The following is a 72,089-nucleotide window of genomic DNA, read 5'->3' on the forward strand; positions in this document are numbered from 1 at the left end:
AGAGCACCACATATAGATCCCAGATTTAACTTCTTAAGACCAGATGTCAGAGGCTCCAGGCCTCCTTTTAAATTAACAGAGGCAAACAATATTGCCTCGCTGTTAACCACAGCATCCTCTGCTCCACACTTGGTATTTCTTTTAGAGACTTTGGGTAAATGGCCTGATCCACCAGGTACATTTTCCCAGGACAGAACCAGTGCCAAGTCAGCCAGTTCCTTTATGGGAAATGACATTCGGCAGCAGGGCCTAGATTTCCCATAAGCTCCGCATATTGTTGTAGCAGCTCGGGAGGATGGGTGCGGATCAATGTCAGATGGTGCCCACAGCTGCTCTCAGCCTCTGTGAACTGCTCTGACCTCCTGTGTCGACCATTTTCCTTGGCGTTCCTTGTAAACCTCCCTCCCGTGGCCCCATGCTTGCAATAATGAGACAAGCCTCGGTCAGGAATAAAAATCATAACAATAAGCTTTCAGGGAATAGATTAATGGGAAGGAGAAAAAGGTATGTTTTGCAGGGAATTTTTTTTTTTTGATAAGAAGGATTTTTCCTCCCTTTAAATCATGAGCATTCTCTCTCCTTTTCTGAAAGTGTGGGCTCCAGTGCTATGATTAGCATCGGGCACTGGAGAGGATTCATAAGAGCGAACCATTGATGTCAAGGCAGCTTTGCACTTGGTTTTCCAGCCTGGTAGGCTAGCCTATGAGAAGGCTGGGAGGGTCAAGGCTTCGCAAAGCAACTCGGTGCTCAGTGCACAGCCTTGAGAACAAGCAAGCAGCACCCAGTTTAGGTTTGCTTTCTCGTTTTTTAATTTTCCCCACTTGAAGACCTGTAGCTACATCTAAGGTGGGAGTGGAATGAGGTGGGATTAACTTGTGCAGGGTTGTTTCACCATGCCATCTTGCAGCAGATTTTCTGAGGCATTTTGTGTGGGTTTGTTAGGGAAGGAAAAAATTGGGTCAGGATAGTTTCACACTCTACTATGATGTTCTTTGTGTTATTTTTTTTATAAACTTTAATTTTGGCAAACCATGTATCTCTTTTCAAAACAATGGCACAAGAAAATTGGCAAAACGTCCGACAAAGTCTAACATGCGTCCTTGCTCTCCCGTTCTCCAGGACCCTCTCACCAATCGCCATACAATGTCATTTCGATCTGGCCAGAATGGGATTGTATCAAGAAAAGATTCTGTGTTGGGAAAGCTCATTAAGCCTCTGAGTAGACTTTTAAACGGATACAAGAATTTTCCATCTGCACTTAGTTGTCTCACGTAGAGCTGAAAGGCAACTGAGCATATTACAAAAGATTTTGATGACAGAATCCTGATCTAAAAGCATCTCCGTGTACTAAACTTGTGGAACAAACCAAACAGAATCATAACAAACACAGTTGTCAGAAATGTAAAGTCTGGTTCTTGGCGTTCAATAATAGTTATGCGAGGAAAGATGAGGTATCTGTAGGTAAACATCAGTACTTAGTAGAACAGAGAAGTAAATTTGAGCGCCTATGAGTACCATGTGGGGAGGAACCTGTAGGAAATGAGGCTTCTAATGCCAAAGCAGGACAGTCAGCACGCTGGCATCCAAGCATAGACCAGCCCTGGAGTCTGGAACCATCTTCACTTCTGCATAGATATTACTAGGAGAAACCCATGTAAAGTGGATCCATTGCTCTGAAAGTCTAAAGGCATGCCCTGTAGTGACATTTCAATTGTATTTTAATAAATAAAGACTATATGAAGCTGAGAGATATACAGTCCCACTGTCAGCCTTACAGACCAGGTAACACACACCTTTAATCCAGTAGCCACACTAATTGCCACAGAAACCGGACAGAGCATGCCTTTAATCACGGTGGTACATGCCTTTAATCCCAGTCCTAGAGAGGACTAGAAAATGGGAAAACGCAGCTCTCAACACACAGTCTCATTCTGAGATTCCGGAAGGCAGGATTGCCATTTCTGTCTGAGGTCGAGGTAAGAGCCTGTGGCTGGCTGTTTTACTTTTCAGATCTTCAGGTTGAACCCCAACTTCTCTCTCTGAGTTTTTATTAATTGTGTTTCAATGCCCTACTAAACAGTGTGGAAGTCATGAAACTTTTCTCTGAAAATGTTTAAATGTACCAAGAAAGCACAAACTCCACTTTCCCGCCGGTCACAGATTAGGAACTACAACCTATGATACATATTCTAAACAACCATAATCAGAAGGATTCAGGAATAGATTCTGGCCCTTACACAGAAATGTCCACTTGCCTCATTCTTATTTAAACCCAACTAAATCGGGGGGCTAGGAAGATATCTGAGAAGTTAACGGCACTTATTCTTCTAAAGCACCATTTGGTTCCTATCATCCATGACAGGCAAATCAGAACTCCCTTATACCCTACACAACTCTAGCTCTAAGTGATCTGATACCCTCTTCTGGCTTCCTCAGGCACATAAACCCAATTGTACATACCCCACCCCTGACACACGCACAATTAAAATAAAATAAATCTGTCAAAAAAGAACACTAAGCCAGGTTGCCCCAGAGTGGTAGTCACTGATTTAAAACACTGATTTAAGATTTATATTCGTATTTGTGTGTATGTAGAGAAAACGTCCATGAGAGCCAAAGCACCTGTGGAGGCCAGAGGCATTGACTTCCTCCGTGGAATTGGAGGTACAGTCGGCTATAAACCACTGGAGATACAGTCGGCTATAAGCCGCTGGAGACGGATGCTGAGAACAGATCTCAGGTCCTCTCCAAGAGCCGCCCATACTCTCATCCACCAAGCCCTTTGTCCAGCCTACAATGATTTTAGCCTCATAAAACCATGGGCTTGGGGAAATTCAATCATTTCTAGGGGGAAAAATGACTTAAATATGTTAAATACCTGAAATTCTTCCTTACAGATAGACACTCAACTGGTTTCTCCAATGTTATTTTATCCTGTACGTCATACTCATATTAGCAAAGTTTTACTCAGCATTTATCACACATTAGATGCCCTGTTTAAGCTCTTTCTACTGAACGCCCCTAGATTATCACAACAGTCCTGTGAGGTGAACTGGATACTACTGTATCCTGCAGCTCATGGCTGAGGAACCAGAGCCAAGCACAGTACAGGAGACTGAGCCAGGCAGAAGTTGAGATCATAAATTGTAAGGTAGCTAGTATAACGGTGAGACAGTGTCATAAAAATGTACTTTTTGGCCGGGCGATGGTGGCGCACGCCTTTAATCCCAGCACTCGGGAGGCAGAGGCAGGTGGATCTCTGTGAGTTCGAGACCAGCCTGGTCTATAGAGCTAGTTCCAGGACAGGCTCCAAAGCCACAGAGAAACCCTGTCTCGAAAAACCAAAAAAAAAAAAAAATGTACTTTTTAAAGCAGAGAAGCAGAGATGGAGAAGCTAAGGTATATAACAGTTGAGGAACACATCTCCACCATCCCACTTATGCGGCAATAGCACTGACTACTGTCTGTTCCTACCCTTATACCTTGGTGTTCTATGACACAGAGTAAATAATCCAAGTTCTCCTCCTTTATCCCCCATGGTGTAATTACTGATCACCAGATTATAACGGCCTTCAAAGACAACCCCGATTCTGGACTTACATGCTTTAATGAATTGCTTATCTTCTGTATTTTCAATTTTTGTTTTGCATTTTTTTAAGGTTTATGCACAGTGTCTTTACCCTGTCTCCTTGTGGCTGCACACCATACTAACTACCCTCTTCAATCAACTGGATTATACATCTTCAGTGTTTGCACATGCAATCTAAGGACAGAATTTTTGTCATTCAGAATCATGGCCCTTGTCTTACTCAAAACCTTTCAAAAACAGAAAACCCAAAGAATGAATGTGGGAGTTTTTCCTGGTTCCAGATCCAGAAGTTATAAAACCTATTAATTTTACAGACATTAGTAAACCTATTAAGTCTGGTGCTGACATCCAAAGGGTCTCTACTATAGAATCTCTCTCTTATAGCAATTCAGTGATAGAAGTCATGATATAAACAAGAAATGATCTGAATAGTCCCTACAATGTCCCTCCAGCGATTTTCTGAGGAGCAAACACATGCTTGATGTTAAGGTAACTTCACTAATTGAAGGGATGTAGAATCACCATGGAAACAGACTTCTAGGTGTGTCTGTGATGGAGTCTCCAGAGAGGTTTAACTGAGTCAGGACCACCCCGAACATGAGTGGCCCCATCCCATGAACTAGGGCTCTCGACCAAATAAAAAGAAGAAAAGTATGCACCAGCTTTCACTTCTGTCTGCTCAACAACTGCAGACACAGTATGACCAGCTGTCTCAGATTCTGCTGCCATGACTCTAAGTCCCACAAGATGCACTATACCCTCAAATGGAACCAAAATAAACCCTTTGTTCCTTACACTTCAATTGTTGGGTATTTAGTAATAGCAATATATTGAATATACTTCATAAGTCTTCCCCCCCATAACCCTAACACCTCCAGTTCCTCAGATTTTGACCCCAAGTTTCTTTCTATGAAACTTGAGAGTAGAAAATGTGGATACCAGGAGAAATTTGTTTTGTGCTTGTTGAACAGCAACAACAAAAGGCTACTTGTTATTGGGACCTTATAAGTTACCAAGATAATCTGTTCTGGTTACCCAGATATCAGACCTCTCCTTCTGTGATGCTCATACCAAGGAACACCAACAACTTGCAACTTTACCAGAAACCGCAATAACTGGAGTGGCTCTTCTGCCTCCTCTGATCCCAAAAAGAACACATGTCCAGAGCCCACTTTAGATTTTCACATCAATGGGCCTCACAAATAACCTCACCATTCATCAAGCTGAGACATGAACACTGGTAAAATCCTGGTCAGCTCTCTTAAAATGGTCCCTGAAGGGAACAAAAACACCGCAAAGCACATTTGTTATATATCATAACACCTCGAAATGTTGTCCAGGGTATATGTAAAAAAAGAATCTAATAAACATATCTGATAAATCATAATGATAGCCTCCATATTTCTTTGTTTAATTCTCGGTTTTCTTGTGAGCCCGTCTTGAAGTTTGGTTGTAATGGATCATTACGTCCGTAATGTGCTCAGTGTTGGAGTGAATTCTGAACAGTTTTTAGGCTGCATACTGTTTTCTTCCAGATAATTTACTGGATTAAAATTAGCAGTGTGAAAAGCTGTAGAGAAATCTAAATGTCTGCCAAATCAAAGAAATAATCACATTTTTATGAATATTTAATATCATCGTCATGGCAAATAAGGCAAGTAATTAGTACTTACCATAAATTTGCAAAGTATTATTTTATGTAAATGTTACATTCTACTAGTTTGATATGAATTATTCATTGTATACCCAGACACTGACACAAACCAGTAAACATTTAAATCTATGTGCTATTAGCTTGCTTACCTTCAGTGATTTTGCACAAGATATGTATATATTGTTTGTCAAAAATTCATGTTTCCCTGCTCCCCATGGGCCTCTAAAAGGAACATAAGGCATTAAAAAGAATAAATTCTTTTTATATTATTACATTATTTATATTAGTATCTACTACACATTCAATAGTAAAGATACTTACAATATTTATGTAAAATATGTGGGTCCCCCATATGTACAGATGTGGTGCCCCCCAGCCCCATGTCTTTCTCTTGGTTTATCACATGCATTGCTAGAGTGATATTATAAAGTATGCTCATTGAAGAAAATTATTTCTCTGTAGTACAAAATGAATCTTGTACAAGGGAGAGTTTGCCTTTCACCCTTGGCCCAAGAGGTGAACTTTGGGCTCACTGAAGGGCAGGACTCACAGGAACATGTTTGTTCTCCAGGAGGCTTTGGCCACCAGACATTCTAACAAAACAAGGTACACTGGGTCACATGGTATCTGCTGCTGTCCAGAAGAAATGGAAGCTGCCTGTATTCCAGAAGGACTGGGGACCAAAGGAAAGCTGTATCAACAGCACGGCGTTGAGTCAATGAAATCTCTGGCACTTGAGCTAGGTGAGCTGCCTTGGTGGACAGCACTCTGTGTGTACTGTCTCATATCACTGCCGGGAGGAGGTAGCACGGTCCATCGCAGGGCATGAAAGGGCTCAGTGCTGAGACCTCTGAATTCTGCCCTCTATGGCTTTTTCTTAGTGATCTTATTCCAAATCTTTCCTTGGAATAAATCACAGCCATTAATACAACAGTGAGTCTGTGTATCAATTTTCCTATTACTGTATCAAAATACGTGACAAGAGAAATTTAAGGGAGAAAAGTTAATTTTGGCTTATGACTCGGTGCTGTAGACCGTCATGGCAGGGAAGGGATGGCGGCAGGCCCATGAGGCAGACTGAGATGAATCTGATGCTCCCCTCACTTCCTTCTTTCCGTGCAGTTCAGGAAGCCAGACTGTGGGCTGATGCACCCACACGTAGGAAGGGTCTTCCCACCTCAATTAAACCTCTTTCTGGAAACATCCTCACAGGCATGTCCAGGGGTTTGTCTCCTCTGTGCTTCTAAATCCCTACAAGTCAACAATCAAAACTAAACAGCACCGTGTGTAAAACCTTCCACCCCATTGTCAAGAATGATTTGGGAAAACCTGCCAACATAATGACATCAGAAAGGAGTCCTGGGTTAATTGTGCCCCTTTAACCTCACAGAAACCTGAATATTTGCACAAGCCAATACCTGGAAACTAAGAGTAGAAGTCTGTGCTGAGAAAGAAATAGAACAGCATCTTCTCCTGGGTAAAGAGGTGTCCCAGCAGCTACTGTTGGGATGTGATAGGCTTTTCTGTCCCTCATTTCTTTCTGGGATGTCCTGCTATCACTGCCTGGACATTCAAAGATCATTTGAGTTCTGTGTACTCCCCAGTAGTACAATACCAAAGGAATCCCACAGAGTTTCTCCAAAACGTCAGGGTTCTCAGAGTCTTCCCCACCTCCATTCAACTCACTTCTTGGCCTCCTTCAAATCAACTCAAAGCTCACCATCTCATCCAGGCCCTGTTGAGATGACCCCTGGAAGGAACTGTAAAGAAAAAACTCACCAGACTGACCCACATGAAATATCTACGTGGGCAGTCTCAGACTGACCCTTTCCTGTCTTTAGGGAGCTAATAAAACATGGTTACAAGGGAGCCCATCCCAGGTCTATAAATATTAACCTGAGTGAAGAGAATCTTACTTGACTGTCGAGAAGATGGACCCCTCAAACTTTGCACTATATGGAAGTTTCTTTTTTAAATTGCTGAAGAAAAAGGAATAGGTGATTTAGCACAGGTCTTATAAAATGCCCTGTTGTCTGATACCTCTATGCCCTCAAACCCAGCAATGCTTAGTGGGCGATGTTTAAAGAAGTAAGGTGAGGCCAGGAAGGTGGACTAGAAGGTCAAGTCACTGCCAAGCGAGCCTGAGTACCACCCTGGGACCCTGCGTACAGGTAAACCAACTCCACCAATTTATCCTCTGTGTCCAAAATATCCACATACATGCCCACAGACATTATACAAAGCAAACACACACAAATGATAACAATAAATAGTTTAATTAAAGTAAATGTTACATAAAATACCTAACATGAAGTCATAAGAATGAGACAACATAGCCGGGTGGTGGTGGCGCACGCCTTTAATCCCAGCACTCAGGAGGCAGAGGCAGGCGGATCTCTGGGAGTTCGAGGCCAGCCTGGTCTACAAGAGCTAGTTCTGGGACAGACACCAAAAAAGCTACAAAGAAACCCTGTCTCGAAAAACCAAAAAAAAAGTAAAAAAAAGAATGAGTCAACATTCAAAAATTCTAGAAACCATTGTTTTGTGGGAAGTGTCATTTTAGAATTCACCACCATTATGTTTTTGGTCTTACTAAGGAAATCGGCTATGAACTGTAACTTTTATATTACAATATACTCTAGCACCTAAATCTATATGAAGTTGAACACTTACTAAAATCCCATAGATAAAAATAATAACATCAACTGCTACACATAACAACTCAACCATGTATACGCATGCTGAACACATACATGCAAATGTGTGCACGTCCACACGCACTCACACAGAGCTGCTGCCGAGGCCCCTCTGACCAATCCCAGTCAGCAGAATGATTGCCTGGATAGCTCCACAGGTGTCAGCTATCTAATGTTTTTGTGGTTTATCTTACTTCATCCATTTTTTCATTTTTATATATTTTTTCTTCTCTCATACATTACATCCCACCCACAGTTTCCCCTCCCTCCACTCCTCCCTGCTGTCCCCCCACCTCCCTTCTCCCCAGATCCACTACTTTTCTGGTACCCTTCAGAAAAGAGCAAGCCTCCGAGGGATATAGATTGAACATGGCGTAACAACTTACAATAAGACTAGACACAGACCTTCAAATCAAGGCTGGACAAGGCAGTCCAGAAGGAGGAAATGGATCGCAGGAGCCAGCAAAAGAGTCAGAGACACCCCCACTCACACTGTTGGAAACCCCACAAGATGACCCAGCCATAACATACATGAAGAGGACCTAGAGGAAACCCATGCAGGCTCCTGCTTGTTCAATCTTTGTGAGCCCTGTGAGCCCTCCTTCCTTGATTCTGTGGTTTACACTCTCGTGGCGTCCTTGAACCCGCTGGCTCCAAACCATCTTTCTTTCCCCTCTTCTGTGGGGTTCCCTGAGCTACTTCTGACGTTTTTAACGTTAATTCAGTGCTAAGGACTATGCGACTGGAGAAGTGGACCAGAGTGTTCAGGTATTCTTCCATTTACCTTGTAAAATGTTCCTTGTGATGTTGTCTAGTTGAACAAGCAATAGATCGTCATTGGCTTCGTTAAAAGATTTTTGTTTCTTTTTTTTTTTTTTCGAGACAGGGTTTCTCTGTAGCTTTTGGTTCCTGTCCTGGAACTAGCTCTTGTAGACCAGGCTGGCCTCGAACTCACAGAGATCTGCCTGCCTCTGCCTCCCGAGTGCTGGAATTAAAGGCATGCGCCACCACCGCCCGACAAGATTTTTGTTTCTTGCTCTTAAGTCAAGTGTGTGTGTAATCAAAGAGGAAGCAGAATAAAACCCCATGAAATGTGTCCGTTGAGGGTGCTCGGACAATCTCACTCCTCTCTCCAAGCCTTCCCATTGCTCCGGGCACCCGTTCCCTCTCGGATCTGTGGCCTCTTCTTTTCTTTAAACATAATTGTTACACATACATTAGAAAAACTTACCTTCCCCAAAGCTCTAAGCTCTAAATGCTGTCCCTTGAGAGCTGGTATTTCAACCTGGACTTGCAGGAAACTCACTCAGCCTGTATCCGTGTCCTACGAAAGCAAAATCAGTTCACACATCTTTGGGGTCCAGAGAATACCCACACCAACTGTGAAGTCCTCCTGACTTTCTTCTCTTGTAACAAACACCACCAACTCCGTGCTGTAGAACACTGGAGAGCAACTAAATATCAGGAGTCTGGCCTTTGGGACTAAAGAGAAGGAAGCAGTGAGGGAAATGAATGGAGGGATTTTTCTGAGTACGCCTCGTGAGCCCTGCTTGCTCAACACGATGACTACAATATTAAACAGTGTCCTTGCCAAGCTTACTAAGGCAGTTCGCCCATATGTTTTCCATACATTGATAAAGCTCAAGCACCTGCCCACAGAGCCACTTGGAGTGGCTCCATCTGAGGGCGGCTGGGAACACGAGGACGGCTGCAATCTGCACGCCTCTCAACGTGCCATAACCTGACTTCAGGTTACTCCAGAACCTGAAGGCTCTGGGCCAGCCAAGGGCGGAAGGCAGAAGAAGTAACACGAAGCAAGGGCTCCATACCCCATCTTTCAGAAGCCTTCATTCCCATCCAAGCCCAAATGCTAAACGGAAAGAGTGGTGGTAGAAAGGACTTCTGCCCAGTGCAAACCGAGCGGACAAGCCATACCCAGAGCGACTCCCCTGAATTTCACTCTCTGGGACCAATAGTTTTTCGTAATAAGCCACGACCCCACCCCCTGGTACAGTCCATAAGGCAGGGCGGCGGTCTTTCTGGGTAATCCTCAGGTTCTCCCCGCCCCCAACCCAGCCGGGCTTGCTCCTAGCAATGAAAGAGAGAAGATCCGTCAGATTTAAAGCTGAATCAAAAATGTGTCACTTCTAAACCTAGAATAAAACTTGAAACATTTGGAATTTTTGTGTTTCATTTGGCTCTGGTTAAAAAAAAAAAAATACAAGTTTGAAAGCCTCCACAGATTTTGTGATCTCTTTCCATGGGAAGTCTTGGAAGCTTGGAAGATAAGCCCAAGTGTGATCCTGATAGAGTCTAGAGACTGTAATATTTTGAAATTTTTGAAATACATGGGCTACAAAGGCTGATTTCCAAGCGTTTACTCAGTCACAGCTAACTACTGAATGTTTTTCCATATAAACCGGGGAGGGAGCAGTGAGGAGAGCTGGCTTATAACCCTGGAGACGATCCCCTCCACAGCCAGCAAGTCTCTTTTCTGATACCAGGGCTCAAAGCCTGGCTCTTTCCCTTTCCAGAGTTAACAATGTGGAGAGCGCTGGTTCCTCCGTGTGCCCCCGACGATACACAGACACTCGCACACTGACTGAGCCCAAGCACAGAAGAATATGTCTGGCAAGCAGAAAGGGTAGAAAAAGGGCTGGTACGTGGAGCACTCCATAGGATTCCTTCTGGCTTGGCGGGCTCGGTCTGTGCTTGCAAGCCCCATGCTGCAAATGAGGAAGTCCACCGTGGAGTTGACAGGTAAGGCGCAGAAAGTGCCTATCAGAAGTCAACTCACAAAACCAAGCCTTTGACAGCACACTGGGACACTCGGTGGGAAACGTAAAACTCGCCAGCTGGCCCAGCAACAAGGCAAGCCTCATCCAGGAAGCTTGGCTTCCTCTCTCCTGCAGAAAGTGGGCAGCCCCTTTGGATTTCGGGTTAGCGTGCAGAGAGGATGAGAACCAGAGGATAATTGCCGGTGATCAAAGATTGGGAAGAAGAAAATAAAATAGCAGTAGTCGCTCCATTAATCACCCTCCTCCGGACCCTCAACAACATAAAGTGAATATTTAAAGATGGGATCCAGGCCTGGGAACATTAGAATAGAAAACAGGAGTCTACCCACGCAGACAAAAAGACAGAATGCATGTAAATGTTTGCCTTTCATTTATTTTGAGCAAACATTTCCTTCCACGTAACAGACTCATCCCGACCAGCGACTTCCACCTGGTGTCCTTTCAGCCAGATGGAAGTGTGAATTATTTAAACACATGATCTTCCGTTAGCTGTTGAGCTTAAGTGCCTCAGAAAAACTTAAAGTGCCTTTCCAGGGTTCTAGGAAGCATGTGCACTAAGATAGATAAACATATTTTCAAGACACAACTCCAATGATAGCAATTTTTACATTTTAAAATACAGTCAGCGTTAGCATTTATAAGTAATTATGAATTCTGCAAGTCTGTTTACACTGTAAAAATAATTAAATCAGAGTTACTAATATAATTAAGGGTGTTTTTTCCCCTCCACATGACAAGGTTCCATACAAGCCCTGTGCTCACGCCACACTGAGGAACTATGATGACCCACCTTGAACACATAAACACTTCCACTCGTTCATAGATCAGAGTTTTTTATTAAGTGAAGAATTTTTTAATTTTTTATGTAATCAGATTTCTGAGAAGAAATCGTGCCAGTACTCATGAGAATACAACAGCCATACCCATGTGTGCACGTGGTGTGTAATAAATGGATTCAGGGGAGCAAAGGTATCTGAGATGACTTCCAGAGCCATAATCACTCACTTCATTGTAGAATTAGAAAATGAATACATTGCAGCTAAGTGTCTAAAGTCATACAACTTTAGAAATTGAGCACTGAAGGTGTTCTGTACTGGTGCTTAACAAATTGGTCTTGGTAAACTACAAATCCTTTGTCGCTGGCTCTGAGATGTTGCCAGAGAGTCTCCATTTCTAACATGCTCAGATGATGCTGATTCAGCCTACCTGGAGACCGCTGTGATAACTAAATACTATCCTAACTGTTAAGTATGACTTCATCATCTCTTTGAGGGTGGCACATCTTGAGAGAGTGAAGGTATCAGATTCCACAAAAAAACAATCACTTTCTTTACCCTCAGGTACCTCTTCATATCCTGCAGTCAATCAATATCAAATATCAAAATAAAGGTTACAGTGATGTGTGGCATATTGGTTCATTTTCTGTTGCTATAACAAAATACTAGAAGATGAGAACTAAAAAGTCTGCTTAACAATTTCAAAGGCTAAAAGTGTCCATGACCAAGCACCTCTATCTAGTAAGCACAACAAAGTTGACATCATCAAAATTATGCAGGACATTTTAGCAAGCTTCCTCATTGGACTTTCTTTGGATCATCAGCCCCCAAATATGACAGAGACGTAGTATTAATTATGAAATCTTGGCCTTAGCTTAGGCTTGTTCCCAACTAGCTCTTATAACTTAAAGTAACCCATTTCTGTTAATCTATATTCTGCCATGTGACTCTTTTCCTCCATTCCATACTTCTATCTCCCTCTGTGTCTGGCTGGAGAAATTCACGTGTGCCTCAGATTCTTCAGGAGTTTCTCTCTCTCACCAGAAGTCCCACCTAGTCTCTGCTGCCTAGCTATTGGTCATTGAGCTTTTTATTAAACCAATCAGAGGTTCCTTAGGCAGAGATCCATCTTCAGAGTGTACAAAAAGATTATCCCACAACAGCACATCACAGACAGCAGCCCAAGCCAAGGAGATCAAATGGAGAAACTAAAAAGTAGAAATCAGATACATATTCTTCCTGTAACTCTCATTCATAGGCATCCCCCCCCCCCCGGTCCTGCATAAATGGCTTTAATCACTGCTGAGGGCAGTGATTAAAAGACCCCAGTGGTCTTTTTCTACTGGGTTCTGCAGGTTCCATCATGCTAAGAAATAAGTCTCTAGTACATAACCTTGAGAAATGCGTGCAAACTGGTTCCAAACTGTCCCACACAGTAGTTTTTAACTTGTTTAGCTCAAGAAATTGATCTTTTGAAATATAATTATTCACAAGACTGGTCTTTAAGGAAAATCACAGTAGAATTATTTACCTGTGTATCTACTCTAGGACCACACCCTTCTCACTCAATCGTCTTGACTAGTCCAATAGAATTCTTCCAAATTTGATAAAAGGAATCCACTGTCTGTGACCTTGTTTAATCTTTGTGTTTCCAGGCCACTTCCCTTCTTTACCTATGTCTTGGTCCAAGTTTCTCCAAGAAGTAGTCCCAACCTAACCAGTACTTGGACTTGAGGTCATGTTTCAATCCAAAGTTTTACTTCATAATCCACTTTCCCTCCCTTCCTTTCTTTCTTTCATTCTTTCTTTTCCTTGTATGACCTAGTTTGTTTTAGACAATGTGTATTTGGTATGGTTTTGGTCAATTTTTGTTGCTGAGATGACATATCTACCAGGTTGGATTTTAAAGAGGAAAATCTTTTTCTCTCATCTTAGGAAGCTTCAGTCATATGTACCTACATGACTTGTGCATGAGATCTGATTTTTTTAATTTATTTCAATTTATGTGTTTGAGTGTTTCGCCTGCATTATGTGCATGTACCATGTGTATAACTGGTGCATGAAAAGGTCCAAAGAGAGCATCAGATTCCCTGGACTTGTAGTTATGAGCAGTTGTGAGGCAGTGTGTGGGTGAAAGGAACCAAACCTCGGCCCTCTGTAAGAGCAGTGTTTTCAACCACAGACACATTGCCCCATCTCTAAAATCTGATTTTTTTAATCTAAGCCCTAACATCTGTAAACTTTCTTAGAACTGTCTTTGTTGTACCCCAAAGATTCTGATGAATTTTACTTTATTTCATTTGATTCTAAAAATTAATTCTTCATTTCCTTTCAGATTTTTTCTGAAAAAAAAAATCTCATTTGGTCATTCATAAGGATATTGTTCCATCTCCAAGTATTTGTGCAGTTTCTGTAGTTTCTCTTGTTGATTATTTCTGGCTTTATTATACTATGTCCTCATAAGGTAAAAGAAACTGTTTTGCTTCTTTTGCATGTGTTAGAACGTGCTTAATGGCTTAGAATACGATCTACTTCAGAGAAAGTTCCGTGGGTTGCTGTAAAGAAAGCCCATTATGTAAGTGCTGGATGAAATGTTCTATAGATAGTGGTTAAATCCATTTGGTTTATAGTATAAGTTAACCTAGAAATGTCTTTTGAGTTTTTGTATGGTTCACCATCTAAAGCAAAGGATAGAATAGTGAAGTCACCCACTGCTGTTCCACTTCTTATCAGACCTTTTATGTCTTTACTATTGATTTTATGAAACTACAGGCTTCAACATTTAGTACATATCTATTTATAATTGTTATAGCTTCTTGATGTATGGTTCCCATTATATAGTGATTTTTTCAATTTATTTATTTATTAAAGATTTCTGTCTCTTCCCCACCACCACCTCCCATTTCCCTCCCCACCAAACAAGTCCCCCTCCCTCATCAGCCCAAAGAGCAATCAGGGTTCCCTGCCCTGTGGGAAGTCCAAGGACCACCCACCTCCATCCAGGTCTAGTAAGGTGAGCATCCAAACTGCCTAGGCTCCCACAAAGCCAGTGCATGCAGTAGGATCAAAACCCATTGCCATTGTTCTTGAGTTCTCAGTAGTCCTCATTGTCTGCTATGTTCAGAGAGTCCGCTTTTATCCCAGGCTTTTTCAGACCCAGGCCAGCTGGCCTTGGTGAGTTCCCAATAGAACATGCCCATTGTCTCAGTGTGTGGGTGCACCCCTTGCGGTCCTGAGTTCCTTGCTCGTGCTCTCTCTCCTCCTGCTCCTGATTTGGACCTTGAGATTTCTGTCCGGTGCTCCAATATGGGTCTCTGTCTCCTTTCATCACCTGATAAAGGTTAATATTCAGGAGGATGTCTATATGTTTTTCTTTGGGTTCTCCTTCTTATTTAGCTTCTCTGGGATCATGAATTATAGGCTCAATGTCCTTGGTTTATGGCTAGAAACCAAATATGAGTGAGTACATCCCATGTTCCTCTTTTTGGGTCTGGCTTACCTCACTCAGGATAGTGTTTTCTATTTCCATCCATTTGCATGCAAAATTCAAGAAGTCCTTGTTTTTTACTGCTGAGTAGTACTCTAATATGTATATATTCCATACTTTCTTCATCCATTCTTCCATTGAAGGGCATCTAGGTTGTTTCCAGGTTCTGGCTATCACAAACAATGCTGCCATGAACATAGTAGAGCATATACTTTTGTTGTATGATAAGGCCTCTCTTGGGTATATTCCCAAGAGTGGTATTGCTGGGTCCAGAGGTAGGTTGATCCCGAATTTCCTGATAAACCGCCACACTGATTTCCAAAGTGGTTGCACAAGTTTGCATTCCCACCAGCAATGGATAAGTGTAACCCTTTCTCCACAACCTCTCCAGCAAAGGCTATCATTGGTGTTTTTTATTTTAGCCATTCTGACAGGTGTAAGATGGTATCTTAAAGTTGTCTTGATTTGCATTTCCCTGATCACTAAGGAAGTTGAGAATGACCTTAAGTGTCTTTTGGCCATTTGAAGTTCTTCTGTTGAGAATTCTCTGTTCAGCTCAGTGCCCCATTTTATAATTGGGTTGATTAGCCTTTTACAGTCTAGTTTCTTGAGTTCTTTATATATTTTGGAGATCAGACTTTTGTCAGTTGCAGAGTTGGTGAAGATCTTCTCCCAGTCAGTAGGTTGCCTTTGTGTATTAGTGACAGTGTCCTTTGCTTTACAGAAGCTTCTCAGTCTCAGGAGGTCCCATTTATTCAATGAGGCCCTTAATGTCTGTGCTGCTGGGGTTATACGTAGGAAGTGGTCTCCTGTGCCCACATGTTGTAGAGTACTTCCCACTTTCTTTCTATCAGGTTCAGTGTGTTCGGACTGATATAGAGGTCTTTAATCCATTTGGACTTGAGTTTTGTGCACGGTGATAGATATGGATCTATTTTCATTCTTCTACATATTGACATCCAGTTTTGCCAGCACAATTTGTTGAAAATGCTCTTTCTTCTATTGTATACTTTTAGCTCCTTTGTAGAAAATCAGGTGTTCATAGGTTTGTGGGTTCATCTTCTACATTTTGTCTGAAATCTACTTTATCAGATATTAGAATAGCACACAAGCTTGTTTGGGCCTTTGATCAATTGACTTCTAGCCTTTGACTCTCAGTCTCTTGGTCTCTTTGCCTGTAAGATGTTTCTTTAGGATAATAGAAAGTTGGATCTTGTCTATTAGGCCAGTCATCTCCTCTGTTTCTGCTTATTTGTGAATGAGATTATTTCCATTTAAGGCTACTACTGAAGGATTTTTACTAATTACTGTGATTTCACTGTTTTTCTGGTTGGTTATTGCAGGGAGCCGGACAGAATCGCCATTACAAGATGGCGCTGACATCCTGTCTTGTTGGAAGTAAACAACTCCATATATGGCTATGCCTTTGGGAGTTGCTTGTCCCCTGTTTCCCGCATGCATGCAAGATGGTTTAGAGTCCTTGTGCCTATCCTGAAGCAGTCCAGTGGCAGCTGATGGTGGCAGCCAATCACAGGGTGACCCGTGTGCCTACTCCCTATATAAGCAGCTGCCTTTGTGCTGGGGGGGGGGGGGCTCGCTTCCTGCTCTCCCTCAACCAAGAGGCACTCCAATAAAGCATGATCTGAAAAGAATCCTCGTGTGGTGGTTGTTCTTCCTCGCTGGTCGAGAAGTTCGCCGCAGGTTATATTGCTGTTTGTTCTTCATTTTCTACTCTCTTGGAAGTGTCTGCTTGTTTAGTGGACTGGACATGGCAGATTCTCCCCTTTCTTTCCTGTCTTTCTTCTTCCTTTGTGTATAGTATCTTTTGAAGGCCTTCTACCTGGTACCAACCTGGTGGTCACTACCCCCACTAATACTTGTCTTGAAATATCCTTATTTCTCTATCAATTCTATTAGATAGCATTACTGAATACAGAAATTTTGGTTAGCATTTACTTACTAACGTGGCTTTACATACATGTTTCCATGCTTCCTGACTTTTAAAGTCACTAATGAGAGATTTGATAATGGTTTAATGTTTGTTGCTGTGGGTGACTTTGTGGTGTTTCCCTTACACCTTCTAATATTGTTTCTTTGGTTGTATTTTTTATGTCTTCACTATAAAATGTCACAAAGTTTGTTTCCCCTCGTTCTGTCTAGAGTTGTAAATCCCTTTTGTTTGGGTTCCTCTTTCTTTCTCTAGAGTCAGAAAACTTTTCATAATTTCACTGAATACATGTGAATACTCCATGCCTCCAGATTTTATCTCAGCTCCTGCCTCAATCCCACAAATTCTTAGGTCTGGTCTCATGATCGTACCCAGAGTTCTCAGAATTCATGACCATATGTAGTTTTTTTCTTTATTGGTATTTGACTGCATTATTTCTTCAGCCTTTTTCTCTGTTTCCACTATCCTTTCTTCTGCTTATCAAGCCTATTGGTGAAATTTTACTGTGTTTTTCAATTGGGTTAACTGAGCTTATTTCTATTTGACCTTTTGTTTCAAAATCAATATCCATGATGAATTTTTTCCATGTTGCTAACTGTGTTCAGGTTACTGGCTTTCCTACACATTTTCCTGCCTTTACTCTATACTACTGACTTTGTCAGGTCTTGGATTAAATTCATCAACTTGTTAGTAATCTTTCTAAGGTCACTGATCATTTTCAGTAGTCAACTTCTCAAATCTGCATTTTGTTTCTGTATCTTTGAATCCTATAGTTCAGGGCTTATGATCTTTTGGATCATCATGTTGCCTTTCTTTGTGTGTGCTTGTGTTTCTGTGTTGCAATTTGTCCATCTATTGTTTAAGTCTCTCTTGCAGTTTCATCTGGAGATTTTCCTTGTTGAGCAGCCTGCTCTTAATGACTCAGTTCCCAATACTGCTCAGGAGAAAACAAACTGCTGCAGCAGCAACAGCACTGAGCATGACAGGACATAGAAATGGCTTCGCTTCCTTTTCCCTTGCTCTGATAAAAATAACCTGCTGATGGAGGAAGGTCATTGGTTAAAATAAAAGAAGCTGCTTGGCTCTCATTGGTTAAGAGATAGGTGGGAGAAGTAAACAGAACAGAATGCCAGGAGGAAGAGGAAGTGAGGTCAGACTCGACAGCTCTCCTCTCCGGAGCAGACGCCAGGGAAGATGCACGCGATGAAGCTCCGACCCAGGATGGACTTAGGCTAGAATCTTCCCGGTAAGACCGGTGCTATACAGATGATAAGAAATGGGCTAGTCCAGGTGGGAGAGTTAGCCTAGAAGATGCTAGATAGGAATGGGCCAAAGCAGTGTTTAAAAGAATACAGTGTCTGTGTAATTATTTTGGGCTGGGGTTTTGGGGACGTAGCCCCGCCGCCGCTCCTTATTACTACAACCTACAAAAGAAACTAAGAGGAGAACAGGGTTTACTTAGCTCACAGTTACAGGTTATCATTCATCATTCTGGAGATGTCAGAGTGGCAGGTCACATGGTATCCATGGTGAAGAAGCAGAGAGGAACAAATAAATGCATTAACATTTTTACATTCTCCTCACTTTCTCCTCTCTTGTACAGTCCAGGATCCCTTCTTATGGAAGGCTGTCACCCGCTGTGGACAGGTCTTCCCACATTCTCTACGACTATTTCCAAGAGTTCCCTTGCCTGGGATGATCACAGATTCAATTCAGGATCCCTGGCTTGTAATTGTTTCCTGTTTCAGGGTTGCAGAGTAGCTCAGTTTTAAGTAATAGATTCCTTCTCAAGATGGTCGCACTGGCAGAGCTACCACCCTCTGAATCACACACACTGACAGAGTAGCATTCTACCCACTGCTACTCATCCACAAAAGAATCAGCATCTCACCCAAGCAAGCAACTAGACTTGGGTCTTGTGAGGCTTTGGGCTTGTTATGGGAGGAATCCTAAGCCCTTTTAAGCAAGGTTTCTTGGCTTACAGTTTAGAAGGCGCTTTTGCTTTTCCTCCATGTATTGGGGAGCCACATGGCTGGAGCTCTCTTCTTAATGCAACATCCATATTCTAAGCTCTTTTCAAGCATCATACTCTGTGGATTTCCAAGTGTGTGTGTGTGTGTGTGTGTGTGTGCGCGCGCGCACACGCACGCACGCGCATGTACCTGTGTGTCTGTCTCTGTGTGTGTCTGTGGTCTGTCTGTCTCTTTTTTTTTCCTGACTCTTGTCCTTAACACAAAGGCAGCTTCTAATCTACCATCTTCCCTATAAGAGCTCCCCTCAAAATTTCTGTGAGCAGTAAGACATCAGGTGACAAGGACAGAGTATCTGATAGCTGTCAGTTATGTCTTCACTGTCACTACACTTACCACCCACCAGTTAAAAGATCACTCACTAATGGTTCCTGCAGCATTTTCTGCTTAAGTTTATTTAATATGCAATTGACCTTGGTTCTTGCGTTCTAGCAGCCTGATCAGACTTCACCAAGCACCACCTAACAGAAAAGAACAAACAAAATCAAAATAGGTTGGGGGTACCGCTCATTAGTAGAGCACATGTATAGCATGCATGAGGTCCCCTCTCCAATTCCCAGCATAACAAAACAAATTCTATTATTTAAAATTTCAAATATAGTAACAACAGCATATGTAGCTGTCAATCAGATTTAGTACTTTTCAGATGACAGTTGATTTACAATTTACTCTACATGTTATCCAGACCCTTTTCAAATGCTATATCATTTAAAATGTTATATCGTTCTCAAATGTCGTATCATTCCATCTTAAGTTTTCAGCATGTTTTTGTAAAAACATGGCTACACATCCACAATATCATTATCACACCTAAAATAGTGTTTACATATTCAAATAACACAAAGAAACTTTACTCAAATAATTCTAAAAGTATTTTTTATTTGAGACAGGTTCCAAATGAATTCATACACTGCAATTAATTAATGTGTCCTAAGACACTGGTTTGTTTGGTTTGGTTTGATTCTGTCCTTAGCTTCTATCACTGTCGCTTTTCTTTAGGGGAGAGGGAAAGAAAGGTTAGTCCTCAAAATGTACATTCCTAAGATGTGAGTGTGTCCTGTAGAGGTTTCCCCCGTTTGGCCTTACTACTAGTGTATGCAATGGTGATTTAATGTGTCTGCCCCCTATCCTTCCCGGTAGTGAGGGCTAAGAGCCTCATCAGACTCTGACTCTTAGCACAAGTTCTTCATGGGTGGAGCACCCATTCCTGTTAGAGAATGCCAATGTCCTGCTGAAATTTGCATTCATCTCTGATTATTGCCTAGATCAATGCTTCATTAGTTCCTAACTGTCATTTTCTTTTATTTCTCTTCATCTGGTGTTTCAATTTTATTAGCTTGAAATGTTTAGAAAAAAGAAATCTCCATCAGTAATTCCATTGCCTAGGTACCTGATTTATATAAGGAGAAAGGAGTAAATACTTGACTTCCAAAGTAATGGATTGACTGGGTTCCTGACATTCTCCACAGGTGATTACTGGTGACAGTTTTGCTTTTGATTTGCTTTTAAATTTTTAATTTAATCATAATTGAAAAAAATCTTTGTTTCTCTACAACTACAATCATCACTGATGCTCAAATTGTTCAGTGTTTATCCATAGAGGCAAACTGATCTGCTCTTCCATAGTTGCCTCGTTGGGAGTCTTTGATAGAGCTGACATATGTAGGATGGAGATGTAACAGGCTGTCCTGGAGTAGTGCCTCCTGAAGAGCCTCATTCTCTGGAGAATCCTGCTTCTTTTTAACTTTTTTTTTCCATTTTATTGAGATATACATTTTTCTATGCTCCCCTCCCTTCCTCTCCCCTTCTCTTCTACCCTCTACCATGGTCCCCATGCTCCCAATTTACTCAGGAGATTTTGTCTTTTTCTACGTCCCATGTAGATTATTGTCTAGGTTCTCTGGGATTGTGAATTGTAGGCTGGTTTTCTGTTTTATTTTTAAAAGTCACTTATGAGTGAGTACATATGATGTTTGCCTTTCTGGGTCTGAGTTACCTCCCTCAATATGATGTTTTCTAGATCCATCCATTTGCTTGCAAATCTCAAGATGTCATTATTTTTTATGCTGTATATTGTGTAAATGTGCCATATTTTCCTTATCCATTCTTTTGTTGAGGGGCATTTAGGTTACTTCCAGGTTCTGACTATGACAAACAATGCTGCTGTGAACATAGTTGAGTACGTGTCCTTGTAGTACAATTGAGCATCCTTTGGGTATATACCCAAAAGTGGTATTGCTGAGTCTTGAGGAAGGTTGTTTCCTAATTTTCTGAAAAATTACCACACTGATATCCAAAAAGAAGTTGTACTGGTTTGCACTCTCACCAGCAATGCAGGAGTGTTCCCTTTATCCCACATCCCCTCCAGCATAAGTTGTCATCAGTGTTTTCGATCTTCGCCAAAAACCCAGAAAAGCCAAAACAATCCTGTATAATAAAAGGCGCACGCCTCTAATCCCAGCACTCGGGAGGCAGAGGCAGGTGGATCTGTGAGTTCGAGACCAGCCTGGTCTACAGAGCTAGTTCCAGGACAGGCTCCAAAGCCACAGAGAAACCCTGTCTCGAAAAAACAAAAACAAAAAAAACAACAAAAAAAAAGAACTTCTGGAGGCATCACAATCCCTAACTTCAAATTCTACTACAGAGCTACAGTACTGAAAACAGCCTGGTATTGGCATAAAAACAGACAGGAGGACCAATGGAACCGAATTGAAGATCCAGATATTAATCCACACCCCTATGAACATCTGATTTTTGACAAAGAAGCAAAAAATATAAAATGGAAAAAAGAAAGCATATTCAACAAATGGTGCTGGCATAACTGGATATTAACATGTAGTAGAATGAAAATAGACCCATATCTATCACCATGCACAAAACTCAGGTCCAAATGGATCAAAGACCTCAATATAAAGTCAACCACACTGAGCCTCATAGAAGAGAAAGTGGGAAGTACACTTGAAGGCATTGGCATAGGAGACCACTTCCTAAATATAACCCAAGTAGCACAGATACTGAAAGAAACAATTAATAAATGGAACCTCCTGAAGCTGAAAGGCTTCTGTGAAATAAAGGACAGGGTCAACAAGACAAAACAGCAGTCTACAGAATGGGAAAAGATCTTCACCAACCCCACATCAGACAGAGGATTGATCGCCAAAATATAACAAAAAAAAAAAAAAAAAAACCTCAAGAAATTGGTCATCAAAAGAACACATAATCCAATTTAAAAAAAATCGAGTACAGACCTAAACAGAACTCTCAACAAAGGAATCTAAAATGGCTGAAAAACACTTAAGGAAATGCTCAACAGCCTTAGCCATCAGAGAAATGCAAATCAAAACAACTCTGAGATTCCATCTTACACCGGAATCCTGCTTTCTAGGAAGGAAAAGATGCTGCAGAGGAGGGCCTGCACATCAGCTCTGCTGGCCGCTTCATTATTAGCTGTGCTTTCCATGGCTTTTAATGAACACAACCAGTTACTGCCTTGAGGCTAAATACATCATGACCTCAGCGTTCTAGCCATGTGTCACACTCTTAGGTTTGTGACCTAGTATGACCTAGCCTCATGATGTTAACTAGCGTCCTTTGTCCAGTGACATGCACAGTACCTCGTTTGCATCATCTGAAAAGTACACATTGAACCGTCTTAAAATAATTATGCCAACACTACCACCTACTACATATTTACTGAAAACAGTTTCCATTCTGTTTTCTTTAAAATATATCCCACTAGAGAAATATGGCTAAAGAAGCCTGTTTTAAAGTCATAAAAAATAGTTTTATGTATGTATTAAAATGCCATAAGGAAACCTGTCACTTCATATGCTAATGGAAAAAATAAAATTAAATTTAAAAATAATATAAAGTAAAATAGTGTCTTCATAATATGCCACAATACTCAATACTCTATGCTTCATTTCACTTTAATTTTATTTTCAAGAACTTTATATTTAATTTTTTGATAATTATATAAATATTTACATGGTTTCAGATTTAAAATAATATTTACTCAAAGCAACATAAGCCCTCTGTTACACATGTATGTTTGTGTAGCCTCTGTTGAGGGTTGAATAATGTTTCTAAAAGAATACAGTGGAAACAGTTCCTTTGCACATAGATCCAAGTTCAGCTGTGATACTGCATAGTGACTACTAGCTTTACAAGTCAGTGGAGAAGGGCTTAGATCCAGACATACACGCAGGTAAGAAACTCAAACGAATATAGAAGCAGAAGTTGATGTGGTATAACTACAATCCAAGAAACACCAGAGACAGGCAACAACCGGCAAATATCAGGAAGAGACTATTTAAGTTTCTCCATTTGGCCCTGATGAGAGAGCGAGCCCTCACATTTGGTTCTGTGCCTCTGACACCCAGAATTTTGAGTCATGAATCCCCTGTTGCATTAAGGGTAAGTCATATCCCTATGCTCAAAGATATACTCCTGCCACACACAGATTCCAGCTTTGGTGCCCTTAGAGTATTGATGTCATAGGACAAATTTTTCCTACCTTTTTTTAACCTAAGATGTATATTCTGAAGATGACTGCATAGCCCAGCAGTTCTCAACCTTACTAATTTTGCGACCCTTTAATACAATTTCTCATTTTGTGATGACCCTCAACCATAAAATTATTTCATTGCTGCTTCATAACTGCAATTCTGCTGCTTTTATTAATCATAATGCAAATATCTGATATGCGACCCCTGTAAAAGGGTCTTTGTGACCCACTCCCCCCTCATTCCTCGCCTCTCTTTTACCTTCTCCTGAGATCCCTACGCTCTCAGTTTAGTCAGGAGATCTTGTCTTTTACACCTTCCTATGTAGATCTGTGTATGTCTCTATTAGAGTCCTTGTTGTCTAGTTTCTCTGAGGTTGTGACCTGTAGGCTGATTTTTCTTTGCTTTATGTCTTTGTCTAAAAGCCACTTAGGAGTGAATACATATTATATTTGTCATTCTAGGTCTGGGTTGCCTCACTCAATGTGGTTTTTCCTAGATCTATCCATTTGCCTGCAAATTTCAAGATGTCATTTTTTTAATCTCTGTGTAGTACTCCATTGTGTAAATGTGCCACATTTTCTTTATCCACTCTTCAGTGGAGGGGCATCTAGGTTATTTCCAGGCTCTGGCTATGACAAACAATGCTGCTATAAGCATAGTTGAGCACATGTCCTTGTGGTATGATTGAGCATCTTTTGGATATATACTCAAAAGTGGCTATATACCCAATGCTGGGCCTTGATGTATGTTGTACAAAGAACTCAAGAAACTTGATATCAAAAGAACAAATAAGCCAATAAAAATGGGGTACAGAGAACTCTCAACAGAGCTGAAAGACACTTAAGGAAACATCCTTAGCCATAAGAGAAGTTCTAATCAAAACAATTCTGAGATTCCATTTTATACCTGTAAGAATGGCCAAGATCAAAAACTCTGATGACAGCTTATGCTGTAGAGGATTGGGGTAAGGAAAACACTCCTTCATTGCTTGTAGAAATGCAAACTTGTACAGCTGCTTTGGAAATCAGTGTGATGATTTCTCAGCAATGGGGTCTTACTGCAAGATTTTAGGGAGTATAGACTTGGCAAATCCTTTGATGTTTTGGAGGTCTAACAGACCCCTTAGGCCAACAATGCAAAAGATGTAACCTTTCGTACTGCTGAAGGTTTTACATGAGTTATAAGATGTCTAGTTAGTGTGTTCTCTCTCAGCTACTTGGCCACTCTATTTAAATTTCTTTCATATATGAATATATTTTAAGAAGCTTCTACAATAGTGGGTTTCCATAAGGCTCTTTCAAAGACCTTCAGTTTAGTTGTCTCTCCCCATATTCTCTTTTTAATCCTGCCCCTCAATTCTCCTGCCTATTTAATCCTCGTATTCTAATTTCCCGTTCATATTTTCATAACACAACTATTTCCTTGGAAATCCCATGCTCCTACCCCACACTCCAGTCTCTTATAAGCCACATAACCTTTGTAATGATTCTGATTGGAAAACGCATACCAAAGGGTTAACATCACCATCATCTAAGAGAAAATCTGCAATGTTTGTCTTTTGAGGTTACCTCACACATACTGATTGTTTTTTAGCTCCATACATTTACTTGAAGTTACGTAATTTTATTTCTTAGAGCTGAATATTGTGCTACCGTCCCATATTTTCATCATCCACCCTCAGCTGGTGAAGATCTAGGCTGTTTCCGATAAGTGGTTATTTTGAATAGAGCAAAAATGGATATGGATGAGCAAATATCCCTGAAGTAAGAATTCTTTGGGCGCATGCCTAAGAGTGGTATAGCTAGATCTAGAAGTAGATCAATATTCAGCTTTGTGAGGAACAACCATACTAGGTTCCATAAGGACTGTACAAATTTGTATTCCCACCAGCAATGGTATTCCCCTTTTCTGCATCCTTGCCAGTATCTGCTGTCATTCATATCGATCTTGGCCATTCTGACTAAGGAAAAGTGAGATTTCAAAGTAGTTTTCATTTGCATTTCCCTGATGGTTAACGGATACACTCTTAGTCAGAGTTTCTATTGCTGGGATAAAACACCATGACCAAATGAAACTTGGAGAGAAAAGGATTTCTTAGACTATGCTTGCATAACCTGTTCATCACTCAAGGATTTGAGGACAGGAACTCAAAACAGGGCAGGATCCCAGAGGCAGAAGCTGATTTAGATGCTACAGAGGAGTGTTGCTTACTTGCTTGCTCCTCATGGTTTGTTCGGCCTGCTTTCTTATAGGCCCCAGGACCACCAACCCAGGGATGGATCCACCCACAATGGGCTGTACCCTCCTCTACCAATCACTAATTTAAAAAAAATGCCCTCCAGCCAGGTTTACAGAGGCAACTTTTTCAATTAAGAATCACTCTTCTCAGATGACTCTAGTTTGTGTCAAGCTGACATAGAACTAGTCAACACAGATGTTAAAGAGATTTTTTTAGGGTTTCTCAGCTATCTGTGTTTCATCTTTTGATAACTAACTCTCTTTTAAGTTCTATCTTGAGCTGTTTCTTGATGTTCCAGGTTTTTTTTCTTTATATGTCCTAAACACTAGCTATCTTAGTACCTGTTCTATTGCTGTGACGAGACACCGTAAACAAGCCAAATTATAAAAGGAAGCACCTTATTAGGGACTTGCTTGGTTTCAGAGGATAAGTCCATGACCATCATGGCAGAAAGCATAGCAGCAGTCAGTCAGTCATGAAGATGGAGCCATAGCTGCCAGCTAACCTCTGATTTAAAATGTGGAAGCAAAAAGCAAGGGAGAAACTGAGTTTGGTATGAGATTTTCAAAGCTCAAAAATCACTACATGGAAACACCTCCTCCAATAAGGCTATGCCTCCTAATCCTTCCTCAACAAGTCGCCAAATGGTAATAACAAAACATTCAGAACCTATGAGAGCCATTCTCATTCAGACCAACCACTACCTGTGTAAGAAGTAAACTGATAAAGGTTTTTTCTGTCATGTAGGCTGCTGCTTTGCCCAAATGACAGTGCACTTTGGTTTACAGGTGTGTTTAAGCTTCATAGGGTCCCATCTATTGTTAGTTTTAGTGCCTGAACTACCAGTGACCTATTCAGGAAGTTCTTTCCTTTACCAGTGAGTTAAAGAATATTAGCCATTTTCTCTTTAACAAGAGGTCCTTGACCATTTGGAGTTGATTTCTATGCAGGGTGATAGAGGTAGATCTATTTTCATTACTCTACATACAGCTATTCAGCTTAACCATCACCATTTGTTAACGATGCTCTCTTTTCTCTAGTCTGTATTCTTGGCTTCTTTGCAAAAAAGAAAAGAAAAAGAAAAAAAGAAAATCAGGTATCCAGAAGTTTATGGAATTACATCTGAATCTTCAATTCAATTCCATTGTTCATTGTGCATGGTATTATACAAATACCATGCACTTTTATTGTATAGTTCTGTAGTACAACTTGAAGTCTGGGATGATGATACAACTAGCAGCTGGTTAATTATTCATGATTATTTTAGTTATTCTGGGTATTTTGTGTATGTGTTACTACATGCAACTGAAGATTGTTTTCAATTTCTGTGAATATTATGTTGAAAATTCAATGGAGCCTGGGGTGCAATCTATGGATTGCTTTTGGTAGGATGGTCATTTTCACTGTATTGATTAACCCTACCCATCTATGAGCATGTGAGATATTTTTATCTGCTTCAATTTCTTTCTTCAATGTCTTGGTTTTGTTATGCAAGTCTTTTGCTTGCTTGGTTAAAGTTATATCAAGATATCTTATTTTTTGAGATTATTATGAAGGATACAGTTCTCATGATTCTTTCTCAGTCTGTCATTTATATATAGGAAAGTTACTGACTTTTGTGTGTTAATTTTGTAACCTTCTCCTTCACTGAAAGTGTTTATCAGCTGTAGAATTTTCCTGGTGGAGTCTTTAGGGCATCATATCATCTGCAAATAAAGATACTTTGACTTCTTTCTTGTTTGTATCCCCCTGTGGACATCTTTGTCTTGTTCCTGATTTTAGAGGAAATGCTTTGAGTTTCTCTTCATTTAGGATGATGCTGGCTGTGGGCTTATCTAAACTGCCTTTATTATGTTGAGGCTTGTCCTTTGCATCCCTACTCCCTCTAGGATTTTTTTTTTTCATTTTGAGAGACAGTGCTTTTCTGTGTAACCCTGGTTGTCTTAGAACTCTCTCTGAAGACCAGCCTGAACTCAAACTCATAGAGATCCACCTGCCTCTGCTTCCCAAGTGCTTATATTAAAGGCATGTGCTGCCCAGTTTAGATTTTTTTTTCGCATGGTGGATTGTTGGATTTTGTCAAAGGCCTTTTCAGCATCTAATGGATCATACTGTTTGTCTTTCAGTTTCAATCAATTCACGTAGCCAGTTCACATTTGTTGATTTGTATGTGTTGAGTCAGCCCTGCACTCTGAGGTGGAGTCTATTTGATTGCGGTGGATAATCTTGTTAATGTGCTCTTGGATTCAGTTGCAAATATTTTACTGAGAATTTTTATATCTGTGTACATAAGAAACACTGGTCTATAATTTTCTCATTTTCCCCCTGGTTCTTCATGTGCTTTATTGTCGGGGTAAGAGTGGCTTCATAAAAATTATGAGGAAACTTTTTTCATTTTATATTTGGTAGAATAATTTGGGTATTGTTGAGATGTTATTTCTTTGAAGGTCTAGAGAATTTTAATTACTGTTTCTATTTCACTAGGAAGTATAGACCTATTTAAATTGGTTATTTTATCTTGTTTTGACTTTGATAGGTCATAATATCAAGAAAATTATCCTTTTCTTTTAGATTTTCTAGTTTAGTGTATACAGATTTATAAAGCATGTTTTCATGGTTCTCTGAACTTCCTTGGTTATAAAGATCTCTTCATCTCTAATTTTATTAACTTGGGTTTTCCCTTTTGTATTTTAGTTCAGCAAAGGATTTGTCAGTATTGCTGGTTTTTTTATCAAAGAACAAATTGTGATTCATTTTTTACATTATGTTTCTTTGTTTTAATTGCACTGATTTCAACCTTGAGATTACTTACTTTCTCCATATACTCTTCTGTGGTATTATTTATTCTAGTTTTTCTATAGATTTTATGTGTGTTATGAAATTATTAATATAAGATCTCTCCAGTTTTTTATGTAGGTGCATAGAGCTATGAACTTGCCCCTTAGAACTGACTTCATTTTGTCCCATAGATTTTGATATGTTCTGTTTTTATATATCTTTGTTTGTTTGCTATTGCTGTTTCCTATTATTGAAAATAGATCTTTTGTAAATAATATATCCTGATTACTGTTTCCCCTCACAAGACTCCTCCCAGTTCTGTCCCTCCTCTCCACCCATTAAGAAGCACTCCCTTTCTGTCCCTCATTATAAACAAGCTTCTAAGGGATAATAATAAAATAAAGTATATATGATAAATCAAAAATTAGCACATTCGAATTGGAAAAAAAACAAACAAAAGAAAAAGAACCCAAGAGACTCATGTGCTCACACACTCAGAAATCCCATAAAAACACTAAACTGGAAGACATAAAATGTGCACAATCGACCTGTAGATCAAAAAGAGAAGAATGTGTGTATGTCTGTATGTGTGTATAAAATAATAAGACAAATTTTTTAAAGTAAGAACATTAACATGACATGATACAAGGAACCTCCAAATATGCTGTTGAGTTTTGTTGTTGTTGTTAGTTTTTTGAGACAAGGTTTCTCTGTAGCTTTTGAGCCTGTTCTGGAACTAGCTCTTGTAGTCCAGGCTGGCCTCAATCTCACAGAGATCCGCTTGCCTCTGCCTCACTAGAGCTGGGATTAAAGGCGTGCGCCACCACCGCCCAGCTAAGTCCATTTCTTGTTGGCCATCAACTGTTAAGTGTGTGACCTACCGTTAAGAGTACTTTGTTCCCCATAAGAAAATAAAATTTTTATTTGCAAATGGTTGTCAAGTGGCACTAGCTTCTGGGTTAGGGGTGGGGACATGTGTCCACTTCTTTTTTTTTAATTTATTTATTTATTAAGGATTTCTGCCTCCTCCCCGCAACCGCCTCCCATTTCCCTCCCCCTCCCCCGATCAAGTCACCCTCCCTCATCTGCTCGAAGAGCAATCAGGGTTCCCTGACCTGTGGGAGGCCCAAGGACCGCCCACCTCTATCCAGGTCTCCTAAGGTGAGCATCCAAATTGCCTAGGCTCCCCCAAAGCCAGTGCGTGCAGTAGGATCAAAAACCCACTGCGATTGTTCTTGAGTTCTCAGTATTCCTCATTGTCTGCTATGTTCAGCTAGTCCGGATTTATCCCATGCTTTTTCAGACCCAGGCCAGCTGGCCTTGGTGAGTTCCCGATAGAACATCCCCATTGTCTCAGTGTGTGGGTGCGCCCCTCGCGGTCCTGAGTTCCTTGCTCGTGCTCCGTCTCCTTCTGCTCCTGATTTGGACCTTGAGATTTCTGTCCCGTGCTCCTCTGTCTCTGTCTCCTTTCATCGCCTGATGAAGGTTAATATTCATGAGGATGCCTATGTGTTTGTCTTTGGGTTCACCTTCTTACTTAGCTTCTCTAGGAACATGCATTATAAGCCCAATGTCCTTTATTTATCGCTAGAAACCAAATATGAGTGAGTACATCCCATGTTCCTCTTTTTGGGTCTGTCCACTTCTTTTTATCAGCTCTAAGGCCCCCAACTTGGGCAGACCTGTTCAAATTCTATGAATGCTGTCTCAGTCTCTGTGAGTTTATATGTGAGTCAATCCTGCTGATTTAGAGTGCCTAATACTCCTTTTCTTAACTTTTATTTTCTTCTACACATTACATTCTGACTGCAGTTACTCCTCCTTCTACTCCTTCCAGTCCCTGCCCCAGCCTCCGCTCCAGTATAGGGTTGTATTTGTCATTTAAGTGTCTGTGAGCCCCTCTGAGTCCTACTTCTGTGGGCTGTCTTCTTATGGTATCCTCATCCTCTCTGGTTCCTACAAGTTCCTCCTCCTCCTCTGTGGGGTTCCCTGGCACTACCTTGTGTTAGGCTATGAATCTCCGCATCTGCTCCTATTGGCTGCTGGGTGATGATCATCTGAGGACGACTGAGCTATGCACCAATATATGAGTATAGCAGAATATCATTAAGAATTATTTTAACTTTTTTGTGCCAATCATGTTTGGTTCTGTCCTGGGTCTCTGGGCTGTCCTGTCTCTGTTCCTGGCCATCTAGGCACTGTGAGGTGTGGGCTGCATCTCCTGGAATGGGCCTCAAGTTGGACCTGTCATGGGTGGGCCACTCATGTGCTTCTATTGTACCAGCACATCTTGTAGACAGGACAGATTGTAGGTCAAAGGCTTTGTGGCTGATTTGATGTCCCAGTCCACTGCTAGGATTCTTGCCTGGTTATAGAAGATGGCCTGTGCAGGCTCTGTATCCCCATTACTAGATTTCATTTGGGTCACTCTCACAGATTCTAGGATGTTTCCATGGCACCAAGTTTCTATATTATCCCCCAAAAGCCCCCCACCAATGCAAGTCATCTCTCTTAGTACTCTCTCTCTCTTCATGTCTCCCGACTCCCACCTGATCCCTCCTGCTCCCATCCCTACCTGCCCCAAGTTCATGTGCAAAATCTCTTCCAGTTCCCCTTCCTAGGAGAACTATATGTCCCCACTTGAGCCCTTCTTGTTACTTAGCTTCTCTGGGCCTGTGGATTGTACCACTAATGATCTTTACTTAACAGCTAATGTCTACTTTATAGTATATTCCATGTTTGTTTTTCTATGTCTAGGTTGCCTCCCTCAAGAAAACCTTTTCTAGTTCCAACCATCTGCCTAGAAATTTCCTGATGTCATTGTTTTTAACATCTGAGTAATACACCATTGTGTAGTCTCCATCCATCGGATGACTTCTCTGGCCAGCCAGCAAGCAAGTTTCCTGCAGGTAGGCTGCTTCAATACCCCATCCCATCAATCAGACCCTGTAGCCTATAAGCCTCACCCTACCCCCAAACCCTCCTATCCCCCACAACCTCAGAGGAACTCTGAAACACAGGCTGCAAATTCACAGAGAAGATCAAGAGGTAAGTGACCACCCACCCGGCAGAACACCCTACTCTAGTCCTTCCATACCAGGCCAAAACCCCAGGTCCCTCCCTCATCTGTCTCAGCTTCCCTAGCAAACGGAATCAAACTGAAGACCTGGATATTAATCCACATACCTGTGAATACCTGATTTTTGTCAAAGAAGCTAAATTATACAATGCAAAAAATAAAGCATCTTCAACAAATGGTGCTGGCATAACTGGATGTCAAGATGTAGAAGGATGAAAATAGATCCATATCTATCCCCATGCACAAAACTGAAGTCCAAATGGATTAAAGGCCTCAATATAAATCCAACCACACTGAACCTGATAAAAGAAAAAGTGGTAATAGCCTTCAATGCATGGCATAGGAGACCACTTCCTAAATACCAATATACCAATAGCATAGAAACTGAGATCAACAATAAATAAATGAACTCCTGAAATTGAGAAGTTTTTGTAAAGCAAAGGACACAGTCAATAAGACAAAAAGGCAACCAACTGAATGGGAAAAGGTCTTCACCAACCCCACATCAGACAGAGGACTGATCTTCAAAATATATAAAGAACTCAAGAAATTAGATATCAAAATGACAAATAATTCTATTTAAAAATGGGGTACAAAACTAAATGAAGAACTCGCAACAAAAGAATCTCAAATAGCTGAGAGACACTTAAGGAAATGTTCAACACCCTTAGCCACTGGGGAAATGCAAATCAAAACAATTCAGATACCATCTTACACCAGTCAGAATGGCTAAGATCAAAAATACCAATAGAAGCTTATGTTGGAGAGGATTGGAGTAAGGGGAAGACTTCTACATTGCTGATGGAAACTCAAACTTGTAGAACCACTCTGGAAATGGTATGGTGGTTTCTCAGAAAATTGGGAATCAACCTACCTCAGGACGCAGCAATACCACTCTAGGGCATATACCCAAAGAATGCTCAATCGTACTACAAGGACATTTGTTCAACTATGTTCATTTCAGCATTATTTGTAATAGCCAGAGCCTTGAAAACAACCTAGATGCCCCTCAACTGAAGAATGGATAAAGAAAATGTAGTGCATTTACAAAAATGAAGTACTCAGCTGTGAAGAACAACATGCATGCAATTGGATGGAACTAGAAAAAACCATCCTGAGTGAGGTAACCTAGACTCAGAAAGATCAACATGGTATGTACTCACCCATAAGTGGATACTAGCTGTAAAGCAAAGGATAATGAGCCTATAGTCCAGGACCCCAGAGAAGCTAAGTAAGGATAACCTCAGTGAACACCCTAAACAATAGAGGAGAGAGTGCCCAAGCTGGCCTTGCCCTGTAGTCATATTGATGACTATCTTAAATGTCAACATAGAACCTTCATCCAGCATCTGATGGAAGCAGAGGCAGAGACTCACTTTGGAACACTGGGCTAAGCTCCCAAAGTCCAGTTGAAGAGTGGGAGGAGTGAGAATATGAGCAAAGAAATCAAGCCCCTGATAGGGACACCTATTGAACATTTCTATAACTGTTTCTGAAACATTTGAGATTCTTCTTTTGAGAATTCTATATTGAGATCTATACCCCCATTTTAATTGATCATTTAGTTTATTGATGTCTAGTTTCTTGAGTTCTTTACATACTTTGGAAGTTAGCCCTCTGTCTAATGAAGGGTTGGTAAAATCTTTTTCCATTATTTAGGGTACTATTGACAGTGCCCTTTGCCTTACAGAAGCTTCTCAGTTTCATAAGGTCCCATTTACTGTTATTTTTACTACCTATGTTATTGGTGTTCTGTTCAGGAAGTTGTTTCTTATGTCAATGAGTTTAAGGATATTCCCCACTATCTCTTCCATCAGTTCAGTGTATCTGGTTTTATGTTGAGGTCTTTGATTCAGTTGAGTTTTGTACAGGGTCATAGATATTAATCTTTTTGCGTTCTTCTACATGCAGAGACATCCAGCTTGTTGAACTCAATTTGTTGAAGATTCTTTCTTTTTCCATTGTATATGACTTCCTTATCAAAAATCAGGTATCCATAGGGGTGTGAATTTATGTTTGGGTCTTTGGTTCAATTCCATTGATCAACCTTTCTAATTTTTATGACAATACAATGCTGTTTTTATTACTATAGATCTGTACTAGAACTTGAGATCAGGCATGGTAATACCTCCAGATGTTCTTCTATTGTTCAGGATTGTTTTAACTGTCCTGGGGTGATGTAGGATTCCCCTCTATATGCTGTGAATACCATTGGTTAATAAAGAATCTGCTTTGGACCTATTGTACTGCAGAATAGGGTAGGTAGGAATTCCAAGCAGATAGAGGAGGAGAGAGTAGGCAGAGTCAAAGATAAGCCATGTACCCACTGCAGGAGACAAATGTTGGACAGAAGCTTATGAGCAGGACACAACTACATGGTGATACACAGATTGATAGAAATAGGTTAATTTAAGATATAAGAGCTAGCTAGAAATATGCATAAGCTAATAGGCCAAGTTTTGTTTTAATTAACACAGTCTCTATGTGATTATTTCAAGTCTTGGTGACTGGGAAGCAAACAAGAAGCCTCTGCCAACAAATTGGTGTGACAACGTGTGCCAACTACATCCACATTAAACCTAAGAGAGTTTGGAAAGGAATTCTAGGTACAAAAGACAAAGTTAAGCACAGTTTCTTGGTAGCTGCATTTTTGTAGATAGGCTCTCTTTGCTGGTGGCAAGCAAGAGTGCCACAACACCTTTAAAAGAAGACATATTGAACAGAATAAGAAATGATATCTTTCTAGTTTGTGCTGGCAACATGAACTCTGACTTTTTCAAGAGGCCAAGCATTTAAATGGGTTTTGTGAGAAGCATGCTACTAGTTGCTTAATGGTTCCATAGACCTGCTGCTACCCTGAAGCTGGGGCAGCATGCATGGCTCTCAGAGGCAGCTAACATGCCTCCGCCATGCTGGACTGGGCAGAGCCAACAGGCTGGAACACAGAGCTGATCCTAGCCATGCCTGCTTAGCACTAAAAAAAGGCATGCCTAGTCAGAAAATGATTACAGATACACAAGCAATAAAGACAAATTCAAATGAAAAAGACCTCTAATGGGTCACAGTGTTGGATAAATGTGCATAGGTGAGAGAGAGAGAGAGAGAGAGAGAGAGAGAGAGAGAGAGAGAGAGGAATATAGACAGTTATAAAAGGAAGTAAATGGCTTTAAAATATAAAAATGTCTTTAAAGAGACAGAGTACTGACAGTCATAGATGAAAGGAATAAAGAAAAATAAGCCTTGTAAAGATGGAAAATACAAGGAGAGTCTGGAATACGTATATTATTGTGTTTTGTTCAATTTTTTGACTGTGAATGAGCTAAGTACAGAGAGACATTCCATTGCACTGGGTGCTAAGCAAAACCAACATATATATTTTAAAGATATCTTGACTAAAATTTGGGTTTAAGGATATGTTGCTTTGAAAAAGAGGTTCTGCTTTTGTTTACACAGAAGATATGAACCTCTGGTTTCCTTCCAGGCTAATGTGGTTTGATGGACCAAGAGCCTCTGGAATGTCTCTGTGAACCCCAAAATTACTTCACTCAATAAAAAACAGGAATCAGTTTGATAAGAACTATGCGCAAATTCCCTAAATTATTGTTTATAAATGTTTGTTTATATTTAAAGGGGGATATGCTATAGAGAAGAATACTTTACATTAGTATGAATCTTGGTTTATTGACACAAATTTAAGGTCAAATTATATATATATATATATGTATGTATATATATATATATATATGCTCTTGATTAAGGTATTGTGCTCGTGCAGTTTGCTTAAAAGTGTAATGCATTATTAAGAAATACAGGTTAATAGTCATATATATATAGTCAAGCTTGTCAGTTAGGTTTTATAGATGTACAGAGATATATTTCAAATGAATAGATATTTTTCAAAACCTTTCCAAGATTAACAGAATATGGCATTAAAATGTTTTAAAAACTTAGGACTTTTCATGACAATGAGACACATCTGCTCGTGGCAGCACCAGTTACTTCAAGAGGAAGATGGGTATTGAAGAGGCTCTTTATGAAGTTTGCTAGCTATTTAGGCAAAAAAAAAACTACTCTTGTCTGGACTGCTTGATGCTATGCTGTATGAACTGGACATGCAAGATTGACAGAAAAATAACTGCTGAACTTGCCTAAAGATGAGACAGTCTGTCAAGGTTCTTGCTTCAAGAAAGAGTCTGCCAGACATTTTGCAGGACACAGAAGAAAGCAACTGATGAAATTTGCCAGAACAAGGCATAAGAGATATTCAAATTTCCTGAATCATAGAAAAGTCTGCCAGATACTATGAGCCTGTGGGCTGAAGGAGGATGCAGCAACAATAAAGAAGAACTTTGGGTGACTGTACAGGTAGTGAGATGTCTCTGTCGATTCTAGAGTTTTGGAAGTTGCTTACAATGCACTTCCTGTTAACTTAGGTAGTATTATCTCCTTCTGGGGTCTTTAATGGAAAAGATAGCTATAACTATAGTTTTCTTTAGTTATGATAAAAAATAGAGTAGCTATAAATATTGTAATTGTAATTCTTGCTTGATAACTGTTTTGTTATATGTAACTTTACTATGTTAAAGTTAAAACTTTCCTTTCTATTTAGACAGAAAGGGGGAGATGATGTGGGATTCCCCTCTGTATGCTGTGAATACCATTGGTTAATAAAGAATCTGCTTTGGGCCTATTGCAGCACAGAATAAGGCAAGGAGGAAATTCCAAGCAGATAGAGGAAGAGAGAGTAGGAAGAGTCAAAGAGCAGCGATTTAGCCACTGCAGGAGACAGATGACAGACACCGGACAGAACCTTACTGGTAGACCACAGCAACATAGTGATACACAGATTAATATAAATGAGTTAATTTAAGATGTAAGAGCTAGCTAGAAATGTGCATAAGCTAATAGGCCAAACAGTGTTTTAATTAATACAGTTTCTGTGTGATTATTTTGGATCTGGGCAGCTGGGAAACAAACAATCAGCCTCTGCCAACACTGGGGCTTTTGTTTTACTGTATGAAGTTGAGAACTGTCCTTTCAAGGTCTGTAGAAAATTGTGTTTTAATCGTGATAAGGATTGCATTGAATCTGTAGATTGATTTTGGTAAAATGGCCAATTTTAGTATGTTAATCTTACCAATCCATGAGTATGAGAGAGATCTTTCCATTTTCTGATATCTTCTTCAATTTATTTCTTCAAAGACTTGAAGTTTTTGTCATATAAGTCTTTTACTTGCTTAGTTAGAGTTATCCCAAGATACTTTGTATTATTTGAGGCTCTTATGGAGGGTATTATTTCCCTGATTTCTTTCTCAGTCCTTTTGTCATTTGTGTATAAGAGGGATCCTGAGGTTTTATTTTGTTTTGTTTAGTTAATCTTGTATTCAGTTATTCACTAAAGGTCTTTTTCAACTATAGGAGATTCCTGGTAGAAATGTTTGGGTATCTCGTGTGTGTGTGTGTGTGTGTGTGTGTGTGTGTGTGTGTGTGTGTGTGTGTTACACCTACAAATAATGATCCTTTGGCTTCTTTTTTCCAATTTGTATCCGCTTGATCTTCAGTTGCCTTATTGCTCCCCCTAAAACTTCAAGTACTCTATTGAGTAGATATGGAGAGAGTGGATATAGACTTGCCTTGTTCCTGATTTTAGAGGGATTGTTTTGAGTTTCTCTTTATTTAATTTGATGTTGGTTATAGTTTCACTGTAAAATGCCTTTGTTTTGGTATGTCTCCTAATCTCTCTGAGACTTTTATCATGAAGGGGTGTTGGGTTTTTGTCAGTCTTCCTTCAGTGAGATGACCATGTATCTTTTTATCTTTCAATTTGTTTATATGGTGGATTACATTGACTGATTTTTATATGTTGAAACATCTCTTAATCTCTGGGATGAAGCCTCCATGATCATGGTAGGTGATCTTTTTTATGTGTTCTTGAATTCAGTTTGAGAGTATTTTATTGAGTATTTTTGCATATATGTTCATGAGGGAAATTGGTCTGTAATTCTCTTTCTTTATTGAGTCTTTTGTGTGGTTTGTGTATCAGGGTAACTGTGACCTCATAAAATAAATTTGGCAATGTTCCTTCTGATTCTATTTTGTGAATAATCTAAGAAGGATTGGTGTTAGCTCCTCTTTGAAATTCTGATATAATTCTAAGTTAAAACCATCTGGCCCTGGGATTTTTGTGGTTGGGAGACTTTTAATAACTGCTTCTATTTCCTTAGGTGTTATATTTCTATTTGAATTACTTATATAGTCTTGATTTAACTGAGGCAAATGGTATTTATCAAAAAAATCCTTTTGGTTTTTTATTTGCTTGTTTCTTTTAGATTTTCTAATTTTGTGGAATACAGGTTTTTGTATGACCTGATGATTCTTTGAATTTCCTCAGTGTCTGTTGTTATGTCCATTTTCATTTCTGATTTGTTAATGTGGATATTCTATCTATTTCTTTTAATAAGTTAGTTTAGTTAGAATAAGGGTTTGTCTATCTTGTTCATTTTCTCAAAGAGCCAACTCTTTGTTTCATTGATTCTTTGTATTGTTATATTGCTTGGTAATTTATGGATTTCTGCCCTCAGTTTGATTATTATTTCCTCCCATCTCCTCCTTTTGTGTAAGTGTGCTTCTTTTTATTCTAAAGACTTTATATCTGCTGTTAGGTTGCTAGTATAAGAGATCTCTAAATTTTTTATGACTTTCTTCTTAGTACTGCTCTCACTGGGTTCCATAATTTGGGGTATGTTGTGCACTCATTTTCGTTGAAATCTACAAAGTCTTTCATTTCTTTTTTATTTGTGTTTTGCTCTAGTAGTCACACAGTAGAAAGTTGTTCAGTTTCCATGAGTTTGTAGACTGTGTTGTTTCTGCTGTTGAAACTCAGCTTTAATCTGTGGTGGTCTGATTGGATGCATGGCTATTTCAATTTTCTTGTACCTGATGAAACTTCCTTTGTGGCCAAGTATGTGGTCAATTTTGAAGAAAGTTTCATGAAGTGCTGAGAAGAAGGTAGATTCTTGTGTTTGGGTGAACTGTTCTGTAGACGTCTCCTACGTCTACTTGGTTTGTAACACCATTTAGCTCCAGCATTTCTGTTTAGTTTTTGTCTGGATGACCTTGGTGAGAGTAGGGTGTTGCAGTCACACACTCTCAGTGTGTGAGGCTTGATGTATTATCTAAGCCTTAGTAATGTTTCTTTTATAAACATGGGTGCCCTTGCATTTGGGGCATAGATGTTAAGAATTGGAAGATCATCTTTTTTAATCTTTTTTTTAAATGAGCATAAAGTGTTCTCCTCTGTCTCTTTTGGTTTGAAATCTATTTTTGTTACATGTTAGAATGGCTACATCAGCTTGTTTTTTAGGTCCATTTGCTTGAAAATCTTTTTCTAGCTCCTAATTTTGAGGTAACGTTCATATTTGATTTTAAGGTGTGTTTCTTATATACAGTAGTGGTTGGATTTTGTTTTCGCATCCATTCTGTTAGGTTTTTTTTTAATCGGGGAATTGAATTCACTGATATTGAGAGATATCAATGACCAATGATCGTCAGTCCCATTTATTTTGGTGGAGGTGGTGGTGGTGATTGCGGTAGAGTGTGCGTGCGTGTTGTGTGTGTGTATGCATGTCTGTGTTTGCTTCACTTCTTTTAATTTTGCTGGTATGTGTTTTCACAGATGGCATTAACCTCCTTGGGTTGGAGTTTTCCTCTAATATCTTTTGTATGGCTAAATTTATGGATAGATATTGTTTAATTTTGACTTTATCATGGAATACCTTTTCTCTGTCTACAGTGTTTGAAAACTTTCCTCAGTATAGTCTAAGATGGCATCTGTGGTTTCTTAGAGTCTGAAGGACCTTCGATCTACACTCCAGTGGGGGAATGGACTTCTGACAGCCGGTGTAGTCGCTTGTCAAGCAGGGATCTCTTTCTGAGTTTGGGGGCATGAGTTCTGGTGGTCTGTATGGCCTTTGAGCCATCAGGGAGTTTCCACTCATACTGGAGGCTGGTACACAGTGACAAGGACGGAAGTGGGGTTGGAAATAGTGTTCATGGGACATAGAGATAGTGCCGGAGGTCTGTGGGCTGGCAGCCTACCTGGAGATCTGGCAGCAGGTGTGGCCTCTGGTCCATCAGGGGCCCTTCACTGGCGTTTAAGGCTGGAATATGGTGACAAGGAGGGGAGGGCAAATTGGGGGTAGGCTGGGCAGGTACTGAGAGAGTAGGGTCAATTCATGGACGGGTGGCATACCTGAAGCTCTGATGGCTGGTTTGATCTCTGGCCAAGCAGGGGACCTCCGCTGGAGCTGTGGGACGGGCTACTATGACAAAGAGGGGAGAGGTGACTGAGGGTAGGTTGGGCAAGCACTGAGAGAGGGCAGACAGTCTGCAGGCAGGAAGCTTACCTGGAGTTCTGGTGGCTAGCATGGCATCTGGTGAAGCAGAGGGCTTCTCCCAGGATTGTAGGTCAGGATACATCAAAACACAAAATTATATTTTTCAAGACATGTGAGTAATAAAGAAAATCCACAAAATTTACTTGAAAAATCATTATTATGTCTTAAAATGGGATTCAAAATTAGTGTTTTCTAGGCTTCCAATCTTAACTCATTCTTCTTTCTCTAATCTCACACAAACAGAAAAGACTGGGGGTTCGGAATGGAAGAGAAGAGAAGAGGAAACGTCGCTACAGATTAGGCTTGGCTTGGTGTCAACACAGACATCCACTGAAAGAGCACAGGCGCTAACTCTGAGGAGGAAGCAGCATTAGATGATGGCTTCAATCCAACACAGTCTTGTGACTGCAAAGATTCATAATCATTCCATGAATGGAGGTGCCGGTCTGGTCACCTGCCAGGTTCCAGCACATGCTGTCCTATTTGTCCCCAGAACCAACCTGCACCATCACGGCCGTCATAACTCATCTTTTTGTTAGTTTGTTTTGTTTTTCGAGACAGGATTTCTCTATGTCGCTTTGGAACCTGTCCTGGAAATTGCTCAGTTGACCACGCTGGCCTCGAACTCACTGAGATCCACCTGCCTCAGCCTCCTGAGTGCTGGGATTAAAGGTGAGCGCCGCTACCACCTGGCTGTGACCTTTCTAAAGTAAGGTTTGAAGATCACACACAGCACACTTTTGTTGAATCTGAATCAACTTCAACTGTAAGACTTGCCACTATTTTTGTTCCCCTAGGAAAGAAAACATTGCTGATCCTTCGGTTATGACAACGTGTGGCTGCCGTGACTGCCCCAGGAGATGTTGATCTAGTCACCCCTGCTAGGGAAGGAGCTAGCGTACTGTACGGGCATTCCATCTAGTCTAGCTTGATTACTAAACGGGTTTATTGGGGTTACTTCCAGGAGCATGGACAGTTCATAAGCTCACACTAGGGAAGTCCCACTTGAAGTCTACCTTTTCTATCTCTCAGATGCTCTACCACATTCAAAATCGTGTGCAGCTGGAACAGGAAGAGCTGGCGATCTGGACCTCAGAGCAGGTCTCGTTACCATTTCTGCCTCTTCTCTGAGGGACTGCTAACAGCCTCTTTACGACAGATCTAGCCTTCAGCATCCTACCGTTTATCCTGCTGCCGTGACTCGATCAAAGTTTCCGGTAAGTCACATACAGCAGCTGCTCTGCTCGTCGTGGCCGCGGTCACGTCAGCTCTACCACCCATGCAAATATCACTGGATCGCAAAACGCATCCCGATTCTCCGCAAGCGAAAGCGTCTAGCATGCAAAGCGGTACATGACTAAGTGATAGACTCAAAACTGTCCATCTTCCTGCTCTCGGCAAACTCCGTCCCGACTGTACCTAAGTCATAGACAGCCCACTCGTGTCCAAGCCTGTTGGTGCTGGGCACTTCTAATTCTTAGGCAAGGGGGCTTTCAAAGGAAAGGGACATTTCTGACCCAAACCCCTGGTGACCCTCCCCGGAAGCTAGTGAACAATCCAAGGCCAGTGATGGAGTGGTTGACAGAGGACAGACCTGTGAGTGACTGCCTGGCTGGCACACAGGCGAAACCTTCTTTCTGTGTTCTTCACGTGGTGAGCTCTACACATCGGCCAAGGCACCTGGAAACGGAAACACGGCAAAGTTCACAGTGGGCTCTGCAAGGCAGCAGGGGCAGGATCTAAATTCAAATGCATCCTCTCTTGCTCACAGGCCTGTGCTGGGGCTACTTTGGCTGGTGCTTTCCCTGCACAACTGTGACTCTTGCTGAATAATTGAAGCCCGGGCTTTGTCCATATCAGGGATATTACTGTTTGATTTTGTGATTCCCAAAGGGACAACTGCAACCAGCTGATGCCTCTACTGGTCCTGAAATTGCTACAGAATGTGGGAATTTTTCTGGTTTCACATTGGAGGGGGCAGGGGGACACCGGGCATTGCATAGAGAAGTGAGGGCTTCTTACGTGGTTTATTTTAAGGTTCAAGGATGTTTGGATGAGAAGGACGAAAGGTTGGTAAGATGCCTTTCGACCAGGCAGAACTGCATGTGACGAATACGTGGTTTAAAAATTCATTATAAACGGAACAGCCCAGCCCCTCAGGAATTGAGATGGTGCAGAATAAGTTCCTGCTAATGGCAAGATGTGAATTTTAATGCACACCACACCAAGACATTACTGGCCACATGGACGGACTGCAGTAGCCTTCGCTGACTCCCGACTTACCCTGCGCTCCAGCAAAAATAAAACTACAATGGCTGCATTGCAGAAGATAACTCTTTTTTACTATAAGCTTCCCAGATACACATTCAGAAATAGAGCAGGCTGGCCTCCGTGCCTTGCTATGGATAGGGCCTGTAGCCTCTGTCTAAGTGCCACATGGGCCACAGAGTAAAGGGCAGGCACTTGTTCAGTGGGGTAGGGGCTCTTTGCCATGTGTGGTCTGTCAACAATGCTTATGAGTCTCTTCTCACAGAAAAACTATTGATGGAATATTTGCAATTTTGATGTGTAAGAAAAAAATGTTTAAGACAGACACAGCAAAAATCACTGATTTGCCTTAACAAAATCACAATAGAATTTGTCAAATTCCTAAATTGAGGCCAAAGAAAAAAAACTGAAATATCTCTTCCACTCAATGGCAAAAATCCTAGGGAAAAATAGAAGGCTGGAGCTCTTTCCAAACTCCCGTTCTCTGATTTACTTTTTTATATTAAGTGTGTATGCATTTGTACGTGTGTGCATGCGTGTGTGCACGTATGTGTGTGTGTGTGTGTGTGTGTGTGTGTGTGTGTGTGTGTGTGTGTGTATCCTAGCTGAATCTCAAACATGGCTTGGTAAAAACACTACTCACATTCCCCTTTTCCCTCTGTGGTCTCACAACGAGACAAAGTCCCTTGGTTCTTACAAATATTGCTTACACATCATACAGAGGAAGCCTTCATTGTTTTCTAAAGGTTTAGCTACATGAGTTAATGCATGTATGAGTGGATGAGAAATTCAGTTGACAGATGAAGCAAATGAGAAAACAAGAATGCAAAAAAAAAAACTGGAATTTTGTCAAACTCCCCTTTCTGTGAAGGAAAAAGAGCTGACTTTGAACCAAGGTGACTTGGGCTTAAACTCCGTCTCTCTCATCTCTCACTGTGTGGAGTCTGGCAACTCAATGAACCAGCTAATGGCACGCTCATTGGTCAGATGGGGTGAAAAATCCTCATTGCATATTCTTGATGGAACAGAAACATTTGATGGGGAGAGTTTAGCTTGTTACCTAAGCTCAATAAATGGGAGTTGAATACCAACCTGGTCGTCAAAAACTGCAGTTTGAAGAGCAGCAACCATTTAACTCAAAACACTCTCAAAAAAAAACAGTCTTCATTTGCTCAAAGGTAAATAATGGTGAGAAAGATTATTTTATTTTGACTGAGGATGGGCTCAGTGAAGGAGAATTTGTCTGATTCATAAGGCCATAGGTACCATCCCTGAAACTGCAACACACACACACACAGCAAAAACAAGTAGTATGTTTATACTTTTGTTTGTTTTGCAGTGCTAGAGATTAAACCCAGAGGCTTGCACTGTCTACCACCAAGCTACATCCCAGTCCTGGATGAGATAGGGTCTGGTTATGTAGCCCAGCCTAGCCTTGAACTCACGATCTGTCTGCCCCTACACACGACAGATGTGTGCCACTATGCATGACTAAGAGGTTCATACTTTTAAATGCTTAAAACAGGCACTTGCTACATACTATAAAATATGGGTTTTTTCTAAACATTGGAGGAGGAAAGTTTTGCAACTGGTTTACAAGACACTATATTCAGACATGCACATAAATAATTCCCACAGAAAATAAATATTGGACATTGATATTTCTATAATCTCAATGTTTACATTGTCCCAAAATTTGTATGTTGAAATTCTCAACACCAAGAGATGATATTAGGAGGCTGGTCCTTTGCGAACTAATTGGGCCATGAGGATGGAGACCTTACCCTCGTGAATGGAACTAGCACCCACACCAGAGAAGCTGAAGAGAGACCCTCCTGACTTCTATCATACGAGGACAAAGTGAGAAGATAACCATGGGAATCGGGACATCGCTGCACCTCATCCTGCCAGCCTTGACTCTGGGCTTGCCAGTCTCTGGAAGTGTGAGAGAGAAATTCCTATTTCCAAGTCACCTGGCCTATTACAAATTTCAGTATTTTTGAACAAAGATAGTCGATATGTGGCTATGGGGAAGCAAGAAAGAGACAAGTCCTCTCTGAAGCCAAATGTGAATTGAGAGAGACAGAAAGCTAAATATCCACCTCTACTCCAATTCTGTCTTCAAACTAAGGGAACTCACAACCATTTACCTGCAAGGACTCTAGACTCCTGTCAAACCTTCTACCTCCTGGACAGAAGTTACCAAGACAGCCAGCCTGTTCTCACATGCTTGCCCTGTATCCAGCCTTCTTTGGTCACTTAGCACAACCAGCTCCTATGATCATACCTCAGCCACCTCAGCCTATGTTATAGGTACCAGCAGGCTAAGCAAACTGATCTTGCTGTGACGTGGTGCATGTTGTCTGAGCCATAACTTGCTGCCTCTAATGTCAAGACCCAAGAGCTCTCTCTGAGTCAGAGGCCTTCTAGAAGCTTCTGAGGACTTATTTTCAGTCCTTAGCATCAATTTCCATTATTTGAGACACAGAACTGACGGGTTTTCTGGCCTCCTGATGAGAGGGCAGTGGTCAGAGCAGTGTTAATATCCTCTGTCTCTTAAGCTGGGCTTCAACAGTGCTTACCCCAACTCTGCTCCTTTCCCAGTGCCCATTTATCATCAAGGGGCGAGGAAGAAAGCACCAGTCCTCCCGTCGCTTGAAGCACAGCTTTCATTTAGCATCCACAATCATTAGAGAGGGTGATTGATGGAGCTATGGAGAGTTCCTCAGCTGAAGGAAGAGAGCAGCTGGAAAACCCCTGTCACCTTCCTCAGCCCTGGCTGCACCCTTCCGATGTGATAAACAGGACAGTTTCCTAGTTTGTAAAACGGGGCAACCATGGCAACAAGCCTGATACCTTGAACTCAAAAGCCATCGATTACTACCACCTTGAAGAGGAACAGATCTCTGAAAACCCAAAGACGGTGCTCGGGGGAGCTCTTACGCTATAGGAAATCCTAAAGGCCCCTTCAATGTCAGCTGAGGATCACCAAAGCCGTCATGGCGGGGATTCAGCACCAGGAACAAAAGGCAAAAATGGGGAGTATTATTGGAGATCCTGTGCCCACCAAAACACAAACAAAAACCCAAACAAACAAAAAGCAAAACCAAAAAAAAATATTGTTATGGGGTGAGGGCATTCTAATTTGTACATAGTCTAAGAAATGGACTACAGGTGACCCTCAGCTCACAGGGCCAAAGAACAACACATTTTTGTCTTCATGGTAACGCTAAAGGCTTTGTAGGCTTCTGAAAAAAAACAGAAAATATATGACTGTGTGCACACACATGTATTTATGGACATACAGCATGTATGTACACACATACTTGCATATATGGACATACATATAGCATATGTATACATATGCGTGTGTGTGAAAAGAGAGCATAGCAGTTGCTCCCAGTAAATGAGCAATTCACTGTCTATACCACAAACCTCTACGAAACAAACCACACCCTATTCCTTAAGGAAAGAAAACTGTGAAGATAGGGCCATGGGAAGGGGTGGAGAGGGTAAAAGGAATCATTGTGTTCAGCACACGATGCAATGAGGCACGAATACAATCAGAGGGGTTAATCTAATCCCTTTGTGAGGCATTGATTCAGAGAACAGGACAAAAACAAACCTGCGATCTGGAACTTGCCGAGCCCCCACTCAGGGGGATTAATGAGGAGTACACGGCTGTGAAATTACGTGCCCTCTGAGTCAGGAAAATGGTCCTACTGGTGCATGACCTTGAAATGAGGGGACGCAAACTTCACCTGATCCACAATTATGAAGCCCAAAAAAGGAGGGGTTTGGGGAGAAAGGAAGGGCTGCACCAAAGAGACTGTACAAATGTTCAGAATATGAAAACCCACAAATCTCAACCAACCCCAGCTTGAAGGGGGAATCTAAACGCAGCATAAAATATTCAGAGGCCTTTCAAAGGACGCTGGCATTTGTGCCGCAGCAGGAGGGGGCAAGCCTGGCCTCTCTATTTACATGAAGTGGATATTTTGTGGCTGTTGTTATGGACTTAGTGATGTTTGTCTCTGCTCAATTTTCCCTTTGCAGTGAAAAATTGTGGCGAGATGATTTCTAGTCTTAGCTGCTTTACATGACAGTATTATCAAGGATTCATCAAGAGGCCATCTGTCGAATTTATGAAAAAAATATGCAAAAACAAAACAGATGAAAAGGAAAGAGCAAGACAGACTGGGCCAGGGGAAGATAGATGCGGCAGCATGTGCCTCCGTGTGAAAATTACAACATTTAAATACTGGAGAATAAATTACTGTGCCGAAAAATTAGCGAAGCTCTCCCGCTTGAGATGCTACCCTTACCATAAGCGCACAATGAAATACATCACACACCAAATCACCCTCTCCTCGGACCGATATTAGAGCCTAATGAAAAATTAGGTGAGGAGAGACACATAAGCCCCAAATGGGAGGGATGAACGCAAGCCAGCCCGCATTTGCGCCAGTCCCCAGCCACGAGACGCAGCTCAAAGAAGTGCAGTCCATATGGAAATAAGAGCTCCCCCCACCTCATTTATTAGAAAGTCAATAAAATATATTACAAATTGTGTGAAAAACTAAAATAATATATATTAAAATGACAGCGAGGCTGGCCAAGCTTACACCCAAATTAGATGGGCTGTAAAAACAATGTGTTTTGGAAAGAAATAGGAAGGAGCAGAGAAACGCCTGGGGATATATAAATGGCCAGAACTGCTGCCGTCGCCCCCTCCAGGCAAGACAAAGAGCCATGGGGTCCTACTCTCCACTTGTCTGAAGTACCCAGGGGTGACCAAGCCAGAGTTCTAGCCCCGCATAGTAAGAGCGGCTCCTTTTGGAATCTCATTCCAGCAGCCGGCTCCGCAGATCCTCTCCCCCTAGAATACAATCCTCCAATTTCCCCCGACTGTACTCTTTCCCCCTAGAGTTTAATATGTAGGGAAACACCTATTCCAGTGTACTTGGATGGTTGCCAATACAGCTAATAATGTAGTAAAGTAAAGTGCACCAAACAGACCGCCAGAAACCAGCGAGGTCCTAGAGAGCCCATAGCAAGAGGGCAACGGGTCTACACTGGAAAACGGAGAACCACGATAGCGTCCTCACTAATCCGAATGCATTGACCCCTAGTTTACCCTTCATACATACCGGTGAAGGGGCTATCATTTGCATTGCTCCCCGTTTTGCAGGCGAGGCAAGAGAAAGCATAGAGGTTGAGGGTGGGAACCCAGGTTGTCCGGCTCTAATCTACCAAGTGGTAATTCCAATGGAATTACAATTCTATTGGAAAGACAGTTTAGTCTGCATCCTAAACAGATCTTTGACCAAGCTGTTTCAAGAATAAAACCTAATTCTATGTATGAACTGTTAGATTCTATAGCCCTCAGACTGATGTTCCCCCCCCTTTCCTCCCCCACTCCAGTTTTCTCTCTTTATAAAGACAAAGGGGTCTCTCCTTTGATCCTCTCTTTCATTAAAACAACAGATATAGATGAAGCTTCCTAAACATTTTTGAAAGTTTTAGATTTTACATATTAGTTTTCAAATTATAAATTCATTGGTCATCTATTATAACCCAGTCCTTAATCCTAAAGTATCATCGCTCTAAAATGATGCCCAGCCTAGGAACCAGGTTACAGGCTGACCCTTCGTGCTTGTTGCTAACAGACGATTCAGCATCAGCACTCCTGTGAGTAGCTCAGACTGGCCTCCCTGTGGACTTCAGCTCAGGAGAGAGTAAAACCACGAAGCCACTACACTGCCCTCCAACAAACATAAAAATGGTGAGCACACCAAACAGTCACCTGCCACGTGTTCCCAAGCACTTCCCTCCCTATTCTCTTATTCCTGTGATGTCACAAAACTAGGAGGAGCCCAGAGGTCAGACTTTGTGAGCAGGATGTGGAGAGTTGCCTGGAACTGACCTCCGTCTCAGAATCCTTTAGTAACTGCAGGTCTCACCAGTGTATTTCTTTCTGTAAGAGTGACTCTGCTCTTTGGGTCACAGCTGGGCCTGCCCTTGCTTCAAAGGCCACGTGAAGCACACGCATGCATGAGATGGAAGGAGTGGCCACTCAGCTGCTTCCTGCTTTTCCATTATTCCACCTTTTCTTTACTTCTGCCTCTGTTGAGAAATGGATTTTACCCGTTCTTTCAAAAGTCCATGTTTGGGTAAGCCTTCATCCAACTTCAAATTTAAAGCAGGCACTGAAGACATCCTCCTTTCTGAAACGCCCAAGCGTTTCCCATCCACCAAGCTATCTTCCTCACTCTCTCCGGTGAGTTTTGCCTGGCTGCCTTCTGTGATGACTCCAGTCTGTGAGGCTCATATGCCCTACTGCTGTACTTTAGTTTTTTTCTCCCTCACAGAACTGATCTTAGAGAACTATTAGGCTTTAAATACGTGTTTCTTAAGTTTAAGCAAATCCTTGATCATTGTTGCAATTTGCCTATTGATCATGACTTGTGATTCTAATTTATTTATCTAGGGGCAGAGTCATAGGCTTCTTGGATATCTTTAAAATGCTATCTAGTGCACACATATATATGATAGATACATTATTTTACATCATAGATTCTATGTAATGTGACTCTCATAGTTACTTGAACATCCAGCACTTCAGAGTATATAACAGGAAAAAGTAATAAACATTTTAAACTCAGCATGTTCTAAACAAAACTCTTCATTTTTCCTACCAGAAACTGTATTTCTACTGCTATTGCCATCTCTAAAAGTGTCACCAGCACTCAGTCACACACTTTCCGAAAACAAAACTCTCAGGTTGTCCTTGCTCAACTGCCCCCACCCCATGCCCTCGTGGCTGGTTGGCTCTGGGCATCTATAAATTTCCTCATTCTACTCACCCTGTGAAATGAGGAGAACAATACTTCACAGCTTTAGTTTTGGCAAAGACAGTTTCTCTTCTATACTCTGGACTTTAACCCAAAATAAAACATGGGTGACTTGAATGGCAAAGTCAGAAAAACATACTGCAGAGGTACCATCTTCCATTCGGGTGTCCTAAGTTTAAGAGATGACGGTGCTTTATCCAGTGAAGGTACATGAAATAGTACACCAGCGCTAGGTACAGGTGAACTCTACACCAGCACTAGGATACAGGTGAACTCTACACCATCAATAGGATACAGGTGAACTCTACACCAGCACTAGGATACAGGTGAACTCTACACCAGCACTAGGATACAGGTGAACTCTACCCCAGCACTAGGATAAAGGTGAACTCTACACCAGCACTAGGATACAGGTGAACTCTACACCATCAATAGGATACAGGTGAACTCTACACCAGCACTAGGATACAGGTGAACTCTACCCCAGCACTAGGATAAAGGTGAACTCTACACCAGCACTAGGATACAGGTGAACTCTACCCCAGCACTAGGATAAAGGTGAACTCTACACCAGCACTAGGATACAGGTGAACTCTACCCCAGCACTAGGATAAAGGTGAACTCTACACCAGCACTAGGATACAGGTGAACTCTACACCATCAATAGGATACAGGTGAACTCTACACCAGCACTAGGATACAGGTGAACTCTACACCAGCACTAGGATACAGGTGAACTCTACACCAGCACTAGGACACAGGTGAACTGTACACCAGCACTAGGATACAGGTGAACTCTACACCAGCACTAGGATACAGGTGAACTCTACACCAGCACTAGGATACAGGTGAACTCTACACCAGCACTAGGATACAGGTGAACTCTACACCAGCACTAGGACACAGGTGAACTCTACACCAGCACTAGGATACAGGTGAACTCTACACCAGCACTAGGATACAGGTGAACTGTACACCAGCACTAGGATACAGGTGAACTGTACACCAGCACTAGGATACAGGTGAACTCTACACCAGCACTAGGATACAGGTGAACTCTACACCAGCACTAGGATACAGGTGAACTGTACACCAGCACTAGGATACAGGTGAACTCTACACCATCAATAGGATACAGGTGAACTCTACACCAGCACTAGGATACAGGTGAACTCTACACCAGCACTAGGATACAGGTGAACTGTACACCAGCACTAGGATACAGGTGAACTCTACACCAGCACTAGGATACAGGTGAACTCTACACCAGCACTAGGATACAGGTGAACTGTACATCAGCACTAGGACACAGGTGAACTCTACACCAGCACTAGGATACACGTGAACTATGATCCAGCACTAGGATACAGGTGAACTCTACACCAGCACTAGGATACAGGTGAACTCTACACCAGCACTAGGATACAGGTGAACTCTACACCAGCACTAGGATACAGGTGAACTCTACACCATCAATAGGATACAGGTGAACTCTACACCAGCACTAGGATACAGGTGAACTCTACACCAGCACTAGGATACAGGTGAACTCTATACCAGCACTAGGACACAGGTGAACTGTACACCAGCACTAGGATACAGGTGAACTCTACACCAGCACTAGGACACAGGTGAACTCTACACCAGCACTAGGATACAGGTGAACTCTACACCAGCACTAGGATACAGGTGAACTGTACACCAGCACTAGGATACAGGTGAACTGTACACCAGCACTAGGATACAGGTGAACTCTACACCAGCACTAGGATACAGGTGAACTCTACACCAGCACTAGGATACAGGTGAACTGTACACCAGCACTAGGATACAGGTGAACTCTACACCAGCACTAGGATACAGGTGAACTGTACATCAGCACTAGGATACAGGTGAACTCTACACCAGCACTAGGACACAGGTGAACTGTACACCAGCACTAGGATACAGGTGAACTGTACACCAGCAGTAGGATACAGGTGAACTCTACACCAGCACTAGGATACAGGTGAACTCTACACCAGCACTAGGATACAGGTGAACTCTACACCTGAACTAGGCTGCACTTTGTCAGGCCTGCTCCTGTGAGGACGTCACCTTCTGTCCCTGTGGTGGTTCACAATGTCCCTTCACATCATCTCTTCTCCACACTGTGACACTATGTTCACCCCATCACAGACAGAGATGCTGGTTAACACACTCCAAATGTCCTAGCGCTAAAACTCTCCATGCTACTTCAGGTTTCACATATTTGATACCTGTCATCAGCCCCAGACCACACAACTGAATATTCAAGTTGGGTCCCTGAAGGTCACCAAAGCGTCTGGTTTACAGGGTTCCCACAGCCACTCTTGAATAGCAATCAGTTTGAACTACTCCTTCACGCTAAAGTGTTTTCTGGAGAGGTTTGACACTCATCTGATACCCTGGGATTAATGTATTAAATGAGTCATTCGATGCCTGATACTACCTCCAATGAAGTCCACATCTAATACTGAGCCTACTGCTCCTGGGCCTCTGACCAGGAAGAGAGGGGACCGTGGAGGGAAAGCGGGATGAGACGCAGATCTCCTGAGTGGCCGCCCTGGCCTCAGCTCGTGTTCAGGTCCGTTTTTTCCATTTTAAAGCTGTGCCCTTTATGGAACCAATCTCTCCCAAGCTGTGTCTGCTCAGCACCTGAGGAGGAGGCTGGGGAGAAGCAGTGTTATCTCAAATAACCACATACCTAATAAACAGGACGCACCCTTCGGTCGCACAAACAGAAAACATTTCAACAAACCCTTAAATCATCAGAAGTATAAACATGCACTTTCCAGCCAGGTTTTAATAAAGACTCCTCCAGACCTTTTTTTTTTCAGACTGACTCAATTACAATATCACTATCAGTTCATATTACAGGTCAGAGATACGGAGCTTAATGTATGAGTGCCTCTTCTTTCTCCTAATAGCCTGTCATTCCTGGGATTTGAATGTCAGAATACAGCCTGCTGCGGTAATGCTAGTCGGCAGGCGGTGATGAGAACTCTGGACGGCTAGTGAGGAGCAGTCCAGAGGCCCATCTCTGGAAGGTTACTGGGGAGAGCCTTTCATTCCGCTCTGACCCCCTGATCTGACAGTGACACCTACAAAATGAACAGCCATCCTGCTTAAATTGTTTAACTGTAGCCTGATCAGTTTTATTATCTTGCTAATCCAGATATCAGCGGTCTCATCAGAATGGAAGATATGCATAGCATGAATTATTTTGACACGGGGACCTTTTAATTTTTGCCAGCAATATTTCACTGCCCCAATCAAGGCCCGCAGTCACTGATGCCATTTGCCTCCTGGGATGTCAGCGGACAGCACTCTCCGGTGCCAAATCACCAGGGAGCTGCAGAGAACCCTCGCCTTGGCTCTTCTCACCACACAGGCCTTGGGGCAGCATTTCTGGATATCTCTGATCATTTATGGCCTTGCTGAGCTCTGGGGTACCATTTCCCTATTCTCTCCTCTCAGTAGACAAGGTAAGATGCATTTCTAATAAAAACAAAACACTAGGCAGTCACTGAAGAGAACATGAGCTCCACAGAGGAATTGAAGCGCTGTAGATTCAAGCAGCGCTAGACTGAATGGCCCACTTGAAGTTCATGGAAGCTGAGGTTCGTCAGCGGTGTGTTCTGCTCTGGAATGAAACAGCTGGAAGACGCCCTCCTAAACTGTAAAGCGTAGAGGATGATTCTTAATGAAGTGCCCTTCCCTTCACTGGCTTCTCAACCAGCCTTTCCTTACCAGCCAGCCCTTTCCTTCTGAGTTTACAGTGGGTCAGGACCCAGCACCACAGGAGCCAGGCCCACATTGTCATCGCTTGGTTCTGGCATGGTGCCCCAGCTACACTGGGTGCTCAGGAAGTGCCAGCTACATTGACTCAAAGGCTGCTGTGCATCCTGGTAAAGAACACAGCGCACAGCACCTTCTTCAAAAGAACCCACCGGAGCTGCTCCTCCAGTCTCTCAAAGGACTCATCTCAAAGCCATGATTTTTCTCAAGGGCTATGTAATTTACTGTTTCATTTTTTTTTTTGCAAGGACTGCTAGAAACATCAAAGGTAAATTTGCATTTCCTTACATGAACAGAGAGGCCAGAGAGATGGCTCAGTGACGAAGAGCACTTGCTGATCTCAGAGAAGATGGGAATTTGGTTCCCAGCACCCACATGAGGATGCTCACAACAACCTGTAACTCCAGCTCCAGGGGATCATAAGCCTTCTGCTGGTCTCCCAGGATGCCTGCACTTATATACATATATTCACACTGACATACACATAATTTAGAATATTTTTTCCTTTTTCTTTTATTATTATTAAAAATTGCCACCTCCTCCCATTTCCCTCCCCCTCCCCTCATTACTCCTCCCTCTCCCTCTCTCTTTAGTCCAAAGAGCAGTCAGTGTTCCCTGCCTGTGGAAAGTCCAAGGTCCTCCCCGCTCCATCCAGGTCTAGGAAGGTGAGCATCCAAACAGGCTAGGCTCCCACAAAGCCAGTACATGCAGTAGGATCAAAACCCAGTGCCATTGTCCTTGGCTTCTCAGCAGCCCTCATTGTCCACCATGTTCAGAGAGTCCAGTTTTATCCCATGCTTTTTCAGTCCCAGTCCAGCTGGGCTTGGTGAACTCCCAGTAGATCAGCTCCACTGTCACAGTGGGTGGACACACCCCTCGCGGTCCTGACTTCCTTGTTCATGTTCTCCCTCCTTCTGCTCCTCATTTGGACCGTGGTAGCTCAGTCCAGTGCTCCAATGTGGGCATAGAAACATCGTATGACATTAATTTCCCTTCTGAGTGAACACTCAGAGAACGGAAAGCAGGGACCCAAGCAGATGCTTGTGCAGCCATTGCGGATCTGAACACAATATTGGAAATGTAGAACTAGTCAAGTGTCCATCAGCAGATGGATGAATAACATCTGGAGCATACACCCAATGGAATATTAGTGAGCCTTAAAAATGAATGGCATTCTAACATACGCTGCAATATCGATGAACTTTGAGGAATTTATGCCAAGAGACACATGGACGACAAAAGTAAGATAGATGCCGTGTAATCCTGTTGGCATGAGACAGATTCACCGGTCAGACTCACAAGAAAAGTAGAACGGTGGTTGCCAGATGCTGGAGGGTGCAGGCAGGTATGGTAGCTAGCAGGTAACAGGTACAGAGGGTCAGCTTTGTGGGATGAAAGGCTTGTAGACGCAGACTGCATAGTGGCAGTTGTACAGCACCACAAGAGTGCTCAAGACCTCTGTACTCTGAAAACCAGAATGACCAATTTTGTATTAAACATATTCTATCGAAACAAAATTTGTTAGCATTGTAAAGCGATTATTTCAAAAGCGCAAGAGATGTGCTCAGATTATATGTGAATTCTATGTCTTTTCTAATACAGGACTTAGCATCTGTGAAGTTTGGAGCCCTGGGTGTCTTGGAACCAATCACCCCGGGTACCACAGGTCATCTCTATAGACTGAAGTCACATCGATTCTCTATCTCAAAGAATTAAAGTCTCCTTCTTCACTGAAACAAACCTACTCCGGACAATGCCCACAAAGCAGGAAGGACTGCCTGAGAACGGGGAGAAGGTTCGTGAGTGCAGCCATCGGTTGAGAGGATGTTGTGTCCTTGGTCTCTCTAGGCTGGAGTCCACGTGTGGAAATCACCTTGACTATGAGAACACAGCATGTCTAACACCCACAACCCACACTATCAGGGGTCAGGTCACATTCACAGGAAAGAACCATATGAAAATTATCTCAGAATGTCATCATTAGTATCACTTTTAAACACCACAGAATGCAAATGATGGTGCCAACATGACTGAATACTAACCTAAAAAAATAACTTGAAAAGTCAACGACAAAAAATACTCTCCAAAGACACGAATTTCAAAGCCTCTATGGGTGGCACAGACTAGTCATCCACTCTTTCCCATTTCCCTGCAATGGCTTCTCCCTTTAGCTACAGAGATGCGGAGAATGGAGAGATCGCAAGAGCAGCACAAGAGGTATAGGCTAGGAAGGAAAGCAGAAACGCAACTGTGGCCAGGTCTCGCCAGCTCAGCCCACTTCCCGTTCTCGGCTTGCATGCAATCAGGTTGACAGCAGAAGCTGTCCAAAAGCTGACATCTTCCATTTTCTTATTTCTCCAAACCTAGCAAAATGTCAAGAAATTTCAACCAAAGAATGGGCCACATGGCAGAAAAGTTTGTCATTTAATCTCTGTTTTCATGGGCATCAGAGAACTAGCAAATCAAAGACATTAATTTGAGACAAGGAAGAGAGAAGAAGGGGGAAACTGGGTGTGGGGCCAGAAGGGGATGCAGGAGGGCCCAGGACAGCATCCTTTCTTGTGCAACTCTCACCGAGCCACCCCCCCCCCCCCAACACACACACACCCACATGCTCACTCTGTTCCTAACAGCATCTTCATCAATTAAGATTCTCTGAGACTGGCAGGCTCCAAGATCAACAGCACCATCCACATATTCGCTACTCCACTGGCACAGTCAACAATTCCAATATTAAAGGAAAGCAGTACACGCTGCCATGTCTTTTGTATACAGACAGCTGAAGCTGCAGCAAAGTTTGGCACCAAAAGGCCAAGTCCCATATTTTCAGCCACCCACACGCCAAACCCTATAATAACTACAGACTCAAGATGCAAGATTTTTCAGACGCTCACAGCAAAGGAAAACTAATAGTCACGTGCTCCCGCCCCTAACAGGGCAGCGTCTCAGCTCGCGAAACTCGTGGATGCAGCAAATGAGAACAAAGGGTGCTTCGGAGACATTTTCACCAGATGTCAAGTGGCGCTCTATTTATTTAAACAGAAAGCCCCACTTTGTACATTTGGTTCATTCTATGGTATGTGCTCTGTAACAAGTACTTTTTTTTTATCAGTAAAAAAGCTGCCATGAGTGTGCTTAAGTTACAATAGGGCGTCAGGAATGTCTGTCAGCTGAGACTGAGCGTTGCTCTTTTTGCTATGGGTTGAAATGTAAATTTTTCTCCCATCCCTGTTCTATAGCAGAGGAGAGGAGACACTACGCAAAGGTTCTTCCTAGACTAATAAGAAAGAAGAGGCTCAGTCTTGTTGCGCTTCGGAAGGCAGGTATTTATGCTACGAAGAGCCCTCCCATGTGACTGGGCTCCTGCGGCATGAATGGGCTATCAGAACCTAAATTCTGAGAGCTTATGCTGCACCTGCAGTTGGGGGGGGGGGGGGAAACGCCAACCTGAAACTTCTCTGAGCTTCTGCAAATAAGCAGAATGTTGATTTTTTTTCTGCATCAGATGTGCCTTGGCATCCAGCATTCTGTTCAACAGAGGATGTACGTTCAGGTCAGATCCATCGAGGACTGCTCCTCCTGTCAGAAATGAGCGCCCTGCCTACTGACAAGGCAGAGGCTGTTGGACGTAGAAGACAGGCGCACTTGGCTCATGTTAGAAATAGACAAAGTGTCTCAGAGATAAGCAAACAGAGGCACACGCATTCCCAGGCTATCAGAGCCGAGTGCCAGGAACACAGTGAGTGAGCAGCGTGTTGATGATTTGAACAAACACAAAGAAACTAGTGCATTTTGAGTGGTTTAGAGACAGTGAAAGAAGACAAAGCCTTTAACTACAGAACAATCTAAAATATAAATGAAGAAGGGATCTAGGAAAGGCACGACAACCCTGGGACTGTGTAATTGGGGGGGGGGACCCTGGCTGGTCTTGAATAGACTAGCCACTGATTCACCCTTCATGCCCCCAGTGGGTGGCCCCACATCTATGCACATATGGACAGCAATAATTGGATTCTGTAAGTACTTTCTAAAAGGACCTAAAAATGGGAGGGGTGTTAGAGGAAGGGAGGCTGTGGACATGATTAAGATACACTGTGTGTATCTATGAAATTTTCAAAAAAATCAAAAAGAGAAGAATTAGGTATCCTCAGGAGAAATGAAAAAGAAATGGAATTTAGACAGAAAATTAAGTAGAAAACATCAAAAATGGGTTAATAAACAAGAAAGGATAACGACAAGATGGAACTTTAGCCCTGAAGTTTTGATCTCAACTGCCAAAAGCAAAGAGAACGGAGAGGAGGGAAGAAAGTAGCAATTAAGGATTTCCTAAAACTGCTTCAAGATGCTAGCTTTTAGATTTAGGAGGCCCAAAGCAAACAACATAAACCTATACACAGACAGCGGGGAAGCTGCACAACTCCGTAGAAACAAGAAAAGCCACTGAGGTGTTTGTTTGAAAGGGTGAGATGAGCTTACAGCTAGATCTCAAGAGCAATCAAAGGCTAGAAGCAGAGTTCATACCAAAATGGCCCTTGAGACAGGCAGGAAACATTTCTCAGCAACAACAATTGATGCCACAGGAGAACAAAACGGTAGCAAAGCCATTTTGGCACACTGAATGACCTTGCATGAAGAGTCCTAAACTAAAAAAAATACCTAATGGATGCCTTTGAGAAAAGCAAGGGTTGAGTTGTAAGAACACAGAAGGGGAGTAGGGAAAGCCAAGAAAATGTTGTCCAAGCATCAGAAATACTGCTATCTGCAGTCCAGCAACTAAATATCAAACAGAGCTAAAGTCACCAGACTTGTCTGAAGGGAGAAAACACGGAGGTGCCACGCCACACCTGCAGTGGTACAGAGCATGCCCGCAGGTTGTGCAAAGGTTGGAACTCAGTATGAGGTCACATCTATCTGAGGGCAGCCTGGAGTGAGAGCATACCGAGCTGGAGCGGGACGCGGGCTTGCTAATGGTAAGCCTGCCTCTGCCAGAGCCTGCATTTTTGCTGTTTTATTTTATTTTTTAAATCTTTTTGAAATTTTTATTTAAAAAAGTTTTCTCTAAAATATATTTTGATTATATCCTTCCCCCTCCCCTACCTCCCTAACTTCACACCCATCCTCTCTCTCCTCCCTCTCGCTCTCTCAAAAAGAAAAGAAAACCAAAACATAATTTTAATAACAGCTATATAAAGAAAATAATAGACTATAAGTTACCCTTTCAAAATGTATAGTTTGAACTGGTGAGAAAGTTCAGTGGGTAAAGTTGTCTCCTGCCTGACTACTTGAATTTGATTCCAGGACCCACAGGTGCAGGGAAAAGAAAAAAACTATCTCCCACAAGTTGCTCTCTCTCTCTCTCTCTCTCTCTCTCTCTCTCTCTCTCTCTATCTCTCTCTCCATGCACACAAATTAAATATGTAAAAATTAAATTACTTAACCAAAAGTTCACAGAATATTCACAAAGTTGTGTAAATATTATCACTAATTTTAGAGTTAATTGTCACAGAAAGAAACCCCCTGCCTGTAAGAATCCCCTTTTCTTCTGTCCCTCATGTCCTCAAAGTCACTAGTCTATTTTCTGTCTTTACAGATTTGTCTATTTCAAACCCTTCACATAACTAGAAATATATTTAATGCAATGTGTGGCCTTCTTTTGTACTTGCATTATTTATCGTATTTTGAGGTTTATATATGTTAAGGTATTTATTATTTATTTATTTTTATATTTATTTATTATAATGAGCAAAAAAATTTCCAGTGGCTGGATAGACCACGTTTGTGAGTATAGGAGTCGTTCTGGTTTGTGTCGGGTATAGTGCAGTGTGAATATTCAAATAACAGATTTGTTCTGCCACCTATTTCCTGTTCTCCTGAGTACATACATTACCTAGCAATGAAATTATCAAGTCACAAGATAATTGTTCTTAACATCTGAGGAACTAGAACACTGTGTTCCAAGGTAGCAACAATATTTTGTATTCTAATAGGCACTATTTTAAGTATTAATTTTCCACATCCTGTCTGCACTTGTTGTCAATTTTGGCCATCTTAGTGAGTGTGGAATAGTGTCTCTAGCCATTAATGACACAGAACTCTTCAATCCTTACTGTCTATATATTCTTTGGCAAAATGTTTATTCAGTTAATATGCCCACTTTTAGGTTGAATTGTCTATATTTTATGCTTATAAAATATAAGTTCTTGCATTCTGGAAACTAAATATTAAACAGAGAAATTTGGATCCAAATACTGAAGCAGAAACATACAGCCTCTTTGCAAACAACAACAAAAATGCTTAATGTCACACAAGTGTTTAATCTCCCACTTTTGCTTAAATTGATCTGTAGATTCAGGACAATTCCAATGAAAATTCTATGATTTTGTGTGCAAATGCAGTTGCAATTCTAAATAAAAGATTAGTGAACAAAAAAAAAAAAACAGTCTTCCACCAAACAACTAAGAATGGGTTTGCCTTACCAAGTACAAAGCTTTATAAAGATATTAAAATGTTAGTGTGTTAGTGAAGACACAGACAGGGATAAGCAAATGGATCGTAGGACAAGAATGCAAATAAAGCCACATGCATGCAGCTTGAGCCTAGTTCTATAGACACATCAGGATCAGATTCCAATAAATGATTAGACATCTATTGCCCATTCTGAGAAAAAAAAACTAAGTCTTTATACCACACAAAATAGAGGGAATATGGGGATGGTTTTTAGATGGGTCATAAATTTAAATACAAAAGGCATAATGGCAAAACATTTCAGGAAAGCAGAGTATCAAAGTCTTCACTATTTTGAGGCAGAGGGTGGCTCTGATCTTATTGAACCAGCCTCATGAACTCTAGGAATATTCATGCTCATTACTAAATGTCACCAGCTAAAGATTCCTGTCCAGAAGGGTATCTTCAAATTCTTGGAAACCAGTAAAAAACAATTCAAAAGAAAATGAGACAAAACACTTGAAGAAGTCCATCACAGTAATAGGATAAATAACCAAAAACCTATGAAAAGTGTTCCAACTCCCAGAGAAAACGCATGTCGAAACCACATGGAAAGCCCTTCTTTACTCATGGGAACTGTGAAGGCTTGGAGTCTGACAATGTCCAGTGCCTGAAGAAATGGGGCTTCAGTCAGTGTAGCTACTGCTCTGAATCCGGTACTTAGCTGATAAGATCAAAAACGAGTATTTAGTAACCTACAAATTCCCCTCGGACTTATTTAGCTTCAGAAATTACTATGGGGTTCACATAACTATGATTTTAAGTGCTGGAAAACTAAAACAGAAGCAAATACCAGTCAAACATAGGCCAAACACAGCAGCTGGGATATGCATGTCCTTGAGTGTCGGTCCGGTGCAGGAGAGACTAATGAACAGAGAGACGTGCCATAGCAAAGGTTACTCTCCAGAGCCCAGGGCTGAGTGAAAAGATGAAACTTAAAGTCAAGCTTAGGCTAGATGGTTGTGTTTCCATGCTTTCAGAAACACATTAAAATCAAGTGGTATTTTACTAAAATATGCAAGTATATGTGGGAAAACATAAAGAAAGCAATTAAATGGAAACCAGAAAATTCTGAAGTGATTGGCTATGATGTTGTAAGAACCATGCATGGTTAACAATGCAGGAGCTGAAGCAGGTTCTACACATACTCTACACCATTTGTGAAGAGTGCATTGTGTGTGTGATTAATACATAAAATATTAATATAATAATATATTTCCCTTTTGTGTGATCCATAGTGAACTAAAATTACTCCATCAAAAACACCTACTATCGCAGCCACCGATCACCGACCCCAGACATGCAGTAAGCTTTGACTTCTTTGGCTGTGTTTGGAGCATTTACAGCTTAACCACAGTGTAGCTCTGTGTGCATCTTGTGACATAAGTTTTGTCAGAAACACTCTGGCTTCTCGGTTCTGGTCGTTTAAAATTTAGAAGGAGGCAAGGGGTTGTCGCTGACTCATCTAGGACGAGCCAAGGCCAGACGATGTTGTTCATGTCCCTTCTCACATCTTTAGCCTCAGAGACTGTGCGGTTTCCTAAGAAGTTAGCGGCAACTAAGTATAGGGTGGTCAGATCTAACGAGAGCAGAGGGATTAGCTTGGACGTGGAAAATGACCCGCATTCCTCCAGCAATCTGTTGGTAAAGGTACCACAAAGGGGTGAATAATGATAAATGCCCTCAAACTATCCTCTGCCCTAAGTCAAGCCAGATTCTTAAATCCCATAGTAAGGATGGTTCCAGTGTTGGGAATTAGACCAAATTCTCACAGTCTCTTTTCATGGTTTGGATATGAAACATCTCCCCAGGTTTTTTATTGTTTTGGGGGAAAGTGTTTTTATCCCCATCATTGATACCTCAGTGGATTTCTTATATCTTCGCAGTGTTGTGGTGTGCATAAGGTAAAAGGCAGGGCCTCTCTGGAAAATGTAGGTCACTGGAGACGTAACCTTGACAAACAGATCTTAACCTCCACCCCATTCAAGGGTTGCCATGACATAAAGAGCTTTCTCTGGCATATTTCCCTGCCACCTTGACGTTCTACCCGTTGCATAAAACCAAGCAACCATCAACTGAAGCCATACCCCAAAATAACCATTTCCTCCCTTTAGCTGCTTACACAAATGCTCTGCCTCAGTAAGTCTGAACAATATGACCATCATATCCTTCTCATGATGAACTAATCATGTATGGCTCTGAACACCCATAGATGGGGAAGGGAGGCCAAAGGGTGGAAGTTCCATCCCTGCCAAGCACCTGTGTGATCTTGGGACACATCTTGGAGCTACTCTGAGCATCAAATGAGTCAGTTTATTAAGCGCTGGGCACATCGTAGATGCTCCCAAAAAGGCAGTTGCTCTCCCAGGCATTGTCTGCAGTAGAAAACAAAGGCCCACTGTACCAGACACCTAAGACACAGTTAGCAGTGATTATTAAGGGGAGTAATTTAAAGGGTCCTAAATATCTGGGCTTAATGCTATGACTATTTTGCATTTCCGAAAGCTGCTTCCTAAGCATAAAAGGCTGTATGCATGAACCTTCCATCATCAGCAATTCCATTTTTGCTTGAAAACTCTTGAGAAAACAGAAGTGAAGGAGTAACAAAAGTGCCTGAAACAAGGGTGGCATCCAGAGGCAGGACGTTTCTGAAAGCTATCTACCTATTCTAAAGTTGTTGGAAAGATGTGTGGATTCTTTTGTTCTAATTTTGTGCTGTTAAATATAGATAACATTTTGACAATCTGGGAAGTGGAGAACTGTTTTTATGAAACCTTGTGGTTGCTAAATATAGAGTCTGATAAACACAGAAACAAAGAACCATTTTCAGCCTGTTGTTGGTGCCTCCTGACTATGGGGCTTTGCATTTTCCTTTGTAGAATATTAAATGACAGGAAAACATTAATTCTTGCCCCCTAAGAGTTTATATTCAAGGAGATTTCATTCATTTGGGAGAAAATAATTATCTCATTTTGAAAATAGTAGGCAGATGGCTTAATCCACTGGGTTTAGTTTCAAACAAACAAACAAAATATTTTTGAGGTGTAGGAAAACTAAGAGAAACAGATAAAAACATGTCAAGAGTTTTACATATAATTCAGCTGTATGGAAACACTCAGTATTAAGTGTTAAATATGCATAATATTTACACACTTATCATCGGTCTAACATTGTTCTCTAGTTCCTGAAAGATGCAATTGAATTCAGGAAGTATTTTCTCCAATAGCTACAATGGGGCTGGCTGCTGCAATGAAAATTTATCGTTTTTGGCTTACCTGGTATTTAGTAAACACCCACCATGTGCCCTGCAAAATTCTAAGGAACAGAACAAAGGTTTGATGATGTAAACTTTATATCCGTTAGTGAAAATCAGTGGGAATGGGGGGTTTGTAAATCCAGATTTTTTTTTTAAAAAAAAAGTGTTTTTCCCATTGTTTTGTTCAGTTTTTACCTCACGGGGAAAAGCGCAGAGACAGTGTTAGAATGCTTGCCTGCCAAACACACAGGCGAGATTGCAAGGGAGTTACATGAGTATCTGTGTTGACTGGAGCCGTCCCAAAAGTCCATCCTCAGCTTCAGGTCCTAAGTCCAGGCACTGTACTTTTCTTAACCAAAAGTGGTATACTTCAAGACCCTTAGTGGATAAATGCCTGAGATAGCGGATGGGGCCAAACCCTGCCTATACTCACTGTGATAAAGTTTACTTTATAAACTAGGCACAGGGAGAGATGAGGAGCATGGCTACAGATGAAATGGAATGACTATAATAATCCACTATAATGAAAGTTACTTAAAATTTATGTATAGTTTATTTCTAGAATTTTCCATTGAGTGTTTTCAGGGTGCGGCTAACTGTGGGTAGATGAAACCACAGGAAGTGAGACTGGGAGTCAAGGGGTAGATAACATAAATCTCACAGGGTTAAAACATGAGGCTAAATAATACTGACCCCATCTAGAAACAAGGATAATAAATACTAACAGCAGCAAACAACGTCGCAAAGTGTCCTCGAAGAGACAAATGAAAAGCAGCAAGAGAAGATACTGGTGAGAGCGTCCTATCAAGTTACAAGCTCTTCTCTTGAGCAGCTCAGCTCAGATTCCCCAGCAGCCAGGGGGAACTTTTGAATATAAATCTACTGACATTACTTGCATCTATTATAGCAGTGATTTGCATTCACTGAGACCCAAGAAATCGCTTTCCAAGCGCAGCTTATGCTCTCGGTCCCAGACGAGGGCCCTGTTGCTGATCCTGGAACACCACAGGGGTCAAGCACCTTCACAGTCAGGACCAGGACCTGCTTTTGGGGCATGTGTCCTCTCCTTGGGGCACATACATGTGATACTCCCCTGCTTTCTCTGGAATACTCTTCACCTTACCGTATGCTCAGTAAATGACATAGCTCAGCTTGTGCTAATTCCTGAGAGACGTCTCCCAGCCCCACCCACCCAGGACTAGATCCCTGTATTACTCTGCTTTCTGTTACCATAAATCTGAAATAATTGACTTTAAAAGAAGAAACACGTATTTTGGTTTAGTTTGGAGAGCTGTGGTCCACTTTTGGTTTCTTTGGACCCATAGCAAAACGGCTCATGGCAGTAGAAACTGGTGCTATAGGAGTCCCCGACTCGTGGCCTGATGTGGAGGCGCACACCTGTAATTCCTGCATTTGGGAGGTGAAGAAATCAATGTCAGCCTTTGCTACATAGAAAACTACAGAAAGGAGAAGGGAGCAGGGTCTAATAGTCCCTTCGAGGGCATCCTCACCCTCATCCCCACAATGAACAGATTATCACCACTAGACTGTACCTCTTAAAGCAGTGTTTCTCAACCTGTGGGTTGTCAGATCCCATTCATATTAGATACTTACATTACCATTCATAACAGTAGCAAAATTACAGTTGTGATATAGCAACAAAATAATTTCATGGTTGGGCTCACCACAACACAAGGAACTGTACTAAAAGGTCACAGCATTAGGAAGACTGAGGGTCTTCAAAGCCTTTAACACATGAGCCTTTAAGGAATACTTATCGATCCTCTATCTATACTCATATCCCTCTCTCATGTGAGCCCATACTTCTGGTCTTAGTTCTTCAAACCATTATTTGTTCATAATTGTGAATAAGTATTTGCCATATTCCATGTCTGCTACCAAGTTGTAAGTCTCACGGGAGCATAAATTTCTTGCCTGGACATCAGCAGGATTTCTCACTGTATTTAGCAGCACAGTGTCATGCTATATTCTATATTTACTGAGCACACCTCTTACATAGGAGGGCCATGCTGCCTGCTATAGAAGCAGAACCTGAAGGGAAGGATACAGGAAAACATGTGACTAATTTTGCTATGTGTACGGAGTCTATGTTGAGCCTTTCTATATAGCTACATTCCAACATTGAGTATTATGCAGCAGATAAAAATAAATGATGTGTGCCCAGATTAGTAAATGAATAAATGAGTCAATACATCAGTTTCCTCTCTTTAGCCAAGAAAAAAACTGATGGGCTTCTTGTGCACATATCCCCGCAGCTTGCTCTGTCCTTTACAAAGACCACAGAGTCACTCATTGTGAATAGCTAAGTAGTCAGGTAGACTTTTCAAGTGTGAATTGGCGATATCTTTGTAATCCTGTTGTTCAGCACATTTCTTTATACATAATAGGGGTCTGTAAATGATGGATGTAAACTGTGGATGGATGACGGGTGTGTACCTAAAAGGAACCAAGCTGGTATTTTGATTTGTGCACAGATATCTTTGTCCTTTTACGGACATACATTGGAGGCTCGAGAGATGGCTCAGTGATTAAGAGAGTTTGCTGCTCTTCTGGCACCCTCACCAGGTGGTGCCCAGATGGTGTAACTCCAGCTCCAGGAGAATCTGATGCCCTCTTCTGACCTCCATGGGCACTGCATGGATGTATGCAGCAGTACACATACATAAACTCAGACACACACACACACAATACATAAGTAAAAATTTTTAATGACATATATCATCAGCCACTTCAAACGAGCTAAACAATTTTGCACATATTTTGAAAAATTTAGGTGTATTAAAATGTTGGAAAGATTAAATGAAAAGTTACACTCTTTACGGCCAATTCAAGACATGTTATTTATAATACACATTTGGCACTCAGATGCTGAACTGTCGGCTAGCTTTTGCAAAGGTGTACACAGTTTATCAGCCCAACTACACACAAGCTCCTTAGGATCTAACCATGTACTTTCCTGCATCTCCTCTCCCTCAACTTTACCATCAGCTGGCACAATGCCTGCCACGTAAGAGGTTCTCAGGAAATACAGAAAATATTTACCATGTTGTCTCTATACACAGCTGAAAACTGAGTGTCCAGGTGAGTCTCACAGTCTGTAAATACACGATAGTTTCTTCTGCTGGACTCCACGCAGTCCTTACCCTGAGCTCGAAGGTCTGGCTGTTGCAATGTTGCTGTCCTCCAGACAATAAAGACGGATGGATAGAGATGAACATAATCAATTCAGAACCCAAATTACAGAAATTATCACTTACTCTATAATAATAATAATGACCAAAATTACAATAAGTTTTAATAATCTTTTTGGTTTTAATTTCAATAACTATAATTCACATTTTAGTTTGATTTCTAAATCCAGAAAAAATATCAAAAGGTGGCTTATTATTTATTAAGGGTTGGGATAGAACAAAGACTCATGTAGTATACAATGGCACGGCCCCAACTTGCTATGTAGTAGAGGGTTGCCTTAAATTTCTAATCAATCTGTCTTCACCTTGACAGTGATGGACTTACAGACACACATGCACCACCATACCTGACCATTAAAATACAGTTTCTGGAAGAAAAGACATGAGACATTAGGTGTGTATGAAAAGTTGCTAAAATCCTAAAGATAAATATATTGTTATATTTATAAATACTATTTTGCCAATTGGCAAAGTTCATATAGATTATGAACATTTTTGTGATGAACAAACACTAAATTCCGTCAAGGAGGGAAGAAGGAAAGGAGAAGGGATAGATAACAGGGCAAGGGAGGCTGTGCCCCTTCTCAAAGCTCCATTAACCAGTGGATTAATCTCTCTGTGCCCAGGCACAAAATACAAGCCTCATTCATAAAACTGGTTTAATACTCCTTATACAAATATTTATCTCTAAATATTTACTTATATGTAAACTACATATGTTATGCTATAATAACGTAGTATATAAAGGTGTATAAAAGCATATTTGTTTAAGAATAGATGAACATGACTATCCCATGCTTCTCCAGTCCTCAGAGTGACTGTGCCCAGCTCAGAGCCTGTGATGGAAGCTACTCTGAAACAGCCATTGCCCTTTTCCATCTCTGGGCTGCATCCTGACTTTTCAGCTAAGACTCCAGCTGTCTTCCTGAGCACCAAAAACAAAACACGCTCTTCTAAACCCCAGCTGGCCCATATGGATGTGAGAAATCTCAGTTGATCTGCTCTGACCTCTCCTTCCTGTGAGCATGGACCTTGCTCACCTGCTCCCAAACTGAGCTGGATCTACAAACACACAGAATGTCGGCATCTAGGGAGGTGTTGATTGCAGCGTTCATGTAATGTGTCTTTGGTTTTGGTTCCATCAACTTTCCTGCTAATCATCAACATATACATGAAATAAAATATTCATTTTTTCTTTTTTTAATTGATTTTATTGAGCTATACATTTTTCTGTGCTCCCCTCCTTTCCTCTCCCCCCCTTCAACCCTCTCCCATGGTTCCTATGCTCCCAATATTCCGTACCTTCATATTTCCCATGTAGATTAGATCTATGTGAGTCTCTCTTAGGGTCCTCTTTTGTTGCTTGGGTTTTCTGTGATTGTGATTTGTAGGCTGGTTTTCTTTGCATTATGTCTGAAAAGCCAGTTATGAGGGAGTACATATGATAATTGTCTTTCTGGGTTTGGGTTACCTCACTCAATATGATGTCTTCTAGCTCCATCCATTTGCCTGCAAATTTCAAGATGTCATTATTTCTTTCTGCTGTGTAGTACTCTATTGTGTAAATGTACCATATTTTCCTTATCCGTTCTTCGACAGAGGGGCAGTTAAGTTCTGCCTATGTTCCAGGTTCTGACTATGACAAACAATGCCGCTGTGAACATAGTTGAGCAAAACATTCCTTTATCACCACAGTTTGGATTTGGCTGGATTCCCATCTGTACGCTGTACATTGTATCTCCTACTATCCTCTCCCTCCAGTGGATCATCCAGATTCAGATGCCATAGCTAAGCAAGTATCTTCAAGAAAGTAGGAGAATGAGTATGCTGAGCTGTCTGAAGTGTCAGTCAGTGTGAGTCAGATGTCAGCAGTCACATGACCTTGTCCTGCAGTTGTTCTTAACCTATGGGTTGCAACCACTGACCTTGTCACGGCAGTTGAATATCAGATCTCCTACATATCATGTATTTACATTATGATCCATAGCAGTAGCAAAATTACAGCTACGAAATAGCAACAAAGATGATTTGATGGTTGGGAGTCTCCACAGCATGAGGAACTGTACTAAAGGGTCATAGCATTAGGAAGGCTGAGAACCACGGCTGTCATGCTTAACACCCCCAGAGTCACAGGGTTCCCTAACAGCAAGATAAAGGGGCTCGTGTCTCTTGCCTCAGCTCCTCTCCTCAGCCTGAGATCTTGAAAGTCGGGGGTAGTGTGTGTTTAAATTTGGTTATCTCTCTGGAAATGTTGCAATAAAGAAAAACAGAAATAAACATCATCTCTTACAGATACGAAAAAGCAGCAACTGCAAAGCTGATGGGAAACCATAAGAAGCCACCACTACAGTGAGAGGCACCGAGGGCCCAGACACACTCCTCTCCAGCCCCTGTTTTACATCCCACCTGAGATTTGATGAACTAGAAGGAAAAGTAAGGAGAAGCCCAGGGACTCAGAAACACATAGTTAAAAAAAGCTGAGTAAAACAGAGACGCTTGCCAACACCACTTTGTTCCAACAAGAAGTAGTTCTTGGTCGTGCATACCTATGAACACGACCCCAAGTCTTAGCATTATATTTTTCAGTCCATAGAATCTGCAATCTGTCTCTTCCAAATATCCAGTTACTCTTTACAGTTTCTAGCTTTCTGATGAAAGGTCCGAGCCTGAGTTTCACCTCCACCGGCATGTCTTCAGCCAGTTTGCCTCTGCTAATTCCACTCTCCTGATGAGCCCCGGATCTGCTTCAGAGCTGTGATGCTCATAGTGCCTCTGATTTATGCTTCCTCTCATCTTTGTGTGCATGTTATCTTTAATTATATAATTAATGTTGGAATTGAAAAAGAAAACGGGCAGTAATAATTTAAAGACAAACATGGCCTTTGTCTTCCTCTGCAAGAGAATGTTCAGTTTCTTTTGCCCGGACGCCAGGTACCAGCACTGTAAGTTCCTCTGAGCAATCTGTGAGCTTCAAGTTCTGGAATCACAGATGCCAAAAAGCCTGGCCGGGTACAGTGAATGGCTGTGTCTACATCATTGTCATCCGTAGGGTCATCCTTTGGGCAGCCCACCCTCGGTCTCGGTGTTCAAACAAATCTCACTTCTGCAGGACCCCCAGCCTCCTTCTGTGGGGTGCCACACACACAGTCTTCATTGCTACCACAAGCTCAGTCTGTCCTTAGCTTGTCTTCCACACATTCTGGGGTATCTCAAGAAGTAAGCGTGTAACTCTAGATTTCTGTCTTTGAGGTCTTGTCAAAATAAGTCTTTACTACCTTGGTAGTTCTTAACTCTTTGTAGAAAGAATTTTTAACGATTCTAAAAGATGTAGCTCAGCTTTTTTCAATAAATCTCATTAGAACCAGGTTGGTCATTTAAAAGTGACAACCACCTAACCATGTCCCAACTTTAAACACCCAGAAGTCTAGAGCAACACCATTCTTCAAAGCATGTGATAGCTTGTTAGATAGATATCTGATTCCAAAAAAAAAACCATTTGACAGGCTGTAAGCATTACAGCACAGATGGAAAGGTGTCCTGGCATTTGTGAACCAAGGGATGCCATAAAGTCGCACCACACGAGAAACCTCACACAAGTGAATTATTGGGAAGAAAAAGCCAGGAGGTGGCTGCCTGGACTCAGGTGAGAAACAGTAGGAACTGAACAAAGACAGGGTTTGTATAGTGTTTGGGGATGCAGGGTGAAGCTCTTCAGGGTGAGGATTGGTGGGATTTCAAGTACAGACCTCGGGCTTTTTATTCTCTAGGGTGGGAGGCTGGGTCCAGCGCTAGAACTTGAGTGTTCTGTGGGTGGAGCCCATGCTCTGGGTTTTGTCATGAATTTGTGAGAAGATAAGCAAAAGACACCCAAAGTGACCCCAAATATTGGTGACAGAAACCAGGAGAAAGCTGTTTCCAACTTGAAAGTTGGCAGTTGACCTCTGAATTTACAAAGCTCCAGAGCCACGTCACTTCCTGGGGGATGATCAAGTTTAGCAGTCTTGTGGCAAAAATAGATATCTCAGCAAATAGAAATAGATAAGGATTTCAGATGAGATCATCACATCCACAGACAGACATTAAATGTCAGAGACCTTGTAGATAAGATAGTAGAATCGCACAGGAATAACTAAGCTGAGCTTTACCTCGGAGTCAAAACCTGGGCTTTGTATTTCACATACAGCAGAATTTCTCCCTCCATCGGCAACTGAGTCCTCTCCTCTGTGTTTGGTTTCCATGACACTAAACGAGGTAAGAACGGTGAGGTAGGTAGTTTTCTAATAGGTCCGCAATGCCACTGGGACCTGGAGAGGAAACTGAACTGGATTGGTTGCTTTCCTCATTGCTACAACAAAATATCTGAGCAAAGCAACTTACAGAAGGGTTTGCTGAGGCTCACAGTCTAAAGCTACAGCCCATTGAGGAGAGGGGTGGGGGCGGGGTCAACAGAACAGGATTGTGAGGCAGCTGAACATGATACATCATGGTCAGAACGGTACTGGCCTCATTTAGAGCGGGTCTCCTGATCTCCACCAACCTAATCTAGAGGATCCCTCACAACCTTATCTTCTACAGATTCTAGATTCTGCAAAGCTTCCAGTTAATAGCAATCATCACAGAGGCCCACAGACCAACTCCAGGCCCAGGCCTGTCCCATCTGTGAGGAAAATAGATCCATCTGAACCTTTGTCATAACTTTCATGAGAGAATCTTGTGCTGGTTGGAAGGCAGAGGCTTGGTAAGGAACACAGAGCCTTGAGTACTCTCTAGAGTCTAGTAACTCGTAGAGAAGACCTCTCCCATCCTCCCAATCCCTGACAAGCCCCACTCCAGTTACTAACACCCTTGAGTAAGAAGTATAAACGGGTACTACAACTTCATCTTCCAGATGGGATGCAAGCGCGGGAGGGAGTAGTAAATTCTCATTGACGGCAGCAACAAGAGTGGCTTCTAAGTAGGCCACCAAGGCAGAGTCCTTGTTTCCAAAAATTTCAGGGCGCTTTATTTTAGGAAACAGTTCTGCCGGGTGATTTGCTTATGTCACAAGGCAATATGCACACAGGCGCATGATGTGGTCTCGGTGTAGGAAATCATTTTACATAAAAGGCATGCATAAACATTTGAGGCAATATGTTTGGAGTCCATGGGCATCTGTAATTAAAACGACTCCCAGAGAATGCTGGTTGCACTCCTAAATGTAGGTTCCTCCTTACAAATTCTGGCCTGCTCTGAACTGGCCCATCCCTCCTCGGTTTGGGTGCTTACTAATATTTGATTCTCATCTGCTAACCACAGTGTGTTGACTCACAGGGGAAAATAAATGCTACTTGACCCAGAAAACCGTATATGCAAAGTGGAACTGTTGGTTGAATTAGCATCTGATGGATGCTTATCTTTGACTCTTTTTTAGGGATCAGTTTAATTTAAGTGAGGATAGCCCTGCTGAGTTAAAAATGGAGCATCATCCGTATAAGGCAGAAAACATGAAGAGCAGTTGTGACCGTTACGGCTTCCTGAACTTACGTCTGCATTGGTTCCAACACCTAGAGTTAGTGAGACTGTGAAGGAACAGGGTAGCGATTCCTGGAGGCTTAAACCTGGACTAGCAGGGGTGGGTGGAAGCACAGTTGGAGCCAGAGGGTCCCGTGTACAGGCACCCCCAGCACTGGGGTTACGGCGGCAGAAGGTCCCTGGGGCTCGCTGACAGGCCAGTCCTACTTGGTGAGTTGCAGGGTAATAAGAAATCCTGTCTCATAAGCTGATGGGACCAGTGAGACGGCTCAGGAAATAGAAGTGCTTGCTGTACAAACCTGATGACCCGAGTTTGAGTTCCAGGATTTCCAGTGAGTCCCTTTAAGCTAAGATAAAAGTGAAGAGCTGACTCCATGGCGTTTTCCTCTGACCTCCATATGCATGCATGATTCACTTAGACACACACATTTTTAAAATAAAAACAAGGTGGACAGCACCTGAGGAACAATAGCCAAGGATGTCCTCTGGCCTCCACGAGCACACACATACATAAGTTACTATACACACAAACACACACACACACATCAGATAAAGTGTGGAATGAACTTAGAATAGTGCTTAGCATGTTTAGTTTAAAAAATAATATCCAGGAGGTAGGAGAGATTGACTCTACAGTCAAAAGCCTACACTTCCAGAGGACCTGAGCTAGGTTCCCAACACCCACAT

This window comes from Microtus pennsylvanicus, chromosome 5, assembly GCF_037038515.1.
Source record: "Microtus pennsylvanicus isolate mMicPen1 chromosome 5, mMicPen1.hap1, whole genome shotgun sequence".
In the NCBI taxonomy this organism is placed as follows: Eukaryota; Metazoa; Chordata; class Mammalia; order Rodentia; family Cricetidae; genus Microtus; species Microtus pennsylvanicus.